The 72,089-nt window shown below is 36.0% G+C and overlaps 1 protein-coding gene across 1 annotated transcript; it reads left to right on the top strand.

Moving 5' to 3' along the window:
- Positions 1-8,966: 8,966 nt before the first annotated feature.
- Positions 8,967-60,035, top strand: LOC149777797 (uncharacterized). The gene is made up of 5 exons (XM_089940456.1): positions 8,967-9,078; positions 44,826-45,001; positions 48,993-49,097; positions 49,378-49,538; positions 55,458-60,035. The coding sequence occupies exons 1-5, from the start codon at positions 8,967-8,969 to the stop codon at positions 55,735-55,737; spliced, it is 834 nt and encodes a 277-aa protein (XP_089796582.1). The 3' UTR covers positions 55,738-60,035.
- Positions 60,036-72,089: the final 12,054 nt, after the last annotated feature.

The raw sequence follows: 72,089 nt of genomic DNA on the forward strand, positions 1-72,089 counted from the left end.
TTAACGCTCGCAGGAAATTTTTCAACGCTTGAGTGTGAATTGGTTCAAGCATCTTTATATGTTTTACATAACACTGCTTTTTATTTTGGGAATTTAGAACCAATTTTAAATCTTGTTTATATTTTGTTGCAGTTGTATTTCAATTACATGCACGTGTTTCGATCGATACATATCATAAAATCATCAGCATAGAGGGCTCAGTCCAGACCTGGAGCTACGATCTTGGTAATGTTATTATGTTTTAAAGTAAAAATTATTGAATAAAATATTGCCCTGGGACAAAACCCGTATGTTATGCATACATTTTAGAGACGGCGGAGCCCACTCATACTTTGAACTCCTTATCGTGCACAAAGTTTAATAATAAGTGGATTACTGTTAATGTACCATAATTTTTTAAAGAAGCAACAGTAATACCAGTTACCAAACCAGGTAAAGATATCACAGATCCTACCAACTATCGTCCCATTGCACTGACCAACTGTGTGTGCAAAACAATGCAACGAATGATCAATTCTCGGCTTGTCTGGTACTTGGAAACGTACAATTTAATATCTCCTTTCCAAAGTGGCTTTCGATATGGCCGTAGCAACAACGATCATCTGGTTAGACTGGAAACATTTATTCGCCACGCATTCATCAAGAACGAACATTTAGTAGCGGTTTTCTTTGATTCAGAAAAGACCTATGATACGACATGGAAGTACGGGATACTAAATGACCTGTACGATCTGGGTCTAAAAGACCGTTTGCCCTCTTTCATATCAAACTTTCTCTCAGACAGAGAATTCAAGGTACGAGTGGACCCTAACCTCTCATTTCGCTCCATTTATATATAATATTATTTTTCTAAATAACTTGTCTAAATGATTAATTTGAAGATCTAGTCATAATATCTTCCGCATTCCTTATTATTTACTCATTTTTATCAGTGGTATTTTTTTTATCATAATATCTTTTCAGTTCTGCGTGTTTCTTCTAACCCCAACACCATATTTTTAACACGGTTTAGGTCCTAAAATCCCTCTCCATACACTTTCTAAGTGAAGTCCAGAGAATTCGTTTATGTAAGCTTTGTTATAAGGAGTTGTAGAGCCTATATAAGCCAACTGCATTTATTCTTTGCTTGAGTCATGATATATATATATATATATATATATATATATATATATATATATATATATATATATATATATATATATATTTAAATGTATATTTGTCTTAATTATTATATGGAAAAGATTGAGATTAAACCTTCTAAAGATAGATTCTATCTTGATAGACGAACCCCTGTCCAACGAAGACGAGCTCTGGTTGATCCGATAGAAGCTCTGGTTGATCCGATAGAAACTCTGATGAAAAGTTTTCGTGATATTAAAAAAGAATTTCGTATAGATGGTGCAAATCACGTGTGGTCAACGTTAAAAATCATACGCAATAACACCGAATTCATCGATGCTACAATGAACGACCAACCAGCAGCAACGATTATTAATTATCTCAACAATCAAAGATATTTTTTCAGAATAAAGTTTATTAAGGAAGTAGACGATACTTAGATTATCACTGACAAGCGTGACTCTGTCCTTCATAATAAAAAAGTTGTCGTATTAAGTAAAAATTCGAAACCAGAACAGTTGACTGGTATTGACAAAACGTATTATGAAAGAGCGTATCCTGTAGCCGCGGTTAATTGTGGAATTTATCCGATAAATGGTAAACTCAATGTTCATAATCTAAAACGGATGAAATTTCGAAAGTAAATTGTGTAACCGATCGAGCAACGGAACATTTTACAAGCGCGATTCGTGGAAAGTGTTTGACGAAATAGCGACGTAAAAAAATAAACAAATGGACTGAATCAGTCATGGATAAAGGAGCTACAGTAAACGATATTGCTGAATTAGGAAAGAAATTATAATTCCTAATAATAGTAAGAACAATAACCGGAGAGATTTTATACGAATCAAAGTTTAAGTCGAAAAGGAGTTCGATTGAGGTTATTGATCATAATGCGCATGCGTGGACTAATGCAGTAACCATATTTCCACGAAATCCAATTTTTAAAGTTTTGCAAGGATATATATTTGATTTAATTAACGAAATAAGTAAGAACGATCCTGCATTCGTGTGGTTGTTTCGAAGTTCAGATAATGTATACTATGGTCAGTTTGCACGGCCTAATGGAGATATATATCGTACATAATCTCTCCACGAAGAAAGAAAAGCTATTGCGTTGAAAGATACCCATAACGATGCTGAACAATTACTGAGTAATTGTTTTACCGTTCCGTCAGTTGCTGCTCATTTTGCTAGAGAGAACAATTCGTGGAAACCAACACGATTGAATTTTCTTGAACAAATACAACGCAGTTGTGTCGAATATGGACAAGGTGGATTATGGAATACCAGATACGATTATTGGGATGTTATTTCGGTTCATATGGTTGCATGTTTTCCCGGACGTTTGCTTCGTATGCGAGAGAGTTCTACGTATAGTGAGCAATCTGGACATCCAACAAACGAGATGACCAGAGTATCGATAAATGAACCATTACCAGAGTTTAATTTGACTCAATTCGCTCGTATCGAGTCATTTAAGTTTGCTGAAAATCTTCATCAGATTTGTTATGTCTGGTTTGGCAAACACTTTTCAGAAAAACTGTGGGCACTAACAGTATTATTACGATATATGCTGGAGGTAAAAATACTAATATCATTGATTGTAAGTGAAGCAATTATATCGTATCGTGCATAAAAGCAAGTTTGGTGATCCCAACAAAAGAAATATTCCGATGATGAAAATAATGATATGAGTGATTTTTAGAATAAAATAGCAAGATATCTTGGCAGAAAATTAATTGGTAAATTCACCCAAGGAGGATCATATGATCATAAACGACGTTGTACAAGATTGATTATAGGTTATTCTGAACACGATTTTATAATTGCTGATACAACGAACAGAAACACATTTATAAGTCGAAGTAATATTAATTTCTCAGACGGAACTAAATTAGGTACAATTGTGAATTATATTGATGGTGAGTCACCGCAGTTTACTCATTTATGATCTTCAATGCAAGCGTACGTTTCAATAAATATATTATTGATGATTCGATACGGATTCAGTTTGTATCAATAAAAAAGTACATGATTCATAGAACAACTAGATATCGACACTTATGCATCATTGGGTGAATGGAGAATAAAACAAGAAAATATACTTAATTATTGTCAATCCGCCTACTTTGAAATTAAGGATATTTATTACCAAAAAATCAAATATAAAATTGGCATCTTCGCCATCGGTATATGATCATGTAGCTAGATATAAGTTTATCTCAATGGGCATGAAGGTTCTGGTTAAACAAATTGTGTGATTAAATTATTATTGAACAGTTGTTCAGAAATAGTTGTATTATCGCCTACACACAGACTCGCAAGAGAAATGAAATAAATAATAAATCATGCGCTTATCATAAATTCTTTCGATCAAAGGGAGATAAATGGACTCCTGAACGAAAGGGCGAGAAATGTATTCCAAGGATTATTGCTTGGGATGAAATATGCACAGTTTCAATAGAAACGCTAAAACTATTTCTTGATTGGTTATTGACAAAAATACATCTGTAATAATGTGTGGTGATCATGATCAACCACCGTATTTTGTTCGATTGTCTCCACATAAATGGCTGAGGAATTTTGTAGATTATTATGAAGAAATAACTGATGATTATAGAGCACTTGATCCAGAAGTAAGAGTTTAAGAAATTAATCAAACTACAACCGAGAAAAATTCAATGTGAAATAATTCGTGAAATAATTTCAGAAACTCCTATTAACAATTTTTGGAATTTATGGAGAACAACTGATTTTATAGTGGCACGTAGAAAGATAGTTCGTGATACACATAAAAACAATTATTTATTTTACATAAAGAAACGTTTTTAAATCTACCCGTACCATTATATTATCAACCATCTGGTACCCGACGACAAAATATCGACGTTGATATACCAGGATCGTCAAAGAAACAAAATCTGGTATTAGATGATATTAATTAAGTTCCTGTCAATGTTATTGTGAGTGCATTAAATATGGATAAAACTCCATGGACGCTAGGATACGCCATGACGATTCATTCAACACAAGGATTAACCATCTCTGACGCAAATGTTTGGATCGCGATGATCGTATCGAATGGTCAACTTTAGTTTATCTCGCAGTGCCTCGGGTTACAAGAATATCTCAGCTGCGGAGAATTGTCATATACTTCACATAAAATAATATTAAATTCAGGACACTAATGATGATATATTAAGAAAAAATTAGTTATAAACAATGTGCCGAAAACATAAATAAGCGCGACTTTGATATTGATGTTGAATTTATCATGACATTGAAATAACAGCAAAATAATTAATGTGCGAGCTGTATGTAATACAGTAATGTTGTGGCAGTATTCAAATAATAATCAAAGACAATTTACCGTAGACGGAAGTAATAGTAGTCTTGGTCATACACGTGAAAATGTGATGCTGACCTGTCTTGAATGTAATCGACGTCAAGGTGCTGGTTTACAAAAGTGAATGCGGTGGTAATTGTGCATCTTCAGGAATTGTTTGTAATTGTTCACGTACTAATCCACTTTGACAAGCAGTTGAATCTAATCTGTAGAATGCAGGTCTACCCGTAGGTCTTACCACGCTAGATATTTTGAGTTTTAATAATCCAAATAGGATTAGTCGCTGTTATTTTACCGCCTTCAAGTTCATCGGGTTCATATAAATACCTGACAGTCACATTACCCAAAAAAAAGGTTGTTTTGAAAATTCATGTAGTTGTATTGGTATATGTTTGCAAGCGCATTAATAGATTTCATGACAGTTGTTCGAGTAATTTCATTATTTAACGCAGCTATCACAATTGGTAATCTTGCAACCCGTGCGCAAGATCTCATATCTTTCTGAATTATTTCCTTTGCATATTGATATCCAAATAACCGCTCAGCAAGTGTTCGATTAAATCATTCAACAATTGCCTTATCACGATGAATTGTCCTCGTCTGATTTTGACTTTATGGTTTTTCATCAGAGATGATACTGCACCAAGAAATTCCTTACTAGGATCAAGCTGTAGCAGCTGTGGCCATTGCAAGGGTCCTCGTTGATAAATTCGTTCAAAAGCAGATGCAACTTCAGCTGTTGTTTTAGTTGATAGTGGTTCTGCTTTCTTATATCTACTTGTAACGTAAACACAATTCAACGCGTATTTGTATGTATGTGATTGACGTCTACCAATTTTAATAGCATCGTGTGGTAAAACAATCTGCTTGATGAACTTCATTCAGATAGCTGACATCAAAATGTGCATGCTGAATTTTTTTTTTTTTTTTGGTGTTGTTAGATAATTTTGCCATAGTGACTGTCGTCCTACCCAATTCGCAGCAAAAGAACGTGCAACATTTGCTGCATCAGCGAGTTTACTAATCGCTACTTTGCCTCCAATATCCTCTTGGGCTATAATAAATCGATTCCATTATTTGATAATAATCGGTTCATTAATTGCCAGCTCAAAATACCAGATTACCTTTTTTCATAGATCGTATCAACCAGTTAACTAATGATTCTCTAAAGATTTATTTTTTATGGAATTTAACAAGTGGATCAATTTCACATCTGCAGTATGTCGTTGTTACAGATCTGGATTTTTATAAGTTACATGATGAACATGACATGCTTGAGCAATATCATTTATTGGATACTCTCCTGGTCTTGGTTGATATCGCTCGTCAAGTCGGATATCACGTCCAATTCCAGAACCACTATAATTATATCCTGGAAGATAATTTTCTCCTGGGTATTTAGCCCATGTAGTTCCTGGTAATTTTCCTAATTAAGTAGCAATATCACCACCAATTTTATTATTACGAATAAATTTATATTTATTTGTACCACGTTTTACACATTTACCTGCAAGTGAACGCTTTTTATTTTTCGTTATTATTGCTGTTAATCCACTTGTGAGTGTGGATGCTCTACATCGAACACAATATAAATCCATAATATTTATTATATTTGTATAACATGGATGTCATTGATTTCTCAGCGCAACGAAAGCAAGAGCCAGTAAAACATCACCCAGTGCTACCAAATTCTATGAGAGCAATTATCATAGGTCCATCTGGGTCTAGTAAGACGCAATTATTACTTAATCTGATTATGAGATGGCTCAAATGAGATAAGTTGTATTTAGTAGCTCCGTCAGTTGATGATCAGAGATTTTACGATGTACTTAAAGATTTAAATGAAAATGCAAAATTGTTGGACGGAGATAGTAATAATAATACTAATTTTATCACCGATATTAATAAAGCCCCATATATAGATGACCTCGATGGATTTAGTAATAATCTCGTGTTATACGATAATTTAATGCTGGATAAAAAATCAAATCCAACTATAATATTTTCTCGAGGAAGACATAAAATACTGATGAGATTAATGTTACTCAGCGATATACACAAATACCAAAAGTGATCAGAGATAAGTGAAAAAATTTAGTTTTGTTTAATGGAGTCGATACATTGACTCTGAGAAATATTCATCAGACTTGGAGTAGTTTGGATATGGATATGATTAGGTTCAAAAACTTCTGTTCGAAAGCACAATTTACCCCACACGGATTTATCACGATAAATTTACCTGATCCTCGATGAGGATATCGTATAGGTCTTGATAAAATATTTGTTTGAGAGACTGATTTAATTACTCACACATTTATAGCAGAAGAGAGGCTGCAACCTGATGGAATGTCCGGCGGGTAAACAAAATCACACACAAAATTAAAAAACCACACAAACGACAAAGATAAAGTAACAACATAAACTAACCTATTTGAAGAAACTCTCGGTAAGTTAGAGTCTTCGCTTTGACGTTATTGACCTTATTGTGTTCATTTTCGTAGAAAGCTTTAGTTTTCAAAAATGGACCTTCCAGCAAGTCGTCTGTTCACCCTCTCTCCTGCTAAATGCTTGACCCAATTCATCATCAAGGAATAAGACTCGCTCTATGAACATTTAGGACATCCCCGTGTCATTACAAAAGTAGAATTGGTCATATTTATATAACCCACTCCCACATACTAAATGGCAATCAAATTCATTGACCTATTGGTAGGTTTCATCTATCTATAATACAAACAGCTGAAATGTGCATCCATACATATTTGTGGACTAAACATAGGCTTATTTACCCAAAATTTCGACCGTCTATTCAGACCTTTGATATGATATGCCTAAATGAGCTAAACGCGATATGTTTAAAGTTATTAATGTCTATGAATTTGATTTCATTTCTCAGTTCAGAAAGCAAAAGTATATACACAAAGTGGTGGCACAGATGTTTTTGTAAACGGTATTTTACAGAAATCGGAACCGATTCAGACTACATTTTCTGGTTTTGTAATAGAAAAAATATATTTTCCAAACTGATGAGAACCTGATCGTTGATGTAGTTTATGATTCCTTACCTAATCTCGATTAAAGTTCATAATACAGACGAATAAATATGTCCCGGTCATAAATATCACGTGTTCGCACTTCACACAAGTACGTGTTTTAATAGGAGATTTTAATGCAAGAACACACACGAATGTCGACTGTGTAGAAATAGATGTTCTGTCTCACGTCAGTTTCAGTTTTACTATGATAAATCACTGTAGGACCCTTATAATATAACATTTGGTCTACAAAAATATTATTTGGCGCAAACGAGAAGTTAGCAAGACAAAATAGTGAATAATAAGGGTAAACAAGTTACTTGAAATTTGTAAAATTAATAATCTGCTTAGTTTTAACGGAAGATACGGAAATCATAAATATTTCTGGGTTCTTACTTTCCGCAATGTTTCAGTTATTAACTATTTCTTAATATCAGGCAGAGTTCTTAAATACGTTGATAACCTTAGTGTGGACGAACGTAACTCATTCTACACAGATGGTCATTCGCAGCATAATCGAGGTCTATGATAACAAATATTGTGTTTCTTTACTGATCTCGTTTGACTTTTTTTGTCCCGCGTGAATGTCCTCTTGCATAGGTGCCTCGTGATAACTTTCGCACTTGGACTCACATGTTTGTCCCTATTATGTGAGGACAACGTACTATTGGGGATGTAAAAGGCTCTAACCTGGAGACGTTATTTAAAAAAAAAAATCATACTACTAATGTTATCGAAACCGGACTATTTTTCAGGTTTTGGCAATAAAACAATATTATTTGTTTCTGTCTTCGAAATTTCGAGTGTCCCCATCCTCTGCTGCTAGAGAGAGGGGGAATAGGGACGGTATAATATGGTAAAGGTCTTTGATCAGGTGTTGTCATGTATGAGTAAACATGGAGAAAGAAAATGTAAATTTTGCATTTCTTTTAGATTTTGAATCTGATATAAAATGTTTGCAATACTCTTCTTAATTGAACTACAGAAAGGCAACAAAAATAATAACCGAGATGGGTTGTACTTTATATATACGTCGGTAATACAACGTTGTATGGACACAAAGGTAGAGCAATTTTATTATAGTACCCTGATCTTAGCCATAAATTATATCTGGTTAGATCTCCTAAACTGTATTCACCACAATTACTTGTTATACATGTTATAGTAAGTACAATAATAATAGTAAGAGCATACATCCAATGTCAGCTAACTTGGAAGTATACCAATATTCTTCAGTGGTAGTTTAAATGGGATAAGTACCATTCCTAAACGCCCGCCTTACAATAGAACCTTGTAGCGGATCTTTCTTTATTGTCCTTTAGTAGGTAGTTTTTAGTTATGAATAACAGTGAGAGATCTATTTTAAGGAACAAGAACAAAGACGCTTAAGAATGATCAATGCACGTATAGGTAAATACTTGTCATATTCGTCCTTGGTGGCGCTTAAGATTGGCTTTATTCAAATGAATCACTTCAACATTCTAGACGGTCTTTACATCCAGAGAATGGTGCTTACATTTGCATGCTACCTTATGGTGGCTTTGGTGGTAGTGCTTCTTACATACGGTGATTTAGGTAAGTCCTAACGCTTTTATATGTTAATAATGTAAGTGGATATTTTTATAACGTATAAATATATAAGAAGATATATATTAGATAAGCAGTCTCTTGTTATTACAACAATAGTTAATACTTAAAAGGGACTGATCCAAAAATATATCTACGTGGCATGGGTGGGTGGCGTTGCGAGCACACAATGGTGAGGTGGGATTTGGGTTTGTCCAGGGCATACTTTTAACCTTATAACTGTTAAGAAACCTTACTCTAGACAACGTTCCGGATGTTTTGCGCTCATATTTGTTGGAATGGAGAGGGGGTGGTTACGGGGTGTGAGTGATGTCAGCTCCGCCGGAATTGGCCTATAATTTCCATAATTTTCTTAATCTGTGAATCGAACAGAAGAAAAGCAGAAAACGGGTAGAAATAATTATACGGAGGGTATGAGTGTTTCATATATGTCAGTAAATTGTACCAACCTGTACATAGACGAAAACGAAAAGAACAACTCCAGTATTGTACTTTTATCTTAGTCATGAATCAGTGCTGGTTTCAGATTTCGAAATCTGTGTTCACCATCTGAATATTACTTACTGTTGGTTTTGTTGGTAGTTAGAATGAAATATCGTAAATGTATAGGCAAGTCATAAAACTGCTACATGTAAACAATAAAAAATGTAAATTTTAATAATGTTGATACATTTGATCCGATATATACAGAAATATATGTCAATATGTAAGTAGAGGATAGTGGGAGATATAACTGACTATCGCCTCTCTATACAATACATTAAATATATTTTAAAAATGAAGACGATATTTATTCTTCCCCATTACCAACCCCTCACTAAAAACAACTTATATTACGGCTAATGATTACATAGGGGCACTAATAGAAACATGAGACAGCTTATTAATCTAACTTATGTAAGGACTTATGTGCTCCTAACTATTTGGTCCTCAGTTCACCATTGTTGAATTGAGTTATTTTATTTATCCTATCCTAGTGTCCTGTGCACGAGATGGTATTATAAGCCGCTTAGGCCAACTGTTTTGTTATGCGATGTAAATTTCGTTGGCAAATGAAATATATCCTAATATAAATTAATATTCACTATCGATACTAACTGAACATAGCCAATTATTTAAGATCTTTTCAATAACCGTTGTCATTTGAAAGGAAAATGATGGTCAATTTCTGTTGGAAATCCGAAGGAACAGGAAAGATCGTAAACCAGATTGCATCAAAACAGATCATAGTTGTATATTACCAAATCCTCAAAAACTGGGGACAGACATTTGCACACAGTAATTTCAATTTTAAGGTAGGTATAGATGAACAGTTTTAATCGATTGTGACAGATGGTTCCATGTGTAGGTTAGTGTTTGTCTATATGAGTTTGTGAACAGTGGCGCTATATCGATATCGAATAATATTGTTCGAGCTTCTCAGATTGTATGGAACTATCTCATGAGCACGGTGGGGTAAAAAGGTTAGATAATTCGAGACTGATTGTTGGTAATTTTGTTTAGAAAACGATGGAGATTGCTTTATATTTCGTCTTTCTGAGCGAGTTAGACATTCAATTTTTATATAAAGTGCAGACACTAATTTGGATAATTTTAGTTGAAATATTATAAATTTTTCAGAATATGAATTTAATACAGAGAGTATACATGTCATATGCGTATCCAAGAATTGGGCGAATGTAGGTTCACACAGTTGTATTAAGATTATATTCTTCATTTCTTCAATACTTACAGAAACAAAATAAATCATAGGATCAGTTGGCTGATTTAAGAGTCATTGGAAAATAAGATTAATTCCCGGATATCAATGCGAATTCTAACAATATCCACATTTACACTACGCCCTGTTGTACTAAACCTGTTATCCAGAATAAACCTGAGAGTTATGTTGCTGTAATTTTAAACAGTGTACCTAGTTACAAGAATATTTATGACCGAGTATCATATCTTTCAAGAGAAAAAGCAATAACCCAGGTCCAATGATCTTAGCATTCATTAATGTTGCCATACACACCGGTATGAACAGCCACTAATATTTTATTATCACCTATCTCATATTGCTTGAAAATTCTACAATACATATTGTAGAAAATATTCTCTCCTTAAATAGAATTTAAGTATTTCTCTGTTGAAAGAATACAAAAGTGAATCACGGACTCATTTCTTGATTTATAAAAGCAAACCAGTCAGGTTATCAAGACAATTGACCAGTTTGAAATCGTTTACACATCAGAAATAATAGCACAAATTCAATTTCTATTAAAATGAACAGTTTCTCGAGAGCTTAGAGAAATAGTTAATGTGTTGAACAATAAAGCAATATCGTTGGCATCTAGAAATAAGATGCATTTGTTTAGAAGTCTGGATTGGATAAAGGTGTGGTCAGAGACGATTGAGTTTTGGAAAAACATCCAAGTGAATCTAAAGGTTGATTTGTTGACTCAAATAAAACACAGATATGATAGTCATTTAAAAAAGAAGCAATGAAAGTAATATGAAGAAGGTTGTAGTTCTAGGATGGAATAAATTACGTATTTGATATTGGTAAATAGGTTTATACGGTTCACTATACATTACAAGATGAAGGTCGCGTCAAATTTTAAATCACAATCTACATCAATTATTAAGACAAATCAATAAAACTTATGGAACATGTTCGATCTGAAACAGCACATGATAAATCTTTACATGAAACAGGTGCTGTAGACACAGCAACTGACACAGCAACTGACGACATAAATATGAAATCTTTGATACGTTTCAAAGGATTACAAAGATATAAATTATGGTTAATTAATTGCTTGATTGTGGATTTCGTTGCGCACCATCACTGTAAAGTTACATAGCGCCTTAAACATGTTATATGATACAAAACTACATCTCAAAACTGATTATTACCAACGCGCGACAAATGTACAAACATATAACGTTGATATGGTGAAAATAGATGATTCTCAAAACGGGTTATGTAAATGGCACGTATGAAATGAAACTCTATAAGAAGTAATAACTAATGGTGATTACCAGTATAAACATTGGTTCTAAATACTCAAAGGAAATAGGAGTGCATATAATCCATGTTTATAAGTAAATATTTTCTTCCTTCAAAATATTTAAAATGCACGCAACATTTACCGTATCAAAAAGTGTTTCAAGTGCTGAACATTGTAGTAACGATCACGTGTGGTATGGATATCGAAACAATCTAGGAAAACGTGATTAACGGTGAAAGGATCACTGCATGACACGCGCGCAGGTGTGTCTTTGCCCTTTAATATGCAGGCGTGCGTTATATAAGTACGACAAATATGTATTCTTGCAATGACTACCTCGTCCCTATGGATGGGTCTCTTTGAAGGAAGCTATTTGCCTAACAGAGGTTTAATCATACTGAGCTTGTTATTGACAGCATTATTCCACGATGCCTGCCACATACTAAGTAATGATTTTTTATGACAGGATTTATGTCAGTGTGTGGTATTTTAAATTAGGTAGTTATAGAGACTTTAGCAACGAGGTCGGCGTTTTCGTTACCTTTAATGTAGATATGACTGGGTAACCAACAGTAAGAGGTACTTAGCTCGGTATGTTTGATGAGAATATTGGTAAATAGTGGGTTTTCCAACTTCCTATTGTATAGTGACAGAAGTACTCATAGTAAAAAGGAGAAGATGACGGCGTTTAGCACATGTTTGGTTGCGAAATTTTTCAGGGCATGGTCTACTGTCCTGATTTCGACTGAAAATATCTGTGCACCGTCTGGCAAGTGAACTCTTGTAGTATGATTTCCACTAATGAAGGTTACATCAACCTTTGCGTCATTATTTGAGACGTCAGTGTACATTCTTGTGCTGTTCTTTAACATGGAGAGAAGATCCTTATAAAAGTGAAAATGGAAGCATTTTTTCTCCGATTTTCCTTCTGTTATTCATCATATAAGAAACCTTGGATTGTTTAAGAAGCATGGTAGCTGTTACAGAAACAAAATACTTTTGGTTTTTCGAAAGGTAAATTTTTACACTGAAGCCTGGAAGATATTTTAATGGCAAATGTAGATATCGTATTTGTTTGTTTGTAATGATGTTTAATATTTATGCAGGAAAGCAGATTTAAAAGCAGGGTTCTAGAGGCTGAAACTTAGTTTTAAGGGATATTGTATAGGTAAAGGTGTTCCTCTACGATATGATAGAGGTGGCTCATTTGCTTCCAGCCACCTAATGCTCCCAAATCGAGTCGTATTGCTTAGTTGTGAATTTAATCAAGCATCTTAATGCACGACAAACTGGTTGAATCATAAACAACACAATCATAATCCAGTATTGTTTTATAATAAAGGTTTTATAAAGATGAAAAATTACGTTTGTATCAGCAAGTATTTCATCGACTCCGTGCTGCCAATTTAACAATTAATTTAGGTAAAAGTGAAGCTAATAAGTGGGATAATCTCTAACGAAATTTGCAGATGTTAAGGCCATGTATATATCTGAATTCTCAGTCCCTGTTACTAAAAAGCGCCTGATACAATTTTTTTATGTATGGCTGGATATTATTGGAACATTTACACATTTACTGAATCCTTGCCCAATTAGTTTACTAGTTAACGCAAAATTTATTGGTCTGACAAATGTCGGAAGGCTTTAGATAAATTAAAGTCCAAACGTATCACTACACCAGTTCTTTCAGCTCCAAATTTCAGTAAATTATTTAAAATGTCTGTTGATGCAAGTGATGTAGTGTTTGGTGCAGTACTGATTAAAACAACCAATATGGTGTACATCATCCAGTGGGCTATTCTATAAACAAAACTCTAAATAAGTACCAGCGAACTGATTACACATTTGAGAAGAATTAATTTTCTTTAATATTGGCGTAACACCACTTTCAAGTGTATATCATTTCAGCACCTTCTTCGACTGTTGTATTCAGGGCAGTGATCACAGCCCAGTTAATAGCATTAACAAAGTGAAAATAAAAGGCAACGATTCTTGTGACAGAGTTTGCAATTGCATGAATACAATATTGACTAGACACATCAATGGAAAAGATAATGCAGATGTACTCTCACATGTATATAATTGAAATATAAAAGACATATTTTTGTGAAATTGGAATTATTATAGTACCATATGTATATTTGACTAATATGTACATTAAAGTTTTTTCTTTATTAGGGTGATTATGATATTTAATTTGCATTGTGCGATTGGCTTTTGTCAGTGATTGAGGATCGAGGTTTGATGTCTACCTGCTTGTTGTCATGTTTGTAAGTCATACGTAGGTTGTATAGTAATGTTTGAGTACAAGGTGTATTTAACGAACTCACAATATTCTGGAAACGAACTTCTCAACCAACTGCTGGTAATTTTATTATGTCCTAGATTTTTATATAAGGCTATTTTAATAAAAATGTTCAATTTTTCTTTAACTTTCATTCTCTGGAATTATTTATTGCTGCGTACATATATAATTTTAAAAGATTCGTTTGTTTAAAAATTATTAATTATAATTACAAAGTGCTCATTTACATTTTTACTAAATCACTATTTTGGGAGTATAGTGAATTCCTTAAAAGACATTCCAGATAATAGCATTGTGTTACATCAAAACTGTTGTCATATCAGCTTATTCGAGTCTATGAATCAGCATAATAAAGACTCGGATTTCATTCGGAATATTTTATACTTTTGTCCTTGTGATAAAACGATTAGGACTATTTGGATTTAATTCACAATGCACTAAGTTCGTTTCAAATTGTTACTTTGTATTCTAGGAATGTATTATCTGTTGATTTTTACACAAAAAAAAACTAATGGCCATGCTTTCTTTATGTTACTTAATCTAAAACCATAGAGTCCCAACAAGTATTATAGAAACAAACGACTTACATTTTTTAAAGGTCAAGTTGTCTTTCGGCAATGCTGGAAGATATTCTAATTCCATCGATATAACGGACCTTTTTCTTAAAAGAAAATAAAGTTCTGTAGTTCGTTTGAAAACATACAAATATACCCCGTTTAAAGTTTAAAAGAAATGGGTCTCAAATTTAGGTCTCCCTGCGGGTCCGGGGTTGTAGAATTGGCCCGACGTGCCTCGCTACGTGTCGTAAAAGGCAACTAAGTAGAGGCAACCTGTTTGCCGTGGGTTGCGTCCCGTGTCGGGGGAGGAAATGATCCTGGTAGTTGAGCAGAGACTTTCCATGCAATGCACTACTTTGGCCTCTACTTCTCTTAGACGGGTGGTCGGGATGGGCCCGGTTCCGACAAATCGGCTGGTCACGCCGAGCCCTAGGAAGTCTTTACTTACTCTCTCACTTTCTTTATCTTTCTCCTTGTATCTCTCTTGATACCACCGTTGCCCCTATATTCTATTTCTATATCTTTCCCTTTTCCAAGTCTTAGAAGACTTCCTTAAGGCGGTGGCTTAACGGGTCAATGGGGGGGGGGGGGGTAATTTTACCGACCTTAGAAATTGGCGTCTTCAGGGTCAATCAAAGATAATTTTATCAACTGAGTATGGCATCTGTGTATCCCTGGCACTTGAAAAGTGTCCCCTTGGTGGGTGGGGAGCACGGGTGCTGAATTTTAATTAAGCCAAGATGGAAAATTCCAAAAAAAATCAAAATAAACGATCCAAAACTCTATCTGACTCTGACGATGAACCATGCAGTGTGGAGTCATTTCCACGCTTCATGGTCATACAATCAAAAGATGCCACGAAACCGCTTACCTCACTCTCTCCGTTTGTGATCGATAAAACAATTACAGGTTTGATTGGAACACCAAAGAGCGTCAAAAAAATGAAATCGAGTTGCCTTCATGTGGAGTGTGAACGACGAGGTCAGACAGACAATATCAAGAAAATAAAAACTTTCTTCGATATTCCAGTGACTTCATTCGCTCACACCACACTCAATACATCCAAAGGTGTAATTCGTTGTCGCGACTTAGCTGGAATCAGCGACACTGATATCATTGAAGGAATGAAAAATGAAGGTGTCACTGCAGTACGCAGAATACGTATTAAACGTAATAACAACCAACAGGACACCAACACCATTGTTCCCACCTTTAAAAAGCCAACAGAACCCAAAGTGGCCAAAGTTGGCTTCTTGCAAGTGAAGGTTGAGATCTACATTCCCAACCCCCTTCGATGTTATAAGTGTCAAAAATACGGCCATCACGAAGACCGCTGCTCTAAAACCCAAATATGTGGCCGATGCGGAGACAATTCTCATCAGGAAGCTGACTGTAGAGCAACTCCGCATTGTGTCAACTGTGGAAAAGAGCACCACGCAAGTTCCAAGGATTGCGATACCTGGAAACAGGAGAAGGAAATTCAGAGTGTAAAATACACAAATAATATTCCCTATCCAGAAGCCACAAAACTTGTACAGGCAAAAAGAGCCCATCCTGGCCCATCCTTCTCCACTGTAGTGAAGAGCAATCCTAAAACAACGAAGGACGCTCAAACACAAACAGAAGCACCCAATTCAACACCAAGCTCAAACACCCCCCATTCCCAAGCACAGAAAAACACGGCATCTACACAAACTACATTCAATACCCAATCACCGAAATCACCGAAAAGTCAAAAAAAGTCTCACGGAAACAGACAACAAAAGGAGTCAGATGTCCCCATCAAACTCTATAACAGGTTTGGAGACATTGAGAGCATGGATGCGGAAGAATCTGCTCCATGCGCTCAAGGTAGCTCCAGACCTAACAACAAAAAATTCACCCCCGTACTTCCTCCAGAGAACTAACCACTCAAATTGCCTCTGCGAAAAGTCTAACCTAGGTCCACAATCTTTAATTTAAAAGGATAATGAAGAACACCATCATACAATGGAACTGTCGAGGACTTAAAGCAAATTGCAATGATATTCTTCTGCTTTTAAACGAACATGATCCTGCAGTATTATGTCTTCAGGAAATATTTTTGAAAGATACGGAGAACATCACACTTAAAAACTACTCCCTGTTTAACACTTGCTCACAGAATGTTGACAGGGCCTCAGGAGGAGTCTCTGTTATTGTGAACAACAGAGCCCCCATAGCTTCATCCATTTAAACACCAATTTACAAGCCATTGCTGTAAGCGTCACTCTACGTCGAGTGATTACATTTTGCTATATTTATTTACCACCAAACACTAACCTAGTACCAAACGAACTCGACAATCTTGTTCAACAGCTTCCCGCACCCTTTGTTTTACTCGGGGATTTTAATGCCCATATATTTTATGGGGATCAAATCATAAAAGTGACAGAGGTCACAAAGTTGAAGACTTTATTTCTAGACACGATCTGTGTCTATATAACACCAAAACACCAACATATTTACACCCAGGCACGGGTACATACACATGCATCGATTTGACAATTTGTTCTCCTTCGCTGCTTTTGGACTATGAATGGAAGGTCGCTGATGACCTTCACAGCAGCGATCACTTCCCAATCTCCCTTGTAAATCATAACTCTACAATTGATGAAGTAATTCCACAATGGAATTTAAAGAAGGCCGACTGGACTAAATTTGAAACACTCTGTAAAACTAGGCTGAATGCAGATAGAGTTTTCAATGTTAATGACCCCATTCAGCATTTTACATCTATTTTAATAGAGATTGCAGAAGAATCCGTTCCCAAGTCCTCGCCGTATTGTAAAAGAACCCAAAAACCTTGGGTCACTAAGGAATATAAGGAAGCCATTAGACTACGCCGAGAAACATTAAAAAAATTTATTAATCATCTGACGCCCGAAAACTTAAATATATATCGCATTGTCCGGGCCAAATCTCGCCGCACAATCAAAGAAAGTAAAAGAGCATCATGGAAGAAATATGTTTCTTCTTTAAACTCTCGTTCCTCTGTTAAGAAAGTTTGGGACACTATACGCAAAATAAACGGAAAGAGAAAACAAAACCCTCTCCGACATCTGACACTGAACAATAACAACTCTAGTTCAAAAGGTGACATTGCAAATACTCTTGCTGACAGTTTCTCGAAAAATTCATCATCATCTAATTATTCAGAAGCCTTCCGAAAACTTAAAACTCAAAAAGAAAAGTCACGTTTAAAATTCACATCCAACAACTCGGAAAGTTATAATCAATTGTTCTCACTATCGGAGCTTATGGAGGCTTTAGATAAGGCCCATGATACATCCGCTGGGCCTGATGAAATACATTGCCAGTTTTTGAAACACCTTCCAGAAACATCATTAGCATCTCTTTTGAAACTCTTCAATGATTTATGGTTTACTGGTAATGTACCAAAAATCTGGAAAGAGGCAACTGTAATGCCAATCCCCAAACCCGGTAAGGATAGCGAAGACCCCAACAGCTATCAACCAATTGCACTCACAAGCTGTGTGTGCAAAACAATGGAACGAATGATCAATTCTCGGCTTGTCTGGTATTTGGAAACTAACAATTTAATATCTCCTTTCCAAAGTGGCTTTCGATATGGCCGGAGCACCAATGATCATCTGGTTAGACTGGAAACATTTATTCGCGATGCATTTATTAAGAAAGAATATTTAGTAGCGGTTTTCTTTGATTTAGAAAAGGCCTATGACACGACATGGAAGTACGGGATACTAAATGACCTGAACGATCTAGGTCTAAAAGGCCGTCTGCCCTCTTTCATATCCAATTTTCTCTCCGACAGAGAATTCAAAGTACGAGTGGGCTCTACCCTCTCAGATCTGCCCGAGCAAGAGATGGGTGTGTCCCAGGGCAGTATTTTATCTGTGACGCTCTTTAACATCAAAATTAATAGCATCACCAAGTGTTTGACTCCTGGTGTGGATTGCTCGTTATACGTTGATTGTTTTCTAATATGTTATCGGTCAAAGCACATGCATACAATTGAAAGACAACTGCAGCAAAATATAAACAAAATTCATAATTGGGCCAATGCAAACGGCTTCAAATTCTCGAAATCAAAAACGGTATGCATGCATTTCTGTCAGCTACGAAAACATCACGATGAACCGAACCTCACGCTGGATGGAACACCTATTCCAGTTGTTGAGGAAACCAAATATTTAGGTATAATCTTTGACAGAAAACTGACTTTTATTCCACACCTAAAGAACTTAAAAGCTAAATGCTTAAAAGCACTTAACATACTTAAAGTAGTAGCGCACACTGACTGGGGTGCTGATAGAAAAGTCATCCTAAATTTATACAGAACGTTTATTCGCTCCAAACTGGACTATGGTTGCGTTGTGTATGGTTCAGCCAGAAAATCGTATCTTAAAATGCTTGATCCAATTCATCATCAGGGAATAAGACTGGCTCTGGGAGCATTTAAAACATCCCCGTGTGAAAGCCTTCTAGCTGAGGCGAATGAACCACCGTTATCGCATCGCAGAGAAATGCTTTCCGCACAGTATGCTCTCAAATTAAAATCAAACCCTCTGAATCCTGCTTTTTCGGCTGTTTTTCAACCCAAATACAAAACTTTATACGACAATAAACCAAACGCCATACCTTCCTTTGGCATTAGAATAGCATCAGCCTTGACACTACAAATACAAATCTTTCTAAAATTCAGAAAACGTCTATCTCCGAAACACCACCCTGGCTAATTAAACAACCAAATGTACGTTTTACGCTACACGATGGAAAAAAATCCGAAACAAACCCTTCTGTCTTCCACAACTCTTACCATGAACTCCTCACCGAATTTAAAAACTACACCAGAATTTACACTGATGGATCAAAGGATGAGGAAAAGGCTGCTGCAGCCTTTGCTTGTGGAAATCACACAACGCAAGTTCGCTTACCAAATGGAACATCAATTTTTACAGCCGAAATCAGAGCAATAGACCTTGCTCTGCAACATATAGAAAAGAAACATATTTTAAACAGTATCATCTTCTCCGATTCGCTATCAGTACTCCAGTCACTACACAATAGAAAACTGGAGAACCCATTATTGAAAAACATACTTGTAAAAAATACCGAGCTGAGTGTCTCCCACAATATAATATAATGTTGGTTACCTAGCCACATTGGTATTAAAGGTAACGAAAAAGCAGATCGCGCTGCTAAAATGGCCCTTACTCAAGAACCATCTGATTTTAAAATACCGTATACTGATTTTAAACCTTGTATCAGAAAGTTCTTTCGTCAGAAGTGGCAGGCATCATGGAATGATGCCGTGAATAACAAACTTCATGCAATGAAGCCAACTCTAGGAGAATGGATTCCTTCCTACAGAACCGTGCGTAAGGAGGAGGTAGTCATTGCAAGAATCCGAATTGGTCATACTTATATCACCCACACCCACATAATAAAAGGTGAAGACCCACCAGAGTGCGTTTCTTGCAATGAACCATTCACTGTCAAGCACTTTATGATAGAGTGCTTTGACCTGCAACCTACGCGCGATCGTTATTACATTGTGCATGACATGAAAGAACTTTTTGATACTATAAACATCACTCGTATTATAGAGTTCCTGAAAGCCGTAAATATTTACTTTAAACCCTGACTTTTATACTATCACCTTGTGCAGTTTTATGCAATATATATACCGTCCCATTTTAATACCTTTTCAACTTTTTTCATTAACATAGAACATTTACATCTCCCGTTGATCGGGAAGCTTTATTTTGCACCGTTACCATCTTACCGTTTTTAATTTCAACCATTTGTTCTTTTATATCGTTGGTCAATATAGGACGTTTTATAATTTTTAAAAGATTATACAAATAACCTTTTTTTGGCGCTAAATAGCCTAACAGTGCTGATGCGCCGTTAAAAATAAATCAATCAATCAATCAATCTCAATTTTAGGGCATACTGTAAAGATAATGTTCCTGTGCAATGCGGCAGAGGTGTTACATCCGCTTCAGCCAAAAGGAAGTAAGTCATATTATTTGTTGGTGAATCGGGTCAAGCATCTTTAAATGTGACTTTCTGGCCGAACCATAAACAGCACAACTTATCTCCAGCTTATATCTAAAAAGTGCTATATATAGATAGCAAACAATGTTTTATCAGCACCTCAGTCAGTGTGACCTATTACTTTGAATAAATCAAGGACGTTCAATCATTTTAAATTCAGTTGCTTCTTGTGTGGAATGAAGATGAGTTTTCTGTCGAGGAAAATATCTCAAACATTTGTTTCTTCAAGAGCTGTTAGAGGTCTTTTGTCCAGCTTGAGTTTATGATCATGGAGTTGTCTTCATAGCTGATAGAAATACATGAATTCTGGTTTTGATTTTGAGACATTAAAAGTATAGCCAGTTGCCCAGTTTCGAATCGTGTTATTATTTTATTGTATTGCTATTGCCTTTTTTACTTTTATGCAAATATTTGGATCAATAAGCATACTAAGAAGTCATCAAAAGCAATCCCTTATAAGCCAATCACTTGGTAATGCTATTAATTTTGTTATTAGAAAGATTATAAGAAAATATACTTCCCTGGTGCACATTTTCTCTTTCTCGTACATATAAGAATAATTGGGGTTCACTCGTACGTTGAATTCTCTATTAGAAAAAAAAGTTCAATATAAAACAGGGTAGACTGCTTTTAGACGCAGATTGTACAGGTTATTACTCCCTACTGCTATCTTGTATCATAGGTCGTTCTTAGTATAATATAGCACGTACGTAATAGTCTTTCGTGTCAACTGTGTCGCTAATGAATATTTTAAGTCTAACCAGACTATCGTGGGTACTACATCCATGTCTGAAGATACCTAATGAAGATGTTAAATTGTTCTTCTCCCAATACCAAGTAAGCCTTGCATTGATCATTCGTTCCATCAGCTCGTCAAATAAATGGGACGGAAGTTGAGAGGATCTGTGCTATTCTTACCTGCTTAGCCTACATGTATTACCGTGGCCTCTTTGCACAATTTGGGACTTTAACAGGCGTCCACAAATCATTGACAATTTCCAAGAGAGCGGTTAGTTGGAGTTCCAGTAGCTGCTTCAAAACAGTGTAATGTATCGCGACAGACATAGTTGATGTATCATGGGCCTTGTTTAAAGCACCCTTAAGTTCCATAAGTAAAAGCGGCTTACAATAACTTTTTGAATTATTTGATATTAATTTTTAATGCATCTGCTGGTTTTGACTATTCAGTCCTCTTAACTCTGTTGGAAAATTATACGATGATATATAGTTAGAAAAACTATCAGCAAGTACATTTTTTATCTTAAGCATCGAATGGAAGTTTTATATTATTTAATTTAAATCTCGGAAAGGGTTCAACAATTATTTTGTTGATAGTATCACATACGTTCTTTATAGAGGAACCGAAGTTTAGAGAAGGAACATCATGTTCTGTTAATTTCTTTAATTGTGCGGTGAGATTTAACCCATAATGTGCACTACCTAAATACAGCTTCTGACGTCGGATGATTGTTACATTTTTTAATGTTCCGAGGCGTTGTCTAATGGTTTCTTTACAAACTTAGGTAAGCGACTTTGCTTTGGTTCCTTTAGAAATAGATGAGAACCTACAAATAGAGTCTTTTGGTAACTCAAGTAAAGTAGATGTAAAACGTTAACCAGGATCATTGACTTTTGTAAAAGTATCCTTGTTAAATCTAGTTTTGCAGTGTTTTCAACTCGACCCTGTTGGTCTTCTTTAATGTCAACTTTGAAATTTGCTCATCGATGGCGGATTTATTGTTTGGGAGGGAGATTGGGAAGTTGATGCTGCTGTGAAGGTCATCAGCGACCTTTCAGTCGCAATTCAAAAGTATGGAGTGAGAACATTTTGTCAGATTTATATATATCTTCCCGTTCCCAAATGTAAATACGTGAGCGACATAGTGCTGTATAGACACAAATCATGCATAAAATGATATTTATCTCTTTTTCTCCTCTACTAATTATGAATTTTGATCCTCATAAATAGTTATAGACATTGAAATCCCAATGTAGAACAAATGGGGCAGGCAGCTGTTAAACAAAGGTTTTTTCGTCTACCCATTCTCTTTTATCTTCTGATTTCTTTTTTACTATAATTTCGAACATCGGGCCATGTAGTGATGTACAACATTCTACTATTTTTCTGGCTTGCAAAGAGAATACTAAAGGTGTATTTAACCATTTTGGAATTTCCTCCACCTTTCTCCTGGCTTCGAATTATGGTGATGACCAATGTTGTGTGGTGCGATATGACAGTTCAGTTCTTGATTGGAAAGGTTGCCGTTTCGGTCAAACATTGGACTTGTAAGCATGATGGTGTTTGTGTCCTTCGAAGTTACGGGAAAATTCATACTGATTCAACTGATTGAAGTGATACCTTGATTACACTGGACAACAAATTTTTACAAAAGTCATGTTACTGAAATAAAATTAGTCAATTCTTATCAATTTTTATGTGCTGAACACGAATATGACAGTCAAATTGCAAAATTGGCTCTAGTTTTTTTGTAATCTGCAAGAAATTAATGTTTACATAACGAAATGCATTCCAATAGTAAAAGGTCAACTGTAATAGCCTACCTATAAAAAATCAAGTCATTGACTACATCTTAGATTTCTTCGCCTGTCTCTTGTACAGCTGTTCGGGAGCATCTCTGAGGAGTGTCCAGCAGTAGTCAGCCAGCATTGTAGTGGACCATTTTCCCTGGTATCTTTGTTCCATTGTTGCGATATCTTGATGAAAACGTTCGCCGTGTTCATCACTAACAATACCACAGTTGCTAGGAAAGAAATCCAAATGGGAATGAAGGAAGTGAATCTTTAGAGACATATTGCAGCCAAGTTTCTTATACTTCATCAACATGTCTTCTACTAGTTCCTTATAGTTTTCTGCCCTAACATTTCCGAGGAAGTTTGTAGAAACTAGGCGAAAAGCATTCCATGCTTGTTTCGCGTCACCTTCCAGCAAGTTGTTGAACCGGTCATCTTTGAAAAGCTCTCGAATCTGAGGACCCACAAAAACTCCCTCTTTAATCTTTGCTTCGCTGAGTCGAGGGAATTTTTCATGCAGGTATCGGAATGCTGGCAGAGTCCGGTCAATGGCTTTCACGAAGTTCTTCATCAAACCTAGTTTGATGTGAAGGGGTGGTAGCAAGATTTTCTGAGCCTCAACCAGAGCTGGGTGTTGGATATTCTTCTCTCCAATGGCTACATTCTGCCTGTGAGTCCATTCCTTCCTCATGTAGTGCATTTCCCTTGCTCGGCTATCCCACTCGCATAAGAAACACATGTATTTTGTATATCCTTGCTGCAGTCCCATTAAAAGGGCAACTACCTTCAAATCACCACAGAGGTGCCAGCTGTACTTGTTATACTCAATGGAATTCAGTAGCTGCCTTAAGTTATCGTATGTCTCTTTCATGTGGACAGCATACGCTACTGGAATAGATGGAAGAATGTTTCCATTGTGCAAAAGCACAGCCTTGAGACTCAGTTTCGAAGAGTCCACAAATAGTCTCCATTCTTGTGGGTCATGAGTGATTTTTAAAGCATTCATGAGGCCCTCAATATCGGAACAGAATATCAGATTACTTTCCTTTCTGAAGAAAGGCTCCAATTGCTGGTGGCGCTTTCGATATGCAGTAATTGTGACATCTTCTTCTAGAAGATTCCATTGTTGGAGTCTTGATCCTAGCAATTCTGCCTTGTTCTTTGATAAGTCCAAATCACGAATCAGGTCATTTAGTTCTTCCTGTGTTATTCTGTGTGGGGTTGATGATGCACCACAGTGAAAATCTGGATCACTGCATGCTGATGGACCAGGAGAAGAACAGGTCGACTCACCTTTGTCTTCGTCAGATGAATCAAGAGAATATTCTGCTGGAGGTTCTGGAATAGGAAGTCCCTCACCATGTGGAACTGGTCTCAATGCAGACGGAATGTTTGGGTAGACTATTCTCGACTTCTTTCGCTTCGTTATTCCGCCGGAAAGAGGAGGAACCAAGCAGAAGTAACAGTCATTTAGGTGGTTGCTTGGCTCTCTCCACACCATTGGGACTGCAAACGGCATTGATGATCTTTTGCAATTCAACCACTGTGAAAGCTGTGTTGTACATGTAGCACAGCATATATGCGGAGCCCAAGGCTTGTCTTGGTCACCAACCTTGCATCCGAAGTAAAGATGATATGCCTTCTTCACTTGAGAATTGATACTTTTCTTCTGGTTGGCAAATGTCACTTCCCCACAAATATAGCAAAAATTGTCCGCGGTATTAACACACTTTCGAGGCATTACTGTTCTTTATTGTACGTAAATGGATAAAATAATAAGTTTTATGTAACAGTAGCTTGAACTGTCTCGCACAACGTCTAAAATATTTTAAATGCTGAACCTATCTGATTGGGCTTTATATAGTACACTGCTTACGTCAGCTTCAGCAGCCGCCTGGCATTAGTATAATAGGCCTACACATGTATAGTACACTGCTGACGTCAACTTACTTCAGCAGCCGCATGGCATTAGTATTGCATTGCATCAGAAAATGATGCAATCAACTGTGGCTGATGTGAGCATGATGGTATTATGCAATGTTACATCATTATTCCGGATGTTGCTGCAGTCCTACTGGAGAAATTTACACAGTGAAACATAGAAAATGAGGTATATGAATATCTTCAAAACGAGAGCCAATACAAATTTTTCACGGTTATATTCGTGTTCGGCACACCAAAATACTACAGATTAGGGCCTTTTCAAGTCAGTAATGATTTCACTGTTGACCAGTGTTACTCACTGCAAGTCACGATAGCAAATCATGCCTTTGGATGAATTCAGTGGTATATCATTGAATGTCTTTAATTTGGAGAAAGTTTCAGTTCGTCGTTCACTTACAATCGAAAGTTAAGTTTTCCGACTTTTTCGCACTTCTAGGTGTGCCATCTAGCCCACATATTGTCTTTGTTACTACAAATGGAGATTGTGCGGCAAGCAGTCTTGATGAATCTCTTGAGTAGATGCTAATTAAGCGTGGAAATGAATCCAAGTCATACAAAGGCTTCGTTCGTTTCAGCAGATTTTTCTTTGATATTCCATTATATTTCTGTGTATAGTCATCACCCTTGTTCACCCACCCACCCGCAACGGAGTCAAAGATGGGAACACATCTCAAGTGACAGGAATGAGCAGGGGGATACACAGCAGATGAGTATACTTCCCAATGGATCAGTTAAGCAACCGTTTCCTATAAAGTATTCCGAGAGGGAAATAAATTATAGGACAAAATAGAGACAAAACAGGAAGAAACTTTATAGACAAATATGGCGTCAAGAGACATACAATGAGAAAGGTAAAGATAAAGTCGGATAAACAAGTAGTGAAAATGACATCCAAGCTGATTGCCGGGAAATGACTTATCCCGACCCCCAGTATAGGAAGAAGTGCAGGCCTAAGTGATTTGTTGCATCGATTAACCATTCATGTGTCTCCAGTTTACTCAGATATCATGATCCTTTCTGTCTCGCATCAAACGGAATTGCAGAACATTTTGAGCAACTTCTTGATGCATAAATGTAAGTATATCTATTACCGTTCCTATCAGCAGACAAAAGTAGACATCTGTTTATACCCTGTTACTTGCATGCTCGCGGTTGGAGGGACTTCATCTATGACCTGTATAGTACCCTGTATATCTTATATGGCTAGTTTTATATTGTAGTAAAATAGTTAAACGCGGAAAATATCAAAGAACTGTTTTGTGACAGTCCTTTTAGCCAGTAGAAATAATATAGTAGAAATAATACATTTTAGTCGTCTTGGCTTATTGACTCTGAGGCTCTTAGTTTCCTACTAAACCTTCAGTTGCATTGTTTCCCGATTTTAGTGTTTTGACTGACCAGTAAAATGGTACCTATCGATTGGCCTCAATATGCTTTTATTTGCTTTTTTAGAGACCCTATAGGACACTGGTCATAGTCTCAACCATTTTTTTTTATGCGAAACGTTATGAATATTTATCCTAGACAGTTATTTCAATAATCAGAATGGTATTTTCAATTACTGAGTCTCCCACATTAATTGTTAGCATTGCGAATATCAGGTTCATTTGTTGGCTTTTTTGAAAGTTTCATTTGTGATTACTCTAACTCGTCCAATCGTTAACTTTATCATCACTACTTTAAAATGGACGCATCAACTTGTGTATTTTCTCCTCAGGCAAACTTAATAATGTAAACATTAAAGCGTGTACTAAATGAACCTACAAAGCAGTTCCTAATACACTATGCTAGTTTTAGCACACGTGTTGTGCAGTATGAAACATGGAAACATACGGCACGTTTCTGACAATGTAAAGATAACGCAGGAAAAATCGAGCATGTAATAAACAATCACCTATATTATAATCTTATGGAAACTTTTTTTGCAAGATTTACTGTTGCGACCTATCATCAAAAGTGCTTAATAGCTTTTGCATGCGATGTCATTTGTAAATATCTCTTGTAAGATTATGAGCGTTCTTGACATTTAAATTCATTAAAATGCAATTGTATGTAACATGCATTGTTTTCTGAATAAGAATTTATTTCTTATCCGATCTTTGCCCATTAAAAGAAGCTTGCATTGTAAATAATATGTTCAGGGAAAGAAAACCCTCAGAATTATGGAAAATTATACATGGACTTTATGGACTTTACCCTTTATATTTCGATGTTCGTTTATCACTGTACATAATAACCCGTGTAAAGACCCGTCTGGCATGGTTCCAAATCAATAGATTAATGAATAGACTTAACACATCAATGTATAAATGGATGTACAAATTGTTGAATTAATACAAATGGCTGGTTCCAGTTTTGTTTATTTCTCCGAAGATAACATGCCAGTTACTTCAATCTGTAAGCAACGTATTAGTCTGAAAGTTTACTATTGGATTGGTTAATTGACACTAACGAGAGAACGGGAATATAATTACAACAATATATAGCCTGTGTTTTTTGTTTCTTTTGGTATTGTTTTCGATGTTGATTGCAATCTGTGGAAAAGTGTTATCCTCATATTAATGTAATGTGTATTCTATATGTTGTTATGTTCTGGAAGTCAATGGCGATCAGATCAAAAAATTGTTTGTTATGTTTCCTTCCATCTGTAGCCATATCAGTCTCATTGGCTATCTGTTTATCTGTATATATATATCTCTCTCTATTTTGTCCGAAATTGTTTTAATATTTGTTCACTTCGTGTTGAAATCAATGCTGGTCCATGTTCAAAGGTTTTTGTCATATCTCATATTGGCAGAATATAATACCGGTAATGATGTAAAACCAAGCTTGCATGTTCATCTGGTTTTGAGCCTATTTGTTTGCGTAGTTTGGATTTTAAAAGCTGGTGCACAAAACTAATTTTAAATGAAAACACAGTGACAACAATTTGTATGAATCTACGAACGAGTTCTATTTAAGACAAGGAATGTCCGTATGACCTTAGTATTCATTGAAATTGTAGCTATATTTATTTCATTTAATACTACGTACTGATGGTGACGATTTAAGTATGTAGCTCCCCCCAATATAATACAGTTATTCCAGCAGTTTTAATTGATTTCTTGACCCGTAAGATAAGCAAGGAAGAATTGCGTTAGGCGTATATTGTGACGCGAAGACGTAAAGAAAGTGGGATGGACGGGCGACCATATAACCAATCTGACAAGTCTCTCTTCGAAACATTGATCATCTTCGACGTGCACTCACGTACAGAACGCTGGCAGTTTGTACTGAGCATACTAAAGATACACCTGTGTAAGATCGTATGTGTATATAATTTTTTTAAATGAAATTACTCCTACGCTTTTGGATAATAAAACAATTCTCGATTATCTTTATGACTGTTATCGCTCAGCGCTGCTTTTATGAAGGCATTATGTTCACACATCGATACTTAAGAAACGAATTACAGCAATCACACGAATTGTGTCAGTTCTCTCTCTCTCTCTCTCTCTCTCTCTCTCTCCATTACCCTGCTTTAATTCTAAATAACAGTCTTAAAATAAAAGCAAGTATTCCAAATTAAAGTAGCAATTTATACGGTCCAAGAGGTGAATTTTAGGGTTCCTATTTCTATATAGGTAAGCGATCCTTTTAAGGGCAGAAGAACAAACACGCTTGAATTTATTATATGCACACATAGGTCAGTAAATGTCATAAAAAAATTTTTAATGTAGCTTAAGACTGTTTTATATAAATCAAAGTCAGTAAACTGTCGATACATATAGTGAATGGAGATTTCTTTTCCTTGTGACATTTTGTTGATTTTGGTCGTAGGTCTTCTAAAATATGTTAAGATTGAGGGACGTCCTCACACTTGTCTCAGAAAAAAAATGAAAACGGAATTTGTTTTGATTTTTTTAATATTTTTATAACGTAACTTATATGACCGAATAACGCCAGTAATGTTTCTATATTAACGATATTGTAGGTGGAATTAAATTGTTCAAGGGTAAAACATTCGACGGCCACTTTATATATACTGCGAAGGATATTATATTATTAGTGTATATATATATATATATATATATATATATATATATATATATATATATATATATATATATATATAATGAAAGAGAATAGTGGCAAAAATGCTTTTCACGCTTTTCAGCAATTGAATCTTGCAAACGTTAAACTTTATAGACGCTCCGGTTCCGCCCCCACTGCACATTCTACGCTCCACTAAACTTATGTTTGAATGAAATTTTCATTTTCTATTAGACGGTGTCTGTTCATTAAATAATTTGCTATTGTTTTCATGGCATAGGCATGACAACCCCTCTCGTTGGAGACAGAATGTAAGAGTCGTTTGTTAAGGGTCTTTTGGAAATACTAGATGAATTGGATATATAATATAACTAACACTCAAAGGCTTTGGCAATTGTCAGTATCTGTAAAACAAAATTTGAAGGCTACTCTAATATCTGTATACCTTCTCTCCTATGCCGCTCCGCCACCACTTTAGAAGACATTCATCATATATACTTGTTTCTTGAGTATATTTTCGAAAATAATAATTGAAAAATATAAGAAAAGCACATATTCCTTCGTAATTTTATATACATCCAAATCTTTTATACTTTGTTGAACCGATGAATTCAAGAATTATGACGTAAGTTGACATGTTTGCATATATATATATATATATATATATATATATATATATATATATATATATATATATATATATAAAGAGAGACAAACAGATCGAGATAGGACGGATCATTTGTTTTGTCTCATAAAGAAAGATCGTTTTTCGAAGCTTATGATTACTAAATGAACATATTTTATCAATACATTACAACTTAATTTACTTTTTTTCTCTACAACTTAAAAAAATATTGCTACAACAATGACACAATTCTCGGGGATGGGCGTTATTTATCATTATGTAAATTTTCGTATCTCAACCCCTGCCGGTGCTGGAACTTACAATAGTGAAACCTTATAAAGGACCTGGTTCCTGATGGTACTAGTAAATGTCCAATTGCGTAAGGATACTGCTTTCCTGGAGTATATCACCCCTGTGACTAGGAACGTGCAATACATCAGCGTACGTATCTGTCCACTTGCGTACTTCCTAGCACATACGAAGTGACTGTGACGAAGTAATGTTTTTCTTTTCTGGGAAGAAAAACCAAAGATTACAATCAAAGAAACATGACTATTCGAGCAGTGGCTCGGAAAAGGAAACTGTTTCGCCTCAGGACAATCGGCGTCAATTTCTCATCACTGAGTGAACTGATGAGAAACATAAACTGCCAAAAGCCATCACCGTTCGTGGTAGCAGGAGTACATAACTAGTGTATTGGAAAAACGATGTTCCAAAACAAAATCCAACACTAGGTTTGGTACATTAATTTGTCGAGTTCAGTTAATAGTTTCACTCTATGAGGTTTGTGAAGATACATATCAAGATATCGCCACACAAATATTTCAACGTATGTTTAGGTGTGGTACGAACCAGATATTTAGGTTAACGTAAGATACATAAAAATCGCATAGCTCATACCGTTTCGCAATTGCAATGATTCAACATTTAATGTAGCTGAGCGTTGATTGCTGTTAACACTTTTATCTTGATTGTTGTCTGTGCCGCTTTGCCAGCATAACACATCCCTGGGGACCCTTGGAACCTACATTCCTGACAGTGTTGCATCTGCCACTAAAATGGCCACTAAAGGATGGCAGCTAACTAAGCCCGTGCGCCACATGTGTCACCAAGTGAGCCAAGATGCATCATTATGCCAAGAAAATACATCTGTCAGTTATCATGGAGACCACATATTGTACGGCATATACTGTCTTAAGTGGAAATTGAATGAGATTCAACGCGTAAAGTATTATAAAAGCTTACAATTCCAAGATAACCCAATTTGTGATCCACAGCTCCATGAAAATCTGGAAGCAAGTCCAAAGCCGGTGCTGCGTAAATGGATAAAAAAAATTACACAAATTCTATCCGTTTCCAGATAGACACAACATGCTCGCAACGCGATGCCACAATAAAAATCTCAACGCCTCTCATCTATCCAATCCGAGAGCAAAGACGAGAAGACTATTTGTAACCGTAGCAATATGAAAAATAAGAAGCTCAACAAAACAACACCAACATCCTGCATGGGTGCAGCTCATGAAAAGATCAGCAAGCCACATGACCCATTGGTCAAAGTAAGAGTGTGAGAGATAAGAACTCCAAAATGTTTAGTGACAAACCAATTAGATCCGGGTTACCTAAAGTGTAGCGAACCACTGACGGTCACCATGCATACTCAGAACCGAATATATATCGAACTACTAAGCTTTCGAATGGATCTAACGATCTTATTCAGATGTTCAATACATTTGGGGTCTAGGAATCTGGTCAACGGACACGTATTGATAACACGATGGGGAAATCACAGCACGCCACTTCCTCCCTCTCAGCTGACACCATAACCGCATGTAACTGCTGAAGTTCCAAAACAAATATTAGTTAAATAACGTCTCTATTTAAATAGTATGACCTTATGCCTGTCTGACTTCAAGTGACATTATTAAATCAAAGGAACAATGTAAACGTAAATCAAACAAATCATATATATATATATATATATATATATATATATATATATATATATATATATATATATATATATATATATATATATATATATATATATATATCCTTCAATAACTGCTGATAGGATACATCATCATAATGACACAACTCAAAACTTCTTACTGCCTACTATTGGTTGTACCGGTAGTGTATCCAGATGCACAAAACTTACACTTTGCTAAATATGTCTTCCTCTAAGCACTCTAGTTAGCGACCTTCACCAGCATAGTCAACTGTTACCGGCACCTTTTATTTTACTTGGCAATATCGTACGCTCTGATGCTGGAAATTTATAAACAACAAAGGGAACTTGAATAGAAGTCTGTTTCAAAAGTCAAAATAGTAGCGCACACTGAGTGTGGTGCTGATACGAAAGTCGTTCGTAACCTATAAAGGACCATTATTAGATCCAACCTGGATTATGTTGTGTGTTTATGGTTAAGCGAGAAAGGCATACTTAAATATGTCTGACCAAATTCACCATCAAGGGATAACCAACCATATTGGTATTAAAGGCAATGAAAAAGCAAATAGCGAGGCTAAAATGGCCTTTTCTCTACATCTATCTGCTTTTAAAATACAATACGCTGATGTTAAACCTTGTATAAAATAATCGTTATTTGGTAATCATGGAATTGTGTTTTCAATAACAAGCTCCATGTAATCAGCCTGAGGAGAATGACCTTCCTACAACCCCATCATAGTCCACTCTCACATAATAAAAGGTGAAGACTAACCTGAGTGCATTTCTTGCAATGAACCATTCACTGTTAACCACTTTATGATAGAGTGTTTTGACCTGCAACCTACGCGCGATCAGTATTACAATGTGCATGACATGAAGGAACTCTTTGATACAATAAACCTCATTTGTATTATATAATTCTTGAAAGCAGTGGACATTTGCTCAAAGCTATAACTCTTACGCCATCAACTTGAGCCTTTCTGTGTAATGTACTTTCCGTCCATTATCTTCAATAACTTTTGATCTGCCTTTATTAACGTATACCATTTACACTCCCCGTAGATCGGGAAGACTTATTTATTACCGTTACCATTTCATCCTTTTACTTAGTTTTGATATCGCTGGTCGATATAAAACATTTTATTCTTTTTCACATAATCATACATATGACCTTTTGTATGGCGTTAAATAGCCTAACAGTGCTGGTGCACCGTTAAAAACAAACAAACAAACAAACCCATCCGTTAGAACGAGGTAGTCATTACAAAACTATGACCTTCAACGTGAAACACTTTGTAGTAGATTATATCAATATCCAATCCTCACTCTATCGTTACTACAGTGTTTAGTACATAATCGAGCTTTTGATACTGTAAATGTGTCATGTACTTTAAATTTCTTGACGGTAATTATGATTCTTCCTAATACATAGCTAATGTGCAACCCTATTTCATTTTAGTTTTGTAAGGGACAAATGTACTGTTGATCATGCTAATTTTTTCATATGTTATGTAAGTATTGTTTATACGCACCGTCTACAATCTCCGTTACTTGCGAACCTTTTTTATATTTTCACAATATAATCAATGTGTCTTTTCAGTTTTATTGCTCTTTGGTAATAAAACTTTTTTTTATTCATACCATTTTATCATATCACCTTTTTGGCGCTATATAGTCTTGCAGTGGTGGTACGCCGTAAAATCCAAATTTAAACGAACATCAAAATTATAATCGTATAATTGCAGGGAATGGCTGTTCCTTTCGTGTCGACGACATTTTCATCTGCTCCTGTAGTACGTCAGTTATGGATATGCTTAGAGTTCCAATTCTCGAAATGTAAAAGTATTTTAGGCACTTATGCAATTACATAGGTTCACAATTAAGCAAAACTGCATATTGACGGCAATGTTATTGGTCCTGAAAGCATAAATTGAGAAGACCGGAGGCATTTCTCTGTGCATATATGTCTTTAGAAAGACGTAAATTTGAAAATATATTGGATGTGTATGAATCAGTTTGATATGGAAGGATTCCAAACTTCCGATTAAGAAAAGTTATATATTGGGTCCAATGAACTATTACTTTATCAAAACTAATTAAAGCGCTTTTCGAGATTACTACTAAAATATATCTAATCCATGTAATCACAAGTAGAATGCTTCCCGTAATCCCAAATACCAGATATTGTACATTCAGAACAAGCTATTTTTCTAGATTTTTGTATACGACTTTAGCCCCATCTAGAAGCTGACTACACCTTCTCCCCTGCTCATGTCTTTTAAGTACCTGTCGTAAAACAGATTTCATAATAGTTTTAAAACCTCTTACATACTAAAAGCCATCCAAGACGTTCAATGTGGCAGCCAAGTCATATACCAGATCCTACAGGAACATGACTTTACTAATACAATCTGGACAAAGTATACTTTTACTGTTAGCTGTAGACCGGTGTTGCTTTCATGTGTGCTGACGGTGCACATAGAATAGCCAACGTAACCTTGCATCACTGAAGGGAACATTTCGTTTATCACTGAAGGGAACATTTCGTTTATTTATAAAAGTGTTATATTATATATAGTAAGGAAATATCGTGAAATGAAAATTACACAGAAAAGCTTCTGGTTATTAAACACATTATTGGAGCGTAGCATCCCTCATATATAACAACTTGCTGAGATGAGAGGCTTATCCGGTGATGATCCTACCTTGGACACTCCTGTAGATATTCGTCGTACCTCCAGAATATTGCATGATTACCAGAGTGCAATCTCAGCCAAAGTCTACAGACAAGGGGGACTCTTGATCTTACGTGCTTCTACTTCCACTCTGTGACATAAACATTTAGATGAGAATTCAGTCAAGCAACTTTATTATAATGTGCAACAGGAAGACAATAATGCGAATTAAGTATACAAAATTGTAATATGATGTGCAACAAGAAAATAAAGTAAATGATTGCACTTGGGGGTATTGTAGCGGTTTATTTGAGATTATATTTGAAGGATTTCACATTTCTACTTTTAATTTATTCTTTGTGTCTTTATTTTGAAACACTTCATGTTTATTTTTCTTTCAGAGTGTTTATCTTACAATAGACTTTTTCATAATTATTTAAACTTGCACATTTAGACCTTAAAGTTTGTGCCTTAGATATTAATACATGCATATAGACCATCTTCGCAGGTACGGCCATACTCACTCATCATCTAAGAGTTCTCCTTCTGGTTCAAAAAGATTATTTACTTTAATATATAAAAGTAGCAGTGTTGCTTCACAATATACTATTTTCATTTCTTTGACACATCAACCCATTTAACCTTCAATCTGTTATGAGGGATGCCACTCCACAGTGATGGTTTTGATCCTGAGAAATTTGTATGTTGATTCTGTACTGCACATTTTTGCCAAGTTTTTTGAACATGCCGATTTATATAAAATTTGAAGTCAATCAATGGACTATTCTATTCAGACACTAGTAACTGCATAACAGTTTGAGCTTCTTGGTATGTTCTTTTCAGTACCCTTAATACCAATGTGGGTTTGCAACCCAAAGTACATGAAACAGTTTCGAGATAATATAGCAAATCATGCTTATTTAACATTTAGAACGTTAAAGGGTTGTCAGTGAAGACTTCAATTCAAAGAAGAGTTGATGTAATTTGTTTGCAGATGTTCCAGCTTAGTATAAAGGTTTTACAAAGACTGTGATTTCTGCTGTTTATTTGTTAGGTTGTTTCTGTACCCAAATCAAGATGCTTCCTAATGATAGTGGGACCCTTAACCAAAGCTAGCCTTAGATTAATTTACACCTTGACCACGGAAACCTAAGAAAATCGAAAAATTGCCTGTTTCCCGGATTACTGTTGTACAAACTGAGAGGACATTATACACACTGTTATGACTACCCAGAATGAATTTGTGACCAATATAATGCCAACGTCATGCCCCCATCCGCACTCACAGCCATCCAACACCCTAAATGATGGGCAGACATTCAAACACTTCTTGGAATTGTCATTACGCGAACCTACTGGACACTGCATTAATCTTCGCCACTGATATGTTAATAAGTTTTTAAAAATGCATATGAACAAAATCAAAACCTTGATTTTGACGTGGAAAGGCTTCATTGTTATCAAACGATACTGAACTATGATTTTTGTTTTCATATAATGCATATGCACAAGAATGTTTTCTAGCACGGTATTGGAAGTTATTCTTAGCAAAAAATGCTGACAGATCATTATATGTAATGCTCTATTTCATGTTCGTGTCGAACCTAATTAAATGATTCTGATCTTGATACAATATTTATTTAAATGTTATAATCTGGTCTAATCAGGGACAACATAAGGTCAAATATCCTTTCATACATTATTATTAGTTATATTTCTTGTTCTTTATATTTAAGTTTTCTCTATTTTCGTTCGCAATTTCCTGTAAGCGTGGAATCTGTTACACTGTCATTCTCTTTACAACTGCAATCTTCACATTCTTTGTGGTTTTTTTTAATTTGTAACAATGTTTTAATCATGCACGTGTATGAAAGCAATTCATTTACTAAGTGTCACTCCGTTTAAGGTAAGTACATGTGATCATTCACTGCAGAGGTGAACATAAGGCTCAATTTTAATGTATCATTATTGTAGAAATTCAACACGTATCACAGGTATTGAATGCTTTGGTGGATAAACTCTATATACATTTTTAATTTATTCAAGGTTATTTCACACTTGCCCCAAATTTTATTATACCCCACGATTTCAACAAGATATAACTTTGAGAAATTTGTTTTTACACGGATTCTAGTGTACACCACAATATATGAGTTCCTATATGGATGCTTTCAAGTGGTCTCAGAAAACCTATACATGATTCCATCGTTCCGACATGTGCTGATACTAAAAAAAAATTATTTTGCATGTTTGCTTGTTCATTTAGACAGGGTGGAAATGCGCTATAACAGCTTGTTAGAACGATTGCATTTGAACCTAAGTATTCGCCTGCTCCAATACAAACGTTGTAGGAGAGAAAGCCAGTTAAAAATAATACTCCCGGTTAAAAGCTTGGAAATCAAAAATTCTCTTTACACAGAACTTTGAATGTTCAAAGTATCTGAAGAGAAATGCAAGAAAAGCTTTCCTTAAGGTGGTATATATATATATATATATATATATATATATATATATATATATATATATATATATATATATATATATAAGCACATTTTAAAAAGTTCAATAAATTGACATATCTGATAAAACATGTCTAAATAATGCCTTGTTGCGTATACTGAGTTTATAAAAATTGGAGATTGTGCATAGGTTGTGATTCGTTAGCAGGTTATATCGTTGTTGTTATCGACAGTCTCATAAACGAAATTCAAATTTAGGTCTGTTGGCATTATTTCGTCTGCGCAAGACGATGAATATACAGTAGCCAGTAATGTCTTGTTACTTTACGCTGCATTAACTCTGGTGGATCAAAGTCATTTCCTGGGACGATAGGGCCTGCTGTAGCTAACGCAAATATGTTCTGTGATAGTTTTAGAACGTGGCTGGGCTTCCTGCCTTAATACTTGTGTGTAGTTGGTCCAGCCGCTATTTGACATGATGTTGCACTTGATCCAGACACTTGTGGTGCACGTTATCTCTGTTGCTGCCCTGTGACTTCCATTATTTGATGCCGATGTTGCCAACGTTCATATTACACTTGCAAGCATCCTTGAAACGGATAGTGTGCGTTCTGTTGCTCTATTGATATTGACATCTTCGCTGTAAAGCATGTCCTTTAGAAGAAAATCCATCTTGGGCCCTAAGCACGTGCCTGAGCTAGTACTGCTACCTCTCATACCACTCTTGCAAGCATACTTAAAACGGATATTGTGCGTCCCGTTGGTCTTTTGATATCGACAACTTCGTTGTAAAGCTTGTCCTTTGGAAAACATCCATATTGGGTCCTATGCTCGTTTCTGAGCCAGTGCTGCCATTTCCATTTAAGGAATGCTAGGATGCTTTGCAGATTGGGCTGGGCAAGGACGTCAACGTTGAATAAATTTGCTCCATGTAGTACCTAGAATGTGTCACATGCAACTGAGATAAAGCTGTTATGTTTCTTCCATAGCTGCTGTACGCTGCCCTTAGTCCATAGCAGTTGTATGGGTGAATTCGGGGATTAGGAGGAATTAACATTAACCTGTTGGGTACACAGAAATCTCTCTCGAGGGACGGTATTATATGAACAGAAGTGTTCAAAGCGATAAAAGTATTTAGGGTGATAAACCTTGATTGGGACAAGAGAAAACGTAATTTTAAAAACTGTTACGGTCGAGAAGTTTTAGGATAATGATAATATGTAATGCTAAACATTTTATATGCAGTCTAACACACATCTGTATAATCTAACATTTACCTCTTTTATTCAGCAACTGCTTTTAGATTACTATCTAAACACACAACCCATTCTCCAGTGGTACAGCTACAAAAATGGCCTCACCTGCGACAAAGGTACAAGTTTCAGAGTTTACTGGATTTATCAAACAAAGAACCGTCACGATTTAGTCCATTCCAAACACCTCAACGGCGACTGGTGTTCATAATAAGTTGACACGAGGTGACGATGGTCATTTGAGGCCAATTCTAGTATAATAAAAAAGTGTGTGATAAGATTCTAATTCATCAAAATGTATACAAAACCATCCTGTTTCGAAAATAAAACCTTCTTCAGAGAATTGGAAAATAAAGAGACGCTCTCCTCGTCTAACAACATTGTGATCTATATCAGAATACACTGAATCCGATCCTCCGAAACGAAAACCAAAAATTCAAAATCCACCAATGTTAAATACCATCCAAGAATTTTGTTACAATGCTGTGAATGGACATATACATCTGTCCAAGATATATAACAACGATTAGGAAAACATTGGAACGTTCTTGGCCAAATCGTGAAAAGGAAAGTACGAGGAATATTACAACCCATGATGATTCGACCTTTGTTGAAAATAGTTGCTTCTTTGTTATGATCGATTGGTGGACAACTATTAGGATGAAACGTGAAATAAGGAAGGGGAAAATAAGATATGAAAGGCACCTTTCTCTGGTAAGACATCACACTTGTACCTTTGGATCTTATGGACAGACAAAAACTCATTTTCGTTTCAGAAGACGTAGCCGTATATAACAGTGTAGCACATATTCAGAAACAAGAAGAAACAGCTAACTCCAACATGCATATACTTGTAGACAGCCACGCTTGCTACAATTCTGTACGTTCTGCTGGTTACAGAAGACCTGAAACATTGTATAGTGTTGCTAAACTAAAACTTAATAGTGTACGTTTGCCAGATGTGCAACAATGGTTGACAGAACAATCTACGTACACGTTACACAAACCCCTTCGATGAAAACTTTCAGTCAAACCAAAGTTGCTGACATCGATCAGCAACGTTAAGCAGATTTAGCTGATCTCTCTCATTTGTGTGCGCACATATTTGTATTGTGTGATCGACAACTTGAGTAGTTCGTTAGACTTATAAATCATGTTCAGAATTAGTACGAGATTTAAAACAAGTCTGCACTTTCTGCAGCGGCAAGCAGAAACAACGAATGTCTTAACTAAACTTTTCAAAACGAATTGCAAAAATACATTGGGTTTATTTTTCTACATCTGAAAATCTGAAATTAAAGTGATTGTCGTGGAAAGTATGTGGAAATTTTTCACACATCAACACAGTCTCAAATTCATCGACGTATTACCACATTAAATTAAACGCTTATAATCCGTTTAATGTGTATCCGAAGATGTGACCACTGAAAACGAAGTTATGGTGTTTGATCGATTGTTTGGAGTGTCACCTACAAGCAACGAGAAAGACGTGGTGTTAAAGACCGGATATTGGGTTCGCATTGGAACAAAACTAAATGCATTTTTACAAAGTTTATGTACCTACCTGAACAACGGAATTTTTTCGTGTCACTTTACAAGTGCGTGGAGGTGATCCACCTGTCTATTATTTGGAACAAATGCATTGAAATGTGTTATAAGGACATTATTACTTGACTGAGTTACAAAGAATGACCAAAAATGAAGTCGATGTGTACGAAATCGAAATCGTTCTTGATAAAGGAACACAAAAATTGGGCAAATGTCTACTTGAAGAAGTGAAAACACGTTGGGTACGATATCCAGCAAGTCTAAATTATTGTATTGCCGCTTCTCAAGTCATCGACTATAAATAGAAGTGGCTAGCATGACGTTATACACAGCAGTTATATACCCTTCTTATCATAGTACCTCTCTTCAGCAAGTACAAAATCTACCTATGTGGGTGTGTTGTGGAGAAGGTGTTCCTAAAAATGAAGTTGTTTTCTTTTACCGAATCTTTATTCTATCTTGTGTTATCAGAACAGCAGTTGCAAATTTGAGTTTGCAACACAGAGACAAATAATCATGGATACTCGCAAGTGGTATTGTCATAATACTGCCAGTTGCCTTGCAGCCATCTCCAGTCACTACAGCACTTCTTCCGGGCACAACAGAAGCATCCCTCATTTGCAGCATTTGGTAATGATTCTCTTCGGAGATCAGAACCATGGAACTATGAATAGTCAAGTTTATTTAACGTAACAGAGTGACTGTTCTATGGAGTTTTATCCCAACAACACCTTGTTGCTGCCTATTGCCCGCCAATCATGCATTGACCATACCTAGAGGATTATGCAGGCTATTATTTCAACGCACAACATCTGATCAAAGCGATTACGGCTATTTTTAACGACCAGTTTGGCACAGATTTGGAGAAAGCTCTCAATAGTGTTCTGCCTGAGAATCATATAATTGTTCATTGTCCTATAATGCATGTTTCGGACTGCATTATAATGCCCATTACATTCTGTCCCGGTTTGTTTTCTAATTTGGATGGCTACTGTTTCATTGAAAGACGTTTTAAACAATTATCATTTCAACAAGTATATATGCGTTCATGATTAGAACTGTTAGTATTTTATTCCTGTGTCAGTTAGAGAAGCGTATTTATAGTATTAACAAAGTTGATTTTAGAAAGCAACGTGTTGTCTTGTCCACTTGCTGAAAACAAATTGTACTGATATGCTCTTTCATATTTATCTTTATCAATCATACTTTATCGTACCGAATCGGATACATGTTTTTCGTTGTATCGGTGCTTTTTCCATGTAATGAGTTGAGTTCACCAGTCGTACACTCTCGACTCTAATTAAGAATGTGGCTTACAACGAATTGGTAATTTAGCATTAGTTGGTCTTGGCGTTTCCACGCTACGGCTGGCGTTTGGAATCTCCATCCGAATCCTCTCCCTCCACTGCTTGCTCGGACAGTCAAAAACGAGTGTGTGGGCCGATTTCTATTGATCCAGTAAACAGGTGCCCAAATGAGCGTGTATGCATGAACGTTGTAAGCGTTTTGAATAGAGTATTAATCCCACCGAGCGTCTTACGATAATACAAACTTATCAAGATGAGTATATGTGTAGTACAAGTCCCACTCATCTTATGTCCTACAGGGCTTAATTGCCCAGGAGTCGGACACAATTTAAAATCATTCATTGTATGCATAAAAGCATGTGACGTGCGGCATTGATTCCCACACCCCCCATCCTCTCACAATTAATTAAGAATTCCACTTAGTGGACGTAAACTAGTCACATATGCCTTTTTGCCACAAGCGACTCTAATCAAAACTATGTAAGTAGAGCACCCATAGTTAACGCAGCAGCTAAAATAAGTAAAATTGCAAAACTGAGCGAAGCCCTGGAACACATCCACATGGTCCGACACCACCTTATCGAACAGAAGACGGATAATAAGATACCTAACTTCCTCTCTTAAAAACCGTAATTAGGGATGAAATTATCGGGGAAAGAGAAAAATGGCAATGGAAAAGACCAGACATGGAGGAAAATTTAAGACATCAGAAACGTATTAAATGGCAATAACAACATGAAGGAAAAGAAATAGGATGTAAGAGGGAGATTGAGATATTCTCTTTCTCCTTTTTGACGCTGCTGAGAAGCTGATGGTGATACGTGGCAATCCTGGAAAAATAAAATCCATGACTACTTACCGAACTAACCTAAGGACTATGCACATCCCAATAAACGAGGGATCCAATCCATTTGCTAATTCTGATGCGTTTTATGTTTGAGAATGTTTTATCATGTTTTCGTTTCCGCCCCGCCCCCACAGCAAAAAAGTTACATTAAACATAAAACCACTTCCATTAGATATAATTTGCATTTGTTGGGCCTAGTGTATTTACGTAGTCCACGCGATTTCAGTTTTTTTTGTGCTCTGGAGGTGGGTTTAATCTATGTGACGTACATTTCTCTTAAATTCCATGATTCAGGTATATATGGTTCGTCAGTCTACATACACCAGACAGAAATGGAGAATGGAAAACTAGCGCTGTAAATTGGGCAAGCTGACAAAGTCCACCAGCTTAGTGAGAACCAATATGGCCCCTTCTGGGAATATGGAGTACTACCCACAAACGATACATTTGAGAAGGGGAATCACTTCTTTGACGATTGATGGAGAAGTCCTCAGAGACGTAATCTATGGTGACGTTTTATAGATGAAGGTGGCATCATCGTCGGAGAGAAGGGTCAAGGAGCAGAATTAGAGGGGTAAGATATTCGTGCGCTTCAATACCAGGAAAAACTAAGATCTAGAATAATTCAGAATATATCGGCTATTCAAGCTGGTTCTTTGATGAGGACACGAAAAGCTGGAGAAAGGAGGCTGACATTAATGAATCGTGGTCTCAACTAAGACATCATGGCTAAAAAATATGTACGGCCCGACCTAGGACATGTAGTGGTCAGTAGATAGAGTGGTGGCACAACACAGAAGGGCCCCTCTCATGGTAACCAAGATAACTAGAAAATAAATACTAGTCAGTGATTGCAAAACTTTGTGTTTGTGTATGTTTTGCGAATGTCTATATCTTGAGCAGAAACTAAACATAAGAACCGATTACTCCTCTTTTATGTGTGATAGGGTATATTAGTGTGTACCTAAGTATAGTGTGTACATAAACACTCTTACCCTTTTCGTTAGTGTGTAGGAGTTTGTACCGAATAGTAATCAGACCCTGGGTGCTGGATAGTGTGATGTCTCTTTGGATAGCTATCAAAAAGGCAGTTTATAATGTCTGCTGGATTGTATATGTTTGTTTTCGATTCTATCTAAATCTTTTAACATTTCTTTTTCCCTTTTGCCTTTACCCCCTAGGGATATTAATATTACGTTTCATTTGTCCCTATAAAAGTTTGTCCCCATAAACACCTTTATCCCTTGAAACACTCCTGCACCGATAATACCATCCCAATGTTAAACCGATTGACAACTTATCCTAGGATCTCCCCATGTCCCTTAGAGATGCAATTCCATATACACTAATCATAATATTGTATTGTCCATCAATGCACAAATATAACTGTTTCCATGTTTTGTTGCCAAATAGCAGGATATTGACGACGTACGCTTGATGGAATATAAGCTTTAATTTCATAGTAAGTTTATTGTTATCCGGGGCGCATTTGGAGAATCTGCTTAAGTTGTTGGTCGCCTTTCTAAAACGGGTATAGAGCTCTTCAAGTGACAGGTTCGTTATTTATCATTGTTTATCCTAGGTAGTAGAACGTGTTGACAAACATTAAGGGAATGTTATCGAGCGTGATCTCTGACTGCAGTGCAATGCCTTGATCCATATCTACCGTCTTCGTTTTGTATTATGATGAGGAACAATGTGGATTAATGCGTCAGAGAGACAGTCAAAAATGTTTTGGGGGCAGCTCTCTCCTTAGGCAACTAATACTGCATCATCTGCAAATAGAAGCTCACTGACAGGTTGCGCCGCCGTTAGTCTTGGGGTTTAACTTTTTCCATCGGGCCTCGTTTAAAGGTAGACACCCTATATTTTCACATTGAAGGCATACTTACGGAGCACGGTGAAGAAAGTTCCGAAGAATATTCGTGCTAGGACACAGCCCTGGTTTACTCCATATTTAAAGTTGTCCAGCATGCAGCCTTCAAACTGTAATGTACCGCTCATATTATCGTGAAATAAACGATCCTGGATGCTAATTTTTTTCCAGTCTTCAAGAGTATCTTGACGAGTATCATCCTTCTAACAGCATCTGATGTTTTAGTGAGGTATAAACTCCTCTTTGCAAATTAAGTCAGGTGAACGACGTTACAGAGCCTCTAACCAGAACTGTTAGCTTGTGGCATTTTCAACCAAACGAAGTAAATTGAAATTCCTGGTTTGATATATTTCAAGAAAGAGCTCTATACAAATAGTGTCTGGATCACACTTTTTATTATTATTATTATTATTATTATTATTATTAAACGTTATAACGGTCTGTTGCAATTTTTTCTGCTCAATTTTCTATGTTCCGAAATCGCTGTGCCGTCAAGAACTCGTTTTGGACGTCATTGACGTACGACAACTAAATCGAAGTAGTCATGCTCATATACATTTATCTCATGACGGAGAATTTTAGTTGTGTGAAATGTATGAGTAATTGAACTAAGATATACAAAGATTAATGCATTTTACATATATGATCGTTCCATTGGTAATGTAATGCAAATGTTTCGCTGAAGGTGGTGCCATGAATATTAGGTATTATTTTCACTAAAGGAAAATTTTTTCAGTAATAACTGAATATTTTTTTCCAACACAGATACCAAACAATACGAGTTAAGAACCTGTCCTTTAAGTAAAAGTCTTCATAGCAAGAAATTATGTAAACAGAGAAAAGATGACCCTTTGGAGAACGAGAGCCGAGGCTTTAAAGATGCCTACATTATGATTCAAGAGACAAAAACATGTTATGACTGGAACAGTTGGAACTCTTACGTGAGTTAGAATATAAATGTATTGTCATTGTCTTTCATTTCATAGACCCACGATTAATAACAAATATTTGGACTGTGAATTTTCTCATCTTGTGTCTGTCAGTAAGAATATAAATATCGCGAAACCGTTAATCTGCAATGTAAAAGAGTTTGAGGTATTATTGGGTTGTTAGCACATGAGAAGAATAATTTTGGATTCTCGATTCCCTTCTCCTTGGTTGGAGATGGGGGCCATACCTAGTGGAACTTGATAGTCGGGTAAGTAGAATAGAAGACAAGAAGAAAATCGGAATGCTGCTACTATACTGTTTTTTACACATTTAGTTTAAATAGCACATATGTGATTTTCAGTTAACTCCAAAAAGCTTGTAACAGAAGGGATATTTTTAATACAGTTTGAATCAAATGTCGTCTAAGTTAACTCTGCATAAATGACATATGAACAATAACGAAAACAGATGCCGACAGTATTTTTTCAATTAGGAAAAAATTGACATTTGACTTCAATGTCGACAACAATCCATTCCTAATATTTATATAATTATGGATCATTGCATTACAATTTTTCATGCAAAGAAGCAGGTTTGAAAAGTCTCATTTTCAAAGCATTTGCTGTCGGTGTTCATTCATACTTGTTTAACATTATTACATGTTCAAATACTATCGATAGCAAGTTGAAAACGTATCATAATGGGGGAAAATTGCCACATTAAGTTGGAATACGAATTTAAAAATTTCCCAGACTAAACAATAGAACAACTGTTGTACCAGTAGCCACATTTTGCTATTAAATCGTAGGAAAATTTAAAATCAAATGACCAGCATTTGAGTATTCAAGAGGAATAAGTGATACACAAAAGGGCCAACATAAATTGCACCAACACAACCAATATTATTAAACGTCTGGGTTTTCCTGAGTAATTTATTGTCAGTAAAGCTCGTCCAATATACGTCATGCCATCAACTTTTTCCCTTTCTACTCATTATTACGATATATTAAAACTCACTTGTGAAAGCAATCTCAACAATTTAATGCAATACATCATCGAACAGTTTCTTCTACAGCATTAGGTAGGACAATATCCTTCAGTACACTTTATCCATCACATTTTAACTTCTTAATATGCAGTTGGTTTGCAAAGGCACATCAGCATTGATATTATCATAACAACTGTCGCACAATCTCCCTTGTCTGGAATGTGTTTCCTTTTAGATTATATTAATTCTTTTCACAGTAAACTAATGTTTTTGCCATTTCTTTCCATTCAGTTACTTCAGAGGTCCATTCGCTGATTAAATGTGCAGTATGGAACCATGTATGATCTTTTTGCCCCATAGCGAATGTTAAATTTCATATCAATACCGTTCGAGTCGAGTGGAACTAATGTAAATCTCTTACTACGACAATGCTAAAGATGTCTATGCTTACTTCGTCTAGAACATTTACCCTAAGCTATAACTTGTATGCCATCACCTTTAGCATTTTTATGTAATATTTTTACTGTCTCTTATTTTCAAGAACTCTTCATCGGTTTTTATTGACATATACTATTTACATTGCCCGTTGTACTGGAACCTTTATATATTGCCCTTAACCATCTTATCGTTTTCCTTTCAACTATTTGGCTTTGATATCGCTGGTCGATATGAAACTTTAATCATTTTTAAACGCTCGTACATACACGGCGCTAAATAGCCTAACAGTGCTGGTGCGCCTTTAAAATACAATCAGTCAATCAATCAACCAATCAGTCCTAGCTTGCCACATTTGTCAAATACTTTTCGTATATCTGGAGCAATATAGCTTAGTTGTACTTTATGACAGCTTTTCTGATCCCTCAGTTTAATGTTTGTATCTCCTTTATATCATTCATTTGCTAGTTTATCATCCCTATCATTCAACTGCAATGCAATTGTTTGCTGCATGAACCTTTCTCGAAGAGACAAGATGGAATGTGTCATCTACATTTTTCGTTTTCGCCTATGCAAAAACTCAATGATATTCTTTTTTTGTGGCAAAGCTTCTCCCTATAATTATAAAAGTTGGTTATAAATGTTCCATTTATCGTTATTAAGTTTGTTCCGTCCAGGTAAAATGATGTTAGGATGGTGTTAAAATTTCTACGTTTTTTGTGACTGGTAATTTTTAAATGCGATAAAATGAATTTTATTTTACCGTTTATCTTTAACATTGTCGTGCTACATCTTTGCCATGCTTTGAAGGGACTATAGTATTTAACATCCATAATCCTATAAAACATTGTAAGAAGCCATTAGAAAAGGCCGAGAAACAATGAGAAACAATCCACCACCAAACAACACTGCTCACCAGGTGAGAATTTAGGACATTTCCACGTGAAAGTCTTTTGTCTGTAGGGAATTAGCCACTTCAAACATTGTTTTCAAGTAGTTAAACACTATGTATACCATATGCTATAATATTAAGATCGAACCCTTCAAACCCTGCAGTTGCGACTGCATTCCAACCCAAATGCGACACATTAACATTAAAGAAAAATGTTATACCTGCCTTTTCCATTAGAGTATCTCCCAGCTTTGACGATACAAAAATTGACGTTTTGAAATTCGAAAGGCCTTCTGTTTCTGGAACAAATCACTGGCTTATTAAACAATCCAAACTACACGACCGAAAACAATCTGAGACAAACCCTTCTATGTTTCATAACTCTTATAAGCATCTCCTCTCCAAATTTATGAATTACATACGAATTTACACTGACGAAACAAAGAATAACGAAATGGCTCTTTCAGTCTTAATTTGTGGAAATCACACAACAGAAATTAGCTTACCAGATGGTACATCGATATTTTCAGCCAAATTACTAGCAATACACCTTGCCCTGAAATATAACGAAGACAAACATATTTTAAACTTGTCCATGTTTTCCGATTCACAAACAGTGTTTCTGTCATTACATAGTAGAAAGCTATAAAATCTATTATTGACCAACATTTACTTTAAACATACGGAGCTCTGTACCTCTGTAATAACGTACACTGTTAGTTACCCAGTCATGGTTTTATTATATTTACGTTGGTAAGGAACCCTCATATATTTTCAACTTATCGTCCTTGTGTATTTATTCTTTTATCGCTATTTGATAATAAACTGCTTTAATTTCTTTTTCATCAAATTACGTTTTTGTGGTACAGTATAGCCTTCCAGTGTTGGTGCACCTTAAAATAACAATCAAATAACGAACCAAATTTTACCTTTACATTTATTGACCTAACCTTTCATTGATATTATATGGTCATGATTGCTTCGACCTGCTGTTAATCCATAATCTGACATAACTGCAGCATATATAATTACAAGGTGTACTAGTATATGTGTTACTTTATCCGAAAATTATTTTTCATGTCTGTACAACACTATTATTGTTTAAGAAAACAACCAAGAGAAGGCCTGAATAAAACTGCTTGCAATAGAGTTGGTACTGTGTTTCCAATTCGTACTGTCAATAAAAAATACGTGTTCTGCTTTAATTCCATTTAATTAGGTACGTGCTAGGATCAATCTGATTTAAATTCAGATGTACTTGTCCAAGATCTCGATTTTAACCTGATTTGGAAGGAAGAATTAAAGAGAAAGCGTCCTTCTCACGCTTTGTCACGCCCGCTTTTCTGGTAAATACTCCAAATGCCTAGCATATCCACATTAACAAAACAAGTAAATGATTATCTATGCGATTCAGGCAGTTCGTATTTTATTCACCAGCATCAGTTCTAGAAGATATACTTGTATGCATACATACATATATACTATACACATAGGCTATTTTGATGTGAAAAAGCAATCCGAATGGTCGCAAATATTCTTCAAACGATGAGGAAGTTATAAGGGCAAGAACAGTGATAATTTCAAGCATCATGGCTGCTGTATTATACTTCAGTGTTCCTCTGCTCTTAAAAGGCCTCTATCTAAACCGTGCATATTAGTAATACGTTATTTATATGTATGTTTACAGGGAAGAGTCTTCAAGTCAGATAGTCTGGTGTTTGGCCCAAGACACGCTTTCATTATAATCAAAGAAACTAACAGGTGCTATGACTGGGGAAAATGGGCATATGCGGTAAGATTTTAATTGATACATTGTATTTTTTATTATTATGGTTTTATATATCAGTTTTATTCGTGAATCAATACTATGTTCTGAGTTTACTTTTAAGTACCATATCAAACATACATGCAAACCGGAGACAAACGGGTTTAGTTTAAGATATCTTCTGTAAGTCTATTAAGTAAACAAAGCAGTAGCAATACCACCACTGTATGTATGTATGTATGTATGTATGTATGTATGTATGTATGTATGTACGTAATCTCATTTGAATTGATTTCATCCAATGCAGAGGACCATTTCCTGTTCAGATGACGATATCAAATGCTGTTTTCAAAATAGCAGAGTGGAATCAAGAGGGACGAGCTTTTGTGCCCACAGAATTGACGAATTTCATGAAGAATGGGAATCTAAAGGAAAATACTACAATGTACTTCACCGGAACTGCCAAACGTAAGTACAAGCATAATCCATGTATATTACATTGCAATTGTTTGACTCTTTGTCATTTTGTACCACTTAAAACATTTATAATTGTCACTGGTTTGTCTAATTATGCATGCAACAATTAAACGTGTGTCTTTCCGCCAATTATGTGGATATCTCTGAAATGTGACATTTCTTTCAATTAACAAGTGCATATCTTACAGAACAGCTTAAAAATTACGCCTCTTTGAAATACTAACTCCTCCGCAAGTTATGTTTTTCTCCTCACCGTATGTCAGTATAGTGCCTCGTGTATTTGTGTGACTGACTGATTGACTGTCTGTCTGTCCGTCTGTATGTATGTATGTATGTATGCATGCATGCATGCATGTATGTATGTATGAATGTATGTATGGATGTATGTTAATGAAATCTTCGTTTTTCATTCCTTAAGTGATATCTATGCCGCTGACTCCAGTCAAGTCACGACAGCGAATCACGCCTTCGGACGTATTGAGTGTTGTGTGAGCGAATGAGGTCACTGGAATATCGAAGAAAGTTTTAATTTCCTTGATATTTGATCTCGTCGCTCACACTGAGCAAGAAGGAAGCCCGATTTCAACTTTTTAACACTTTTTGTTGTTCCGATCGATCCAGTTATTGTCTTTTCAATCACAAAGGGAGTGGGTGCGGCGAGCGGTTTTCGTTCATCTTTAGACTGTATGACCATGAAGCATGGGAATGACTCCACACTACACGGTTAGTCATCTGAGTCAGATTCAGTTTTCGTTTGTTTGTTTTGATTTATTTTAATTCTCCGTGTTCGTTTGGTTAAATTCAGCACCCGTGCTCCCCGCCGACCACGGAGCCCAGCAATGTGACATTTTTCAAGTGCCAGGGATATACTCAGTTGGCAAAATCACCTCCTGATTGATCCTGCAAGATATTCAGTCGCCAAAAATTACCTTCCGTTTGACCTGTTGAGCCACCGACTTCTAGAAAAGGGAAAAGTCAAAGGGATAGATTGTAAATGCAACGGTGGTATTAAGAGAGATACAAAGATAAAGATAAAGAAAATCATCGAATAGACAAAGCCCTTATTGGGCTCAGTGCGACCAGCCGATTTGTCATGACCGGGCCCATACTGACCACCAGTACAGAAGAAATAGAGGCCAAAGCAGAATATTGATCGGAAAATCTCTGCTCAACTGCTAGGATCCTTTCCTTCCTCGACACGGAATGAAACACACGGCAAACAGGTTTCCTCTACTTAGCCGCCTCTTACGACACGTAATGGGGACACGTCGGTCCAATTCTACAACCTCGGACACGCAAGGGGGGTATTATGAGGAATGCATCTATCGTTGTAGCTATCTTCTTAAATCACTGTTCTATAAATATAATTTAAGCTATACAATTTATTGATTAATGATGCATCAGCAATGCTTTAGGCTTTTATATTTTTTTCCGAAAGGTTGAATTGGCTACACAAATATATATCACTGATAGGAAAAGATTCAGCCAGACATAAATGAAATGAAATAGGATTTAATAAAAGCACGTTTAACCGAACATGCTTCCTACAAAAGTTAGAACATATTGTCATGCAAAAACATTTTAAAATTAATATTCAAGGGCAGACAAATTCGTTTTGCAACCGTATGATGACGATTTAAGATAATCAGACTGCAATATATAATGCTGCTGGGTACTTCTGCGCACGTAAGGTTTGCCTCTCCAATATTGAAGCAAAACGCATACCGAATTCTACCGAATGACGAAAATAAAATACTGCAATGCTTACCGTTTGAAAAGAGCCCATTGTCACCATGACTCGTGATATGTCGGCTTATTTTGCGCATAGCTTTGAAAAGATGCAATGTTTATCCATCGCACTATATAAATGAAATACATTACTTTGAACTGTTTCTGTCAGCAGTTCAGTCGAGTAATTAGGTCAGGTTTATAGCTACATTTACAAAATTCAACGTAACAATGCCAATAAATGGCAAGAGATATTAAACAAACTAAACCGATCTTGTAAAAAACCCAGTAGAGGTCAACATTTTATAAACAATAAGCTGTTATGTGGAAAAGAAACAGCAATGAATGGGATGCTATATGTTTACAACATTTTGTTTATGGGGAAAGAGTACTGAAGAATTTAGAAACAGACTATACGTTGGAGAATCCAGTTCTCGAGGCAAGTTGACACGGTGGGTAGAAGACGATTTTGTATGTGTGGGACAACTTCTTGCAAAATTGGAAATTTGGATTAAGATGCAAACCATTCTTATGGTATACATTTCCTTATTTTAAATCTATTTATTTGTATGTTTGTAAAACATACATAGTGAATAGGATGTTCTGGGTTACAGGTTCAAGAAGGTCATGGAGTGGGTCTTCATGTTGACATTTAGAAATCACATTTTCATTGGCTTTTCAAGTCGAAATGTGGGATATATGTGTACAATTTATGAATATCACTTGTCTTAATAAAGTAGGATCGTTCATTCTTGATACAAAATTAATTTTATTTTTACCCAAAATAACACGTGATCCAATGTTTACAGAAATGACTCATCGTTGCGCATAATTACCCGACGCGCAGAATTGGCCGACATGGTGGTATATTTTCTCCACATCTTCATGCGTTGAAAATGTTTTGTCAACAAGAGGTGAAAAACGGTACTTTTAGCCGTTTTTTGAAACGTCTGCGTATCGCATAGGCGAAATAGTTGGAATAACAAATTATTATCTATTTTTATGAAGGTTACTGATCTAAATTTTAAGTTAGGAAGGCAATATTTGTCAAATTGTACACATACTTGAAGATTTGGAGATAATTTATTGTGCAAAATCTCGTTCTATCTTACGTAAGAATTTGTATTAAAAAGAATAAAATACATATTTGTATAATGGAATGTAATGATTGCTTCAACAGTTATAAAACAGCTGAAAACATTGTACAGCTAAAATAATTTAAAACTTGATTTAGTTTTTTTTACTAGTCTATGCTATGAAAGTAAGTAACGAAAAAGAGTGAAAATCAGAAAGCTTTGTACAAATGAACAACAATTAACTTCTCTAGAATACAAAGTGAAAATAAAAAGGAATTTACGGTATTGAGAATTAAATCCCAAAATAAACCTTGAATTACAGACACAAATCCAAATAATAAAAAGTTACTTATAAAATTTTATGGAAACCCAAGTTAAGTCCAACGCTCAAGGTGTTGGTATACATATGGCGGCCTGTATCGTGTTGTTCTACAAACAATCTTTTGTTGAAATACAGTAACATAATTCCAGGTTTGAATTCACTAATAATGCCAGTAAATATTTCTTACCAAGAATATTATTCTTTATATTAGCATTCTGTATTGCCAGAGATAAAAATCACTGAATTAAAGAAATTTAAGAACTAAATTCCAGCCCAAATCAACTTCCTGGCACAACAATACTACAAAGTTGATTATGCTAGATTTTAAAGCACGAATTAATAATATTTCCAGTAATAAGATTATATAGTCTTTTGCTTGATCTCTGGTCACAATTAACATTTGCTATAAAAGAACGCACTACTTAATGGAAAATAACCTTCTATAAAATTTTTAATCTTTCCAAAATACAAGGTTACTAAAAGTTAAAAAGTATGTTACTAAATTATAAAATAAATAACGTGGATTATGTCAGGTACACCGGGTAAATTGATGATGAATTCGAATAACCTATACCCAGACCCAAATAATTATGTTTACTGCTATCAATAATGTTCTTTATATTCAAGACATGCACATCAAAACTATATGTCTATGTATTAGATGTTTACAAAATAATAAAATATTATTAATCAAAGTCAAGTAGAAAATGAACTAAATTTTATCAAGTTCAAGTGCAATACACAACGTTGCCTTATCAACTGCATATATTGAAATAAAAAATAGAAAAAGACTAACAAGCAATGCAGATTATAAATACAGAGCAGTTTAGTCAAATGCTATTATATGTTCACCTCGCCGTCAAAAGATTATGCCCCTAGAGAAGGTGATATGTAAAGTGCACAGCTTACCACCCTCAGGATAGACCACGTTTTCTATTGCAGATCTGTTGTAATGCTCAACGTTTGTACTGTGATCTCTGTAATTAGGAAGGCTTTGTTGCGCCATTTTCTAGATGTGACATTATTTTGCATATATTTTTATATATACACTCATTGTGTAACGAGATCTTGTTAGATAAGCACGCAATATAATTTTCTAATATTTATTATTTATAGGTTTTGCAATTATATATATATATATATATATATATATATATATATATATATATATATATATATATATATATATATACAATATGTCCTACTTTATGTATAGACTATTGTAAGTTTGTTCCTGTGCAAATTTTTTATACTGCAGTATGTTTTTTATCTACTTTTTAAGTATGGACCCTATAGAAAGCGAGATGGTTCTCAAAATAATAAAGTCTTACGGGAGCCTTTAAAGAGATTCAAACCTACTCTGCTTGGGTACTTCAGATATACCGACTGAGTTACCATAAAACCGCCCACTTATAAAGTCTTTAAAAAAAATCGAGTTTTCATTTTCATGTACATGAATGTAATTGTTTAATTCTAATTTACATTCCGTATTTATAATGTCATAAAGTAAATCAATCCGTCTAAGTTCGGCTGTAGCTTGGTACCTATGTATATTTATAAATACACATGTTGGTTTGTTGGAATACAGTTTTAAAAACGAACTTACTGCATGTCACTTAATTCTGAATACTGCATTAGTCCCTTAATAACGAATACTGTTTTGTCATTGAAAGCAGAATTCTGTATTTGTCCCTAAATATTGAATATTGTATTTCTCCCTCATCACCAAATCTATATCATAAATAATTTGTAACCAAATCTCCAACAAAGAAAATAGTTCGGATGAACATTTTGTCTTTTGTAAGTTTTTATTTAATTATCTTCCTTTGCTTAATATCTTTACTTTGTTCGCGATTAAGATAAATGCGGATCTTATATGAACTACATAATTCAACGGCGTTTCGCAGCTCACTTTGTTTGACTGCATATACGGGTTAGTAACTCATATTTCTAATTATAAATATGTGAAAATTTGTGAAAAATGCGGTGTTAGAGGCCTAAAATATACCGATATTTCGGTTTATTTTTGTCTACCATAATATTTTGTTTTAATTGAAGGTGTTCAAAATTTCGGATATGATAATGGTGGCAAGGAAAGAAAAGTTCATTGCTTGGTTGGCTTACAAATACGAACCATAAATTTATAACCCTTGTAAGTGCATGTGTCGAGCATAATTCAATGGAAACAAACACATACATTATTAAATTTTAAAAGGCAGGAAATGGATTGTGTTTGGACGTCAGCATACATCCGGTATACTTATAGAGTGTTTTTGACCGTCATCTACTTATTTGCCAATTTATTACGGTTTCATAGCTTCTTGACATTTGGGAAGGAGGAAAACGCTTAGGCATAACAAAATCAAAACCTTTTACGATATTGTCAAGAACGATTACTATACATGAGTGTGAAAGTGGTTTCTCCGTGCGAAAGTGGTTTCTTCTCATCCGTACCGTCAAGGAAACTGAATTTAAAAGCATATTACTTTTTATAATTTGTACATAATATTGCTAGAAGTGAAACTAACTGACGGGGTATAACTGAAATGTTGGTTTCGGTATTTCTTCCATTACACAAATGTGACTAATTCAAGCACTTGGGCTTTGTTCGCAACCTCTAAGCGTTTATAAAAATGCAATGATTCGTATGTTGCAGATTTAAGATAACTCTCAGTAAAAACAAATTCGGTACAGTAAATATGAAAGAATATATTCGACATTATGCACAGACCTTACGATCAGGAATTCATAATATCACCATTTCTTCCTGATTTTTATTTTCAGATATGCTATCTCACTGCAACGGTTTCTTGATAAATGTCCCATAAACGTAGCTGCGTCGATACAAATTAGTCAACCACAAAGTGTCGCCTTAGAACCATTTTACGTTCGACGTTCTAATGAACCAGTGGAAGAAACTGAGCTATGTCCTCTGGATTTTACGGCGTTGGAGAAATATCTTAAAGAGTTTAATATGGAGTACGGACAGGAGATACATATTTGTCAGCAAAATGTAACAACAGAATTGTACTTCACAGGGACGGTCTGTTTAGTCCTCTGCTAGAGACAGATTTAACATAATAAACCGCGTATGATTCGTTGTCTTGGATAGAGAGAGAGAGAGAGAGAGAGAGAGAGACAGAGACAGACAGACAGACAGACAGACAGATAGATAGATAGATAGATAGATAGATAGATAGATAGATAGATATAGAGAGAAAAAGAGAGATACATAGAGAGAGAGATTTATTACCTACACAAATGCCCTACCGCTACCACCAATTCTTTTTGCATAACAGGCCATGTAATTTGCATATATTGCTGTAGTTGTCACTAAATTTTATGTTTTTTTATCTGCAGATAAAATCATTTATATGTTAAAATACTTAATATGCATAGAAAGTTTGGATATTTGGATTCTTTATTGTTAAATGTTATACCCAATAATACATATCATTGTATTGAAAACTTCCAGTTGTTGTAGTTGTTACACGGTTTAACATCATTTTTCAGAACAAGATATGTCACTAATGGCAGCCATTATAAATTGTAGAGAAAGAAACCGGGAAAGCTTCAGAAAGAACCACCAACCAAAGACAGGCTACTGGCAAGCTTTCTCACGTACCCACATTGGCCGAGCCCGAAACTCAAGCCCACGCAGACAGAGCTGAGATGGCAGTGATCTGTAACGGTGCGCGCTTTAGACCACTCGGCCACTTGGGGCATCAAAACATCCAGTAATACATCATAATGTAATGTACAAAATCTTGTATTGGCACTGAGACAGTTTGCACATAGAAAGAGTAAATACATTATATGTATACTGCTAACTGATGACAGAAACGTTTGCTTCAGAAAATTTTGAAATTACGTTTTCCATTTTTTCTGATAAATTTTCTTCCATATTATTATATGATGAGATTTCGTGATCTTAATGCATTTCGTCTTTTGTCGTTCACATAATATAATTGTTTCTAAAAATATATTGTACGGCAAGTCGCATGTATTCGCAACCTTATGACATTTAATACTTACACTTTCTTGATGTTTAATAAACCATATCATGTAGAACGTCCTGTAAAGTTATATGTATTCGCATAATTATGTCGTGTACTACTTTTTATAGATATCTACTAATATAAACTGTAATTTTCAACATTAAATGATTTTTAGGATATATTTCTTATTGGAAACAAGGACTTGAAGTTACTATCTATAATTAACTTGTTACCCTGTAAATATGACCATCATAATTTAGTTTACAGCTCACTACTATTATTATGTCCAGTGGAGTAATTGTGACAACGCCATAATCAACGGAGTAACTGTGACATCATTATGAACAATTGAGATTATTGCGATAGCATGGAAACATCTCAACTCAAAATCGCTACTAGAAAATACCAATGGTCTGGTTTTGATCTTTTCAGTGCTTGCACTTGGCGTATAACTTTATCAAACAAGCGGTGGTGTGTATTGATTTTCTGATCAGGAATGACTACCAGGTGCTGGGTCCTCTGTACTTGAAGTGCTTTGTACTTTACACTGTTATTAAACAAGCGCACGGAATTTATTGGTCATCTAACAAGCGGGGTAATAACAGCAATGCAAAGTTTATCCAGCAGAAGAAAAATAAATGCAGAATGAAATACATTGTGCATGAAGTAAAATTATCTCCTGGATAAGTTTTAAAACTAACACAAGCTATTATTAAACGACAGTCAATTTGGCTGAAGATAGATTTTGGAACCACGAGTGCTGACGTTTTGCCGCCTGCAAAACAAATGTTAACACAGCGGCAACTCAATAAAATAGGACTGAAAAATCTTTCATTTTAAATTTATCAGCAGCGCAAGTTACTACAATGCCTAGATCGCAGGCAATCCGTGTTGGTTTTTCGGGACCTGCACTGGCAACTATTGCGAAACAGTGCTACATAAATCACCAGTGCTAGGCACCCTTTGGATAGCTGCTGCCTCGGAGGCCATATCCGGGGACACAACGAAGGCTGTGTCGGGTGACAGTATCAAACAGTTAGTGTAAAATGAAAAGCATTCACTTTTGTCTAACTATTACAAATACAAAATATGGGGGTCCCGAGTGACCGAGTGGTCTAAAGCGCTCTCCGTTACGGATCACTGCCATCTTACCTCTGTCTGCGTAGGTTCGAGTCTCGGATTCAGCCAATGTGGGTATGTGAGAAAGCTTGCCAGTAGCTTCTTGAGGGTCGGTGGTTCTTTCCGGTGTTTTCCCGGGTTCTTCCTCCACCATTAATACTGGCCGCCATGTATAGCCTATCGTGTACTGAAAAATGGCGTTAAACCCTACAACAACAACAACAAAAACAACAAATACAAAATGCCTAAAACACGAGCGTTCAGAAACGTAATACAGAGAAGAAACGTAAAAAAACTGAATAAAAGAGTAACCGGAAAGCGATCCATGGTGGATTCATAGGTCCTTTCCTAGCAGGAATAGCGGGAAGTCTACTTCCCAATCTTCTGAGAATCGGGCGTGCGAGAGGACTAATGCTACCTGGTACCAGCAGGTAGACTGATCAGCGAACCGTCCGTTGAAAAAACTTTGAGATCTTCGATAAACTGAAGGATTCAGTGGATTTCAAATATTTTCTAAACAAGAGCTCAGAGTGCTAGCGGTCCAATCACTTCAACCTGGAGGGAGAAGTTGTGCTATAAATATCCAAAATTTCAAATATGGATCTAGTACGCATTGGGTAGCGCTTTATAAAAACAACTATTTTGATTCGTTTGGGCTACCACCGAGTGATATTATCAAACAGTACGTGCTATCGTCCCAAAAGTACAAAAAAATCAATTATTCGTCTACTCAGCTTCAGCCAGTTGGAACTGCATCTTGTGGATATTATTATGTTATGTTTATCAAGCAAATGTCCACGAGTGCAAAGCTCTCTGCGAGTGATTTTCTGAAATTTGTATTACAATTTACACCGAGACCAAGCCTGGAAAACGACAAAATTGCAATTTCATCTAACACGCAAATATAAAAATGAATATATATTGTCTGAAATGCAGAAGTTAAACGGAAAATACGAAGGAAACCAAAGAAACTATTAAAAATAACCGACTAATGCTTAAAAGCATATGTGCTGCCTGTGGCCGGAAAAGAGTATGTTTCTCAAATGTGACTCACTATTACCTGGGGATCAGGAACTGTCAAGAATTTCTAATATTATTTTAGTCGACGATTAAATTATAACAAAAATGCAAAAGCCAATCTGCATGCAAAGCGTGTACATGTGAAGCTGACCACGATCTCTGCATTGAGCAAAATAAAATAGTAAATTATTTTCAGTGTTGTAATCAAAGAGGTGTAATCGGATCCAGCTTCGATATTCACAAATTAACAGGTAAAACCATAACCAATTCGTTGAAAGGTAGTATTGTCAGCACAGCAAGAAAGCCTAATAAAGTATGGACGGATCACGGAGCAGAGGTTTTCGATAAGCAGTTTGAGCAGTTTCTGGAACAAAATAATATTACTAGATACATCACTGGGAACTAAGGAAAAAGTGTAGTCGAGAGATTTAATCGTACGATGCAAGAAAAGATCTACAAGCAACTTACAGCCAACAACACTAACAGGTATGTTGACGATCTGCCAAAGATTATTTCAGATTACAATAACACAAGACACGAAACACTTGTAATGACACCAAATCAAGCTGTAAATAACCCAGTGTTAGCAAACGAGAATATGTACCGAAGACACACGTTTAGCGTGGGTGAGATAGTTAGAATTTCACTAGTGAAGAAAGGTTTTGAAAAAGGATTCACTCCTAAATGGCCGAGGAAGTATTTCCTGTGGATAAAATTTTAACAGCAATACCTGTGACATATAAGATGAAATACTCAGCAGGAGAATAAATTATTGGATGTTTCTATGAACAGGAACTACAAAAGACGGAGCAGGATATATTTATCATCAAGCGAGTCATAGCAAGAAAAGGGTAAGAAACGTTTGGTCAAATCAGAGGCTACAGCGATAGTTTTAATAGCTGGATGCCAACTAGTGAAATCAAAAATATTTGATCAGATCACGTGATGCATAGCATCCAACAATCCAGTCATTGTAAATCTTTTCGTATTTCAAAAGGACAGACTTACATTTCAATGGCCTGCACAACGATATCAAATATTGTCTTCGTGCTGCTGTTAGTGCCCACTACCCAATCAAATTAAAAATCTTAACAAATAGAAAATCAAATTGTTTATTTTTTGACGGCCATAAACTTTTAGCTGCCCACTGATCATAAATGGCCATAATAACTCCCTTAATATATAATTCTCAGATACAGTAAAATTAAACTTTTTCTTATCTTCTTAGCGAGGTGATATTTTACATTATACCGCGATTTTTCTCCGATGTAAATTTGTTCATCGCCTTGCACTATACCTAGCTCATCTGCAGATATATCCTCAATAACAGGGAATAAATATGTTTCTAGATCAAATTTGGGATTCTTCGAATCCTGGTGTTTTACATGTGGACTCTTATTGGATTTTGCTGAATTCTGATGCGCTGATGTATTTAGATTTCTAGCAAAATGTTTTACATGCTGACTGTCGGTATTGGAATTTGTAAAATTCTGATTCGCTGACTGATTAGCTGTATCACGATCAATATCAATGTAAAAATCTAACAGTTTCTTCGCAAGAAAAATTACTTTGTTTGAAACATCTTATACATATGACTTTATCTAAATTACTATAATAAAATGCCGGATGAAATAAGAAGAATAGTCAGAGCTAAAATCTTAAATATGAACTTCTTGTTCGATGCTGTCAAGTTGTTTAGAAGTGATAAAAAAAACAGACAAAAGTATGTGAATTTTCTCGTTATATATGATACTCATTCGGCGTTTAGCGTGTTACGGACAGATGCGAAGGTATCAGAACTTGAGAAATACCTATAAAATATTTGTTCGATATGACAGGAATACTATTAATAATAATTAATTACTGTTGTCTGACAAGGGAAGATCTAAGAAATATTCTGAAAATTGAATAATGTAAATGGAGTGTTTTGCACTGATTTCGTAGCAATCGCAATTTTATGTTAATTGTCAAAAGATGGATAGATTTGTTACTTGAGCTAAATTAATTTCAGCTGGAAGAGGCTGTAAGAAATATGTTTCGTGGTGATGTTAACGTGGTAGCTCGCCTTGAAGTAGAATATATACAAATGATTTGATTTTGTGGAACAGCATAGAACTTGATCACATGATGAAATACGGAAAGATCTTAGTCGTATACGACAAAGAAACCTTAAACAAATATCTCAATTACTGCTTGACAACAGCGAGGTAGCAAATATTTTAAATAGCAGGTGATTCATAACGAAAGACAATTCTGACATTAAATCTTTTTGATAATGCTGATTTAGCAATTCCATCTGCAATAAATTTGATTGATCTTGGATCAATGCTGATTTAACAATGCCATCTACAACAAATTTGATTGATCTTGGATCAATGTCAAAATATTTAGATTGACGTAAAAGACCTTTCCTCACCTGTGACAGAATTAGTTGCTACGATAGGACGGATAGTTTCTTTAAGATTAAACTCACCTTTTCCTCGACGACCATTTTCTTGTAGTGTCACAAGGTCCATAATTCCTCTGTCGTTGGCCTCTTAAAAATTGTAGACAGAATGTGATTGAAACTCGTCCTGCAAAGACAAGTTGGCGATGTTATTATTACTAACACTGCCATTGTTATGATAAACTCTTATTCCGTCTGGAATATCATCAAAGCTAGGGTTATTTGCTTGACCGAGCGGTGTCAAACCCTGGCGCGATTCCTGCTAGAAGTCATAAGTATACCCCAAATTTCCGAAGACTTCAACACAACTTCAGTTGTAAATTAGAAAGCCGAACGTGTCCGTTCTATGCTTAAATTTTGCTCTAATCAAAGCAAAATCACAGATCTTAAAACCTGCCAAATATATATCAACCACATATCTGCAAGGAACTAGGAACTATACAACTATTCCCTAACGCAATGAACTATTTTAAATACGCCACCTTAATCCAGTCAATCCATGGTTTCCAGGCACTTTTAGCCAGTACAACTGCATCACATTTACCACAATTCCGACATAAAAGGTAACTGCCGAGAGCCTTCTCACAGCACCAATGTACACAACTAGATTTTAATTGGGACTATGGTAATGCGGGTCACTAATTCGGTTTTAACCTGAATTCACTACTGGCTTCATGGAAATTCACTAACACTTCACTCCGTAACGTTTGCACCTAGTTATTGGCTAAATATTTCGGGTTGAAGAATATTTCCATTGCACCGAATTCCAATAATTAGACAAGTAATCACAAAAGTCTAATTATTCCCTAAAACGGGGCGCTATAACCGAATGCGCATATGCCATATTTATTACAATATATTTCAGGATATTGGGAACAAAATAGATGAGTACACTACATCTGGTTTTGGCTGGAAATTTGATAATATAACGGAGATACTGTTCCAGGCTATGAAATATAATCCACTGCGAGGTAGTGTATATGTGGAGCTCCCAAATAAAATATAAAATAATCGACATTTTGTGTATATATCCAGGATAGTGATAAAAAATGCTTCCAATGGGCAGTATTATCAGCGTTATTTTCAGCATGAGATCATCCTTATCGAGCATCATATTATACTGGTCATCTTAATAATCTAAACTTTAGCGGGATTGTCGTTCCTGTTTCTGAACATCAGATTTCAAAAATCGGAACGCTAAATAATCATCTGTTAACAGGAGGTATTAATGTACTTGGTGTCGATGATAAACAAAAGATATATCCCAGTTCTATCAGCGGTCTAGCATCATAAACCACAGTAAATTTACTATTTTACAAAAATAACTACGTGTGGATAAAGAACTTTAACGGGCTAGTCGGAGATCAGTATAAAAAGCATAAGAAAAATAAATATTTCTGTACATATCAAAAAGTTCATAGGCTAATGCAGTTCACCCAACCTCGCTCATCACAATGTCTTGAGATTCTCTTTCTCAACTTCTTTTCTACCTGCGGGTCCGGGGTTGTAGAATTGGCCCGACGTGCCTCGCTACGTGTCGTAAAAGGCGACTAAGTAGAGGCAACCTGTTTGCCTTGGGTTGCGTCCCGTGTCGGGGGAGGATAGGATCCTGGTAGTTGAGCAGAGGCTTTCCATGCTATACACTACTTTGGACTCTACTTCTCTTAGACGGGTGGTCGGGATGGGCCCGGTTCCGACAAATCGGCTGGTCACGCCGAGCCCTAGGAAGTCTTTATTTATTCTCTCACCTTATTTCTCTTTCTCCCTGTATCTCTCTTGATACCACCGTTGCCCCTATATTCTATTCATTTATCTTTCCCTTTCCCAAGTCTTAGAAGACTTCCTAGAAGGCGGTGGCTTAACGGGTCAATGGGGGGGGGTAATTTTACTGACCTTAGAAATTGGCGACTTCAGGGTCAATCAAAGGTAATTTGATCAACTGAGTATGGCATCTGTGTATTCCTGGCACTTGAAAGGTGTCCCCTTGTTGGGCTCATTGGTGGGTGGGGAGCACGGGTGCTGAATGTTTATTCAAGCCATCATGGATAATTTAAAAAAAAAAAAATAAACGTACCAAAACTGGATCAGAGTCGGATGATGAGCCATGTAGTGTGGAATCCATTCCTCGCTTCATGGTCGTCCAATCGAAAGACGAGTCTAAACCACTTGCTGCACTATCGCCATTTATAGTCGAAAAGACTATACTTGGAATCAGTCGGCAAGCCGAAAAATGTCAAAACACTAAAATCAGGCGGCCTACTTGTAGAGTGTGAGCGCAAAGCACATACTGATAATATCCAAAAAATTAAGACATTTCACGATATTCCAGTAACCTGTTTCGCCCACTCTACACTTAATTCATCAAAAGGCGTCATTCGTTGCCGTGACCTAGCTGGAGTCAGCGACAAAGATATCGTCGAGGGGATGGAATGTGAAGGTGTCACTGCAGTCCGCAGAATTCGTATCAAACGAAACAACAATCTGCAAGACACCAACACTATTATACTCACCTTCAATAAGCCAACAGTACCTAAAGTGGTCAAAGTTGGATTCCTACAAGTTAAGGTTGAGATATACATACCAGATCCCCTTCTATGCTACAAATGTCAAAAATACGGCCATCATGAAGACCGATGCTCTAGAAGTCAAATATGCGGCCGATGCGTCGACCCCTCTCATCGGGAAACAGAGTGCAAAGCCACTCCGCATTGCGTCAACTGTGGCAAGGAACACCATGCTAATTCAAAGGAATGCGACACATGGAAACAGGAGAAGGAAATTCAGATGGTTAAATACACGTCCAATATCCCCTATCCAGAGGCCAGGAAGCTTGTTCAAGCTAGATCACTCCCCGGCCCATCCTTCTCAACTGTAGTGAAAAGCAACCAAAAAGCAACGAAAGACGCCCAAACTCAAATAAACCCACCTGAATCCCATTCCGACTCGGACATCCCGCACTACAAACCCCAGAAAAACTCAACATCGACGCAAACAACATTCAACAATACTCCACCACCAAGATCACCAAATAGCAAGAAAAAGTCGCAAACAAATAGGCAGCAAAAGAGGTCTGATGACCCCATAAAGCTGCACAATAGGTTTGGAGACTTAGAGGACAAGGATGCAGAAGAATCTGCTCCATGTCCTCAAGGTGGCTCCAGACCTACCAACAAAAAATACACCCCCGTACTTCCTCCAGATAAATAACCAAACAGACTGCATCCACGAAAGGTCTAACCTAGCTCCAGAATCTTCAATATAAAGTTGTAATGAAGAACACCATCTTACAATGAAACTGTAGAGGACTTAGAGCCAACTACCATGATATTCTTTTGCTTTTAAACGAACATAATCCTGCATTACTATGTCTTCAGGAAACATTTTTGAAAAATACGAATAATATCACACTGAAAAACTACTCCCTGTTTAACAACTACTCTCAAAATGTTGACAGGGCCTCAGGAGGAGTCTCTGTTATTGTGAACAACAAAGCCCCTCATAGCGTCATCCCTTTAAACACAGATTTACAAGCCATTGTTGTAAGAATCACTCTTCATCGAGTGATTACATTTTGCTCTATTTACTTACCACCAAACACTAACCTAATACCAAACGAATTAGACGATCTTGTTCAACAGCTTCCAGCGCCATTTGCTTTACTCGGGGACTTTAATGCCCATAACATTTTATGGGGATCAAATCATATAAGTGACAGAGGTCACAAAGTTGAAGACTTTTTTTCTAGACAGGATCTGTGTCTTTATAACACCAAAACACCGACACATTTACACCCAGGAACGGGTACATACACGTGCATCGATTAGACTAAACGTCCATCTCCGAAACACCACCCTGGCTACTTAAACAAACAAAAGTACTTTTTACGCTACACGATGGAAAAAAATCCGAGACAAGTCCTTCTGTTTTCCACAACTCTTACCATGAACTCCTCACCAAATTTAAAAACTACACAAGCATTTACACGGATGGATCAAAGGATGAGGAAAAGGCTGCTGCAGCCTTCATTTGTGGAAATCACACAACGCAAGTTCGCTTACCAAATGGAACATCAATTTTTTCAACCGAAATCAGAGCAATAGACCTTGCTCAGCAACATATAGAAAACAAACGTATTTTAAACAGCATAATCTTTTCCGACTCACTATCAGTACTTCAGTCTTTACACAATAGAAAACTGGAGAATCCATTATTGAAAAACATACTCGTTAAAAATACCGAGCTGAGCGTCTCACACAATATAATATATTGTTGGTTACCTAGCCATATTGGTATTAAAGGTAACGAAAAAGCGGATCGCGCTGCTAAAATGGCCCTTACTCAAGAACCATCTGATTTTAAAATACCGTATACTGATTTTAAACCTTGTATCAGAAAGTCCTTACGTCAGAAGTGGCAGGCATCATGGAATGATGCTGTAAATAACAAACTTCATGCAATCAAGCCCAATCAAGCCAACTCTAGGAGAATGGACTCCTTCCTACATAACCATTCGTAGGGAGGAGATAGTCATTGCAAGAATCCGAATTGGTCATACTTATATCACCCACTCCCACATACTAAAAGGTGAAGACCCACCAGAGTGCGTTTCTTGCAATGAACTATTCACTGTCAAGCACTTTATAATAGAGTGTTTTGGCCTGCAACCTACGTGCGATCGTTATTACATTGCACATGACATGAAAGAACTTTTTGATACTATAAACATCACTCGTAGTTCCTAAAAGCCGTAAATATTTACTCTAAACTCTAACTTTTATGCTATCACCTTGTGCAGTTTTATGCAATATATATACCGTCCCATTTTAATATATTTTCATCTTTTTTCATTAACATAGAACATTTACATCCCCCGTTGATCGGGAAGCTTTATTTTGCACCGTTACCATCTTACCGTTTTTAATTTCAACCATTTGTTCTTTTATATCGCTGGTCGATATAGGACCTTTTATAATTTTTTAAAAGATTATGCAAATAACATTTTGTTTGGCGCTAAATACCCTAACAGTGCTGATGCGCCGTTAAAAATAAATACAATCAAACAATTCTCAACTTCTTTGACTCAAGAATAGACTGCCCTGCTTATTTTTTACTGTCTCTGCCTTTGCAAGAATTCCTCTATGCACAAGGGCATCTTGCTCGTCTTGCATAATATATGGTTTATCGTTTGTTGCATCTCTGCTTCTCTGCATAATCGTCTGATTGAATTATTCGTGTTTGCACGTTGTCTGCAAATTCCAAGCATATTCTTCGTTTCTAGCCTTGACCGGAGTTTTGGCTTTGATACCTGCAGCAAATGCAACAACTTTAACTGAAGGGCAATATATAATGCAATTAAACAGCTGTATCTTAATGCGCCAGTTGACCACTCGTGCTGAGGAGTCCATCCTTGCGAGAATATCAGCCAGCGATAACCCGTCCCCCAACAAATAAAAAGACGACTGGACGGCTGGGATAATATATAAACGTTCTCTATCAACGGGAAATGTAAATGCCGTGTCTAAAGGGTAATTAGATATTATAAGATATTCATGATGATTGACAGTGCCCATGATGCTTAAACAATATTGAAAGGAAATAGGTCGCACATTTGCTTTATTTTAGAATATATGTTAACTTCCATCAACAATTTAAAACAGCAAGATTAATTTACTGTATGAAGAATTTTATTTCTGTGCGGAATATTGTAGTAATGACCGCATGTAGTTTGGAAATCGAAACATTCTAAAATATTGAGTTTCACGGTCAAAGTAATTTTACAATATCTCTGACGATGGTGCGGGACCACACAGGGCCGGCGCTACCATATAGGCAAACTAGGCAGCCGCCTAGGGCGCTGATTTCAAGGGGGCGCATTTAAAAAAAATGTATTGTTTATAAGTTTTGAAATTGATATTTTCGGGGGGGGGGGGCGCCAGAATCTAACCTTGCCAAGGGCGCCAGATAGTCTGGCCGGGTCTGGCGCCGGCCCTGGGACCACACTGTTACAGGAACGAGATCTAAACAAGTTCTCCCAACGAAGGTCATGAATCACAGCATTTTAGTCGAACCATTTGCCCAGAAAGCATACATCCCAAATACGTGTCGGTAGCAGTAGAATGTTTTTCTCTCGAATTCTTGTTTGTGCAAGGTACAAATCTATTTATGTGAATTCACAACTTGATGTTTCGTGTAGTTGTGAATCTGGTTTATGTGATATCAAATTCCTCCGATTCGATTAGTGTACCTTTTATTCAGCTAGACAATAACGGGGAGAAAAATTTAAAGCGTTCTTGCCATTATATTTATCTGGTGCAATGTTAGATGGGAATCAACGAATATAAAGGGACCATATTAAAAAATCCACAATCTGCTGTTAATGCTTTGCCACTAATGCGACATGTGTTTGCAGGTTAGATATTATAGAGCTGTTGGGTGAACATGCAGTTAGGATTTTACATTAGTGTGGTATAGTCACTCCAGATAGCACCAGGAATGTAAACATTGTTTAGTGTCTCTGAAAATGCCCGTGCAGTCACTCATACAGTGACGATATGGCTTATGTATAAACCTTTACGATCTTGTTGCAATAAGATGTTGGTTCTTTTGTTTTTTGCTTGTTTTATTGTTGTGTTGTTTTTTGATTGGTAATGAAGACAAGACTCTGAATGCTCTTAACCATGCGAATACAATCTTCACACAAAAAGTCGCATAGCTGTCAAACGTTCTCACAGGTCTTTGTTCAATTATCCTGCTCTTAATTTCATTAAAGTCGGTAAACATTCACCCCCAAAAGTAAATTTCTTTTCGAGGCCAAATTGGGTCTTAGAAGTTTACGTACTTCCTTTGCCACTGAATGTTCATCTTCTGTTTTATAAAGGAGAAATGTATGAGTATAGTTAGTCAAATGTATATTTTGACTTGAACGTTGTGGTAAACTTTCCACCCCTATTCACGAGCCGGTCGGCATTTTAATTTGTCTTAAACTTCTGTACTTCTGCTGTTTATTTTCTAGTGCATTCCACGGTAGAGGGAAAATTCGGCATATACACGAACCTAGCCTGTTTTGTTGGAGTCGGTGCCAATTCATTAAGAATGTAGAACAGACGATGCAGTACTGATCAACGTTCAGCCTCCCTTGTCAAGCCAGGAATTTTCGTTTGTTATTCATTAAACATTAAACATTTGCAGGAAACACTACAGTAAACAAATGAACATCTACCACATCTACCATGGCATTCGGGATTCATCGCATGCATTTCTTTCCTTATTAATGAAGGATCATGAGTCGTTTCCACTTCATACCTGATGGGATTTTGTCGTCTTAAAGCTGAAATATGACTTCAACTGGATAAACAGCGCTGGGGTTGAAATTAATTCTGATGCTTTACCCAGGACCTTTACATCCTGTATTGAGTATTAGTAGTGTATTCTACAATGCTGGTTCACCATCGACAGAATTGTCACTGCACACCGTTAAATCCTTTGATTTATCGAGATCGTTTCTTTCGACTAATTGCTTCCATCTTCCTCTAATCTCTGGGTCTTTCTTTTGAAGTTTAGGAAGAAGTGGGGCAAATGAAGAGGCTGACAATATAGTTTTAATGCATCTATGCAAAGGGCAGCATCATTATCGTTGCACAAAATCAGATGCCAACTGTTATTGCATTTAACCTCACATTATCGTTTTGTAGCACAAGAATATGTAAGATCTAATTGTATGTTGTGTTTGTGTTGAGGATTTGTAAGGCATATACAAAATAGGAAATGATTCCTGAAATAATGATAAAGTATTGAAAATGACGTTAGATGATGGAGTTGACATAAACCAGCTAGTTGTTTCCTACATGACTAATCCTAGAAGACTATCTATAATTGCTCCAATACCACCACTGCCTACATTAGAGATTCTTATAAAGCAGAAATCACGTTTTCAGTTATAATGATGTATGCTTTGAAGTCAGATACTACATTGTGATATCAAACTGCTATTGAGAGCAGAGGCCTGAACAACTATTAATTTTATGAATAAACTAGTGATTCTAAATTAAAAAATGTTCCTTGGTTTGGACCCTTATAAAGACTTGAAGCAAGTACTTTAGAGAGCCTACTATGAGCCTTAACTCCAGCATATAGTTCCCTTCCATGTAGCGACTGATTTTTCAGACCACTGTTGAAAACTGTTCCTGAAGCTTATAAATACATGAAAATAATACGTTGTTAAAAATTCTTTTCGTACAGAACTATATCGAATAAGGGCCATTTTCTGCCAAAATATCCGTATAACATGTATAATGCGTGTATGAGATGGTTAATATTATTTCTGTCATACGTTTTGTGTACATGCCGGTTGCCATTGTTACTGGGTGTCGACACAATATAAACAATATAAAATGTCATCTTTTCTATTTACTTATCATATATAATTCCATTGTTTTATTTTATCAGCGAAATAGATAATGGCGCAAGCACACATTTTTAATTAAGGAGCGCAATAGTCGATTTCAAATTCTAAACGCTTGATCACATGATATTAGTTGGCTGTCATCTTTGCTCCACCTAGTCGATTTCAAATTCTAAACGATTAATCACACGATATTAGTCGGTTGTCATTATTGCTCCACCTAGTCCAATTCTAATTTTAGTTAAAATAACTGCCAAAAACTAGTTTTGAATATCAATGATACTAACCACAAGTATTTTAAATAAAATTATAAAACTAAATCTACTCTTGACAGAATTGGTAAGTGTATTATTCCCAACCTTATTCGTCCGTAAAGATAGAATATGGACATTAATAATTAAGAAAATACTATTGATTCAACACTTTTAGTGGGCATCTGAAATGTATTTTAAAAGTAATAACATTGGACGATTTTGTCCACGTGTCCGCCTCGCGTAATATAAGCACACCATCAACCATATTCAATCTCTCCCTCTCGCATTGCATGTTAGCCAGCAAAGTGTGGAAAAACGCCGAAAATGACTCTGTATAACCTTCATCCATTCACCAATGTTTACATGCACAAAATCTCTCTCTCCTACAATTAAAATGTTCATTAAAAATATTCACCGCAACTAAATTCCGGAGGCGGATATGGTATCAAAATAAAATAGAGAATCCGTGCAGGTCTAATTTACCAGTCTTGTACAAAATACGCAAACGGGTAACGAGCATTTCGATGTACGAGGTGATAACTTAAAATGAAAACGCGCTATTATAACGAAAATCATCTATTCGGAGGATACGCAAAGTAGCGGCATAGCACTATTGTTAGTACTTCATATTTATATTTATATCGTTTACTTTAATTATAATGGTTACATATAACTAATATCGTGCTGCCATACTATATTGTTAAAAATCGTATCATTGGACCAAATTAATTGACGCAAAGTGCTTCTCACAATGAAAGACCATCTAGGACCTTGTATCTATATCGATTCACAACATATATTAATATGAATGTTTCATGACAGTTCTTTTCAAGAATCCAAGGAATGAATTCTTGCTAAGTTTAGACGGGAAGATCGCAGCATTCGTCGTATTAGGAATGTGTATTGATATGTAAGATAATCTTCTCCTGCACATCTGGTGTCCGCAATAAGTTTTGGCTTCATGGCAGGAAGCGAGAAGTTGTGCTTGAGGCGGCAGAAATGGCGACATCCATGAAAACAACTGTCAAAGATTTTCGGGACAATAATCACACACATTGAAAGTAAGTGCATTAGCAAGCAAATGTTTCAATATCTGTCCATAACATGCAAAGACAAATTAGCCTGTACCACTATGCGAAGAATGTATTGTATTGAATGTATTGTTTCGATGTAGTTCATGTCAATGCTCTTCCGTGTGTATTGACCAATGCTCGTATTAGAGCACCAATTTATCTGTGCTTATTTCCTCTCACGTATAATTGGTCACTGGATATTTAAATTTGGAATATAGTTTAATTTAGTGAAAGTGGGCTTTCATGTAAAATGCACACCAACTTAATCGCAGCAGGTTTTTCATAACCAGTCGTTTTACTTGCGCAATGATCCTCTTCATCACAGCATTTGTTTCTGTTTTGAAAAATCATTACGACAAAACGGTGGCATTTTCGATTATGCCACTGGAAAAGTGACGGTAATTAATATCTGATTTGATACGGCTAAGATAAAATTTTCCTGAAAAATCCATAAAATTGTGAATCAAGGAGATTTTCATACGAAATAGGTATTTTATGTATCTAAATATGGAATGTATACGGAACTTTTTAATACTTATCTTCGTTTCGTGGTAATAGATTTGTATTATAACATACCCACCCACCCCCGGTCATTGCTTTAAACAGGAATGCACGTCAGTTTTCTTCTTCGAGCAGCTGATAGAAGTAGTAACTACAGAGTTTAACCTTTTATCAATAAAATACAACGAAATAGGTGACGGCACGAAATCACGTTCTCTGTACAATAACTATGCATATATTTATAGTACAGATAAGGGGGTATTTTGCAAATTACTTTACCGATAAAACGCCAGTCTCCTTTAGTAGCAACTATATACTCACTGAATATAAATATACTGCTACCGCCACCAGTAACAAGCTCAGTGTATAATATTACTGATACAATACAGAATCAAACTTGATACATTTGGATAAGAAATTAATGTAGTAATAAATAGTATTAATACAGATTTTAACTTGTGTATTCCAGATGATATGTGATTGTTCCGTTAGAAGAACAAGACTCCACCACCCACCTACCCGTATTTTTCAAACGTTTAAAATTGTTCAAGGCTGCTCTCATCTCAGGCTGCTGTAGCATATCCCACCTCCACCACCTGGATAA

The sequence above is a fragment of the Sinohyriopsis cumingii genome, chromosome 17 (genome assembly GCF_028554795.1).
Source record: "Sinohyriopsis cumingii isolate HCF-2022 chromosome 17, ASM2855479v2, whole genome shotgun sequence".
NCBI lineage: Eukaryota > Metazoa > Mollusca > Bivalvia > Unionida > Unionidae > Sinohyriopsis > Sinohyriopsis cumingii.

What these genes read in the sequence shown, in the direction of transcription:
- LOC149777797 (XM_089940456.1), top strand. Translation starts at nt 8,967, where the DNA reads ATGAATCACTTCAACATTCTAGACGGTCTTTACATCCAGAGAATGGTG. An exon ending in TCTTACATACGGTGATTTAG is followed by an intron (nt 9,079 to 44,825) that starts GTAAGTCCTAAC and finishes TTTCCAACACAG; the next exon opens with ATACCAAACAATACGAGTTA. An exon ending in CTTCACCGGAACTGCCAAAC is followed by an intron (nt 49,539 to 55,457) that starts GTAAGTACAAGC and finishes TTTTATTTTCAG; the next exon opens with ATATGCTATCTCACTGCAAC.